At 41.6% G+C, this 71,425-nt stretch overlaps 3 protein-coding genes across 16 annotated transcripts in view; all 3 read left to right on the forward strand.

The window, feature by feature from the left end:
* POU6F1 (POU class 6 homeobox 1) overlaps positions 1 to 488 on the forward strand; it is a 28,602-nt gene extending 28,114 nt beyond the window's left edge. For all 7 annotated transcript variants that reach the window (XM_040488106.1, XM_040488104.1, XM_040488111.1 and 4 more), the window contains one exon: positions 1 to 488. This exon is cut by the window's left edge and continues 751 nt beyond it. The gene's annotated coding sequence lies outside the window, so the exon portion shown is untranslated.
* Positions 489 to 11,090: 10,602 nt separating this feature from the next.
* Positions 11,091 to 59,193, forward strand: TFCP2 (transcription factor CP2). Of its 4 annotated transcripts, none has more exons than XM_040488113.1 (15): positions 11,091 to 11,644; positions 39,194 to 39,345; positions 39,913 to 39,989; positions 42,262 to 42,367; positions 46,399 to 46,505; positions 47,696 to 47,848; positions 48,827 to 48,937; positions 49,290 to 49,378; positions 51,498 to 51,564; positions 52,199 to 52,292; positions 53,160 to 53,250; positions 54,772 to 54,890; positions 55,319 to 55,461; positions 57,198 to 57,249; positions 57,668 to 59,193. In XM_040488113.1, exons 1-15 carry the CDS (start codon positions 11,523 to 11,525, stop codon positions 57,700 to 57,702), a joined length of 1,518 nt encoding a protein of 505 aa, XP_040344047.1. In that variant the 5' UTR covers positions 11,091 to 11,522; the 3' UTR covers positions 57,703 to 59,193. The 4 variants fall into 4 exon arrangements, with proteins under 4 accessions (XP_040344047.1, XP_040344046.1, XP_040344049.1 ...); XM_040488112.1 differs by having other exon boundaries at positions 11,092 to 11,644; positions 57,665 to 59,193; XM_040488115.1 differs by having other exon boundaries at positions 11,092 to 11,644; positions 51,498 to 51,546.
* Positions 59,194 to 66,112: 6,919 nt separating this feature from the next.
* The window catches only part of CSRNP2 (cysteine and serine rich nuclear protein 2), a 17,472-nt gene continuing 12,159 nt past the window's right edge, over positions 66,113 to 71,425 (forward strand). Inside the window, exons 1-2 of one of the 5 annotated variants that reach the window (XM_040488118.1) lie at positions 66,113 to 66,404; positions 70,346 to 71,425. The exon at positions 70,346 to 71,425 is cut by the window's right edge and continues 52 nt beyond it. In XM_040488118.1, coding sequence (XP_040344052.1) covers positions 71,327 to 71,425 — 99 coding nt within the window. In that variant the 5' untranslated portion in view covers positions 66,113 to 66,404; positions 70,346 to 71,326. Of the gene's footprint in view, positions 66,514 to 67,494 lie in introns of those variants that run through there. The other 4 variants (XM_040488119.1, XM_040488121.1, XM_040488120.1 and 1 more) reach the window with 4 other exon arrangements.

The raw sequence follows: 71,425 nt of genomic DNA on the forward strand, positions 1-71,425 counted from the left end.
CTCCACCCCCCCTTCCCCTGTGCTCCTCTGTGGAAGTGTCGCAGGTGCAGCAGCTCGCGCAGCGGAACCCCAGCCTCAACTCCCACCCTTTGCCTGCAGGCACCCTGTCCCCGAAAGGACCCAAGGGGCACAGTTCCGAAAAGTGTGACGAGCTGCTCAGCAGGTCAGGCTCAGTGTCTGCCTTGCCCTCGAGGTCAGAAGGTTCTCGCAGCCCTGGGGCCAGAACATGTGATCCCTGCTTCCTTTGGGGGGAAATTGCACTAAAGCAGAACCTGTTCATTTGTGACCCAGGTTGGAAGGAAGCAGCTTTGAACTCTGGCCGTCCTGGAGTTGACCTGGGTCTACGGCAGGTTGGGAACGTAATAGATGAACCCATCCTTCCAGATTTTAATCTAAACTCTGCCCGTGGCTCTCTCCCTCACTAGACAGTGAGGGTTAAAGAACCGGCAGCCTGGAAAATCCCACTGCCCAAGCTCGCAGCACCCCGAAGAGAAATGAAAGGAATGCTGACTCTCTCTTTCTCTTGTCCTCCCACTCACCCCTAACCCAGTGCTGGGCCTTGTCAGAGGGGCACACGAAACCCTAAACCAGACAGCAAGGCCCTGGGGAAAAGGCCACCATCCAGGAAGAATGGATGGCAGCCCAAGAAAGTCTCTTGTGGAAGGTGACTTAACTCTAATTTTCTTGGTGACTTTGAGCCTTGGATACTGGAGGAGAAATCTTGTTTTTTCTGGAGTCTTACACCATGTGTTTGTGCAAACAGTCCTCCCCACCCCTGCCTGCCAGAGCTCCTCTGAGTCAAGAATACCCCCGGAGCAGGACGGGTCTTGCCTACAGAGAGGACGAAGATGGCACACCGAAGGCGGGCACCCCATCCAAGCTGCTCAGTGAGTTTCCCAGCCTCGCTGTGGCTGGACGGCCCCTGGAACTCAGTATGTTACTCCAGGAGGTCGGGCGAGCACTAAGAGGTGTGCTTAGGTGAACCTAGACTCACCGTGTAGACCGTGTCCAAGGGCCACAAGTCACAGAGCCAGATCAGCAGCTGCCCTCCACGGCACCTCACAGGATCTACCCTGACAAAATGGCTTGCCAGGCGAGGGCACAGCCCTACCCCACTGGTCACCGGCACAGAGTCCCCTCTTGGTCGAGCTTCCCCTGGCTTGTGGTGTTCCCTTTCCTGCCTACAGCTGGTCCCTGTCAGGCCCTACAATGCCAGAGTGGCCCCCCTCTTGGCGGCCCTGCCAGTGAGAGGACGGTTGTGTGTCAGATTTTCCCCAAACCCCCTACGTACGCACACACTCCTGCCCCAGTGCGTTCGGACCGTCCCAACTTTCCAGAGTGTGGTGGGAACGAGGAAGCAGGCGGGCACCCTGCCTGCCCCAAGCCTCCCGGGAGAGGATACGTCTCCAAGGGGGAGGCTTCACAGTCAAGTTTAGGGTTATCCGTCTGTGTCAACGAGATGAGGGGCTCCCTCGGGACGGGCATCGTAAACAAGTTTTCAGTAAGAAGACCCAGGCTGCTGGCGTCTGTGAAGGATTCAGTGACTTACACGTCAATAAATGAGAGAGGTAGGCTTGCACCCGCAAACGCTTGTGTTCAGATAGGCTTTCTTTTTTTGAGAGAGACAAGTGGGTCACAGCTGGAGCCCTGGGAGTAGCATATAATCCAGGGTGTGTCCGTGGCAGTAGATACGCAGGAGAATACCATCTGTCCTGGTCTGTGAAAAGAAGATAATGAAGTCCTGGTCTAAATCAGGCCTGGCCACGCTTTCTCAGCTCCTCCCTTGTCTAAATCTGTCTTCCCGGGGCTGGGTTAGAACGACACCATTTTCTCCCCTGCGGGAAGGATGAGTAGGTCTTTCGGAGGAAGGATACCAGGGGCAGAATTTTTGCAGGCTGAAGTCCCCAGGCATGGGGTGCAGAGTGTCCCTGAAGAGTGCCCAAGGCAGAGCTCACAGGCCTGCTGTCTCTGCTCACGCTCCACCCCCCCCCCCCCCCCACTGTAGAGCGCTTGGGGGAACAGCTATCTCCACCAGAGGCGGGTTTTCTGTTTTGCTTCTGATAGCATCAGGTTCTGAGGGGTGTCGATACGAATTTTGTTTTGAAAGCACCTTTCTGGACATAACCCAGAGCTTAGTGGCTCCTTTGGCATGGAAAGGCAGGAGAAAGGGCAGAAGTGATTTAACTGTCTGTGTGTGGCATTGTTTGCTTTGTTTTAAAATGGGAGAAGACCAAAATTTCTATGGCCTGGTGAGTCAGCTGGGGTCTGTGACCCTGCACTATCCATAGCATTTTATCTAGTGGGGGCCCGGGAAGAATTTGGCCAAATGGACTGAGGAACACACTTGAATTTGGAATGAGAGTCCCTGATGTTTTTGTGTCCTTGGAAACCCAATCACCTTCCTATGCCTAGATTCGCTTCCTGTCTCATAAGCCAGGCTCTGACACTGAGGTTCTGACTATTCCCTGACATGGGGCAAAGCCTGCTGAGGGCTGGAGTGAGGGGTGGGGAGGGGAAAGTGGGGATGTAGTTGTGTGGAATAAACAGTATTTTTCTTTTGTACTGGTCTGTTCGTTTATCCTTCGCCTCTCAGGGTGGGGCTGATAGGGAGAGGCCAGAGAAGGATCTGGGAGCTGCCTTTGCTATCAGAGCTCAGAGCCTGGAAAATCCCACTGCAAGAGGGCGAGACCCAGTGCCCGGGACTATCACTTCAGAAGGCCCTGCCATGACCCTCCCCCATGGAATGCAGGTCAAGGGGATGTGCCCTTTCTCTGCATAGGACCCCAGAATTCCCTGCAAAGCCCACTTTCCCTCCCCTCTTCTCTGAGTCCCGATAGACTGTGCACATTCCTAGCCCCGAGAGATGACTAAGGGACAGCTCTCTGTTGGAGAGCTGGGGGGATGGAGTTTGGATATGCAAGCTGGAGTGTTGATAAGTATATACAAAGCCCTTTGCAGTGTGAGGTGCGTCTGCCACCCGGGGAGAGAAGGCAGGTAGTGGGCTGGGGACCAAGACTGGGGAACATTCTAGCACAGAACTTGAAGTCTAGCACTTCAAGGAGTGCTAGAAGTCTAAATTCAAACCTGGCCTTCCAGGTGATGATGAAGGTATGCTTGTCGTGATAGAAGGCTAGATCATCCGCAATTAGCTTGTCTTAATACAAATTTAGCTACATGGTAAGTGGATCTTCATTTGTGTTGTTGCTCAGGCCTACAAATGTTAGGGCCTGCCACTTGAGCTTAGAGCAAGGAGGGCACGGCTATAACAAGGGCCCCCCTCTTTACTTGTCTACCTCCTAGGACTTGGCTTCATGCCATGCACCCCTGCAGCCCTCCCCCCTTCCTCTTCCACCTACCTGGTATGGATAAGGTCTGGGCTCCATAATCGAAACAGGTGAGAGCAAGGCATCACCTTTGATTCCACCCAATTAACATCCCCGAGCCAGGCAGTGTGCTTCATTCTAGATTGTGTTCTACCACCCTACCTCCACCCAAGGGACAATAGGTGTCCAATATTCTGATGTAAGGCTCAGGGGCCAGAGAAGCTTTAGCACTCTGAAACGATGGGGCAGAAAAGTCAAATAGAAGCCAACACTTACTTCTGCATAGATGTCATAACCCTAATATTAGCTGTCCACACTAGGCTGGGATTCCTCAGTATCCAGGTCAGGGGCACACAACAGGTCCTTGACAAATGTCCGATAGATGACTGAATGTATTTCCTGTCCTCTCCTTCAAGAAAATAATAAGAGCTAAGTCATTGACTTCATGCAACTGGGAGAAAGCAGGTACAGAAACAGAGGATTCTGCTTAGCCACGCAGGGTTTAGACTGTGCTATGGGGGAGTGAATGGAATCTGGCCAACAACTGGCCTTGACCTGGGAAAGGCAGCTACCACCAGAACAGTCAATGGAAGCTGATATCTCTGGCTTAAACCAGCCGAATGTGGTTCCGGACAGTTGGCCCAGGACAGCCTACAAGGAAGAGGGGTGGGTTTGTGGAGGGACTGGAGTTTCTATTCCTGGGATGTTCTTTTGGGTTCCTGGACCCAGTTCTTTTTTTTTTTTTTTAAATTTTTTTTTTTTTTTACGTTTATTTATTTCTGAGACAGAGAGAGACAGAGCATTAGTGGGGAAGGGGCAGAGAGAGAGGGAGACACAGAATCCGAAGCAGGCTCCAGGTTCCGAGCTGTCAGCACAGAGCCCGACGCGGGGCTTGAACTCACAAACCGTGAGATCATGACCTGAACCGAAGTCAGTTGCTCAACCGACTGAGCCACCCAGGCGCCCCTCCTGGACCCAGTTCTGATGTGTGCGTGGAGGCTTCCCCACACCAACGAGCAATCTCGGACACCAACAAGGTATCCGAGAATTCAACTCAAGAATTCATCCACCTGAAGATAGCATCAGATTCCACAGGTAAAAGGCTCCGTCCCACAAGACCACCCTCCACTTCAACCACCATCAAAAGCCCAGGCTGTTACCTGTGCTTCTGACTGACCAGCTATAAATCGGAGGCTCCAACAACCCCCTTCCAGTTCAGGATGCCAACTGTGAGTATAGGTTGTTACCTACACTTCTGACCAACTGGCTGTAAATTAGACGTTCCCATGACCCTCTCTTTGAGTTCAATGAATTTACTTGAATGGCTCATAGAACTCAGGGAAACCCATTTACTCACTAGAATAAGTGATACAAATCAACAGCCCTGTGAAGAGATACACATGGTGATGTCCTGAACAAAGGAGCTTTTGTGTTCTTGGAGCTTGGGACCCTGGCATGGTGGCACATGGAACGGTTCTGTTCCCCAACCTGGAAACTCTCTGAACTCCTTCCTTTGGGGTTTTTATGGAGGCTTCATTACATTGACATGGTTGATTAACTCATTGGCCATTGGTGATTGATTCAAAATGTAGCCCCTCTCCCTTTCCCTGAAATCAGGAGGTGGGACTGAAAGTTCCAACCCACTATTCATGGTTAGTTACCCTGGGAAGCAGCCCCCATCCATAAGTGCTTTCCCAAGGCCAACTTTGTTTTTTATTTATTTTTATTTTTTTTTAACGTTTATTTATTTTTTTGGGACAGAGAGAGACAGAGCATGAACGGGGGAGGGGCAGAGAGAGAGGGAGACACAGAATCAGAAACAGGCTCCAGGCTCCGAGCCATCAGCCCAGAGCCCGACGCGGGGCTCGAACTCACAGACCGCGAGATCGTGACCTGGCTGAAGTCGGACGCTTAACCGACTGCGCCACCCAGGCGCCCCAGCGTTTATTTATTTTTGAGAGAGAAAGAGAGTGTGAGCGGGGGAGGCGCAGAGAGAGAGGGAGCTACAGAATCTGAAGTGAGCTCCAGGCTCTGAGCTGTCAGCACAGAGCCCGACACAGGGCTCGAACTCACGAACTGCGAGATCATGACCTGAGCGGAAGTCAGACACTTAACCGACCGAGCCACCCAGGCGCCCCCAAAGCCACCTTTGTTAACAAACCCAGTTGTGGTGGAAAGGAGGTTGTTATGAACAACAAGACACCCATTTTACCTTCATGGCTCTGAAGCATTTTCAGGAACTGAAGACAGACCAAATATCGCAAAAGATGCTGTGCTCCCATAGCCCTATTGCTCAGGAAATTCCAAGGGTTTTGGGGACTGTGAGCCAGGAACTATGGATGAAGACCAAATATGTATGAGAAATATATTTTGGTTATATATATATATATATGTAAATTTCTTATAAATCATCATATTGCAGCTGTCCACCGTGCTAAGGACTGCTGTGAAGGGAGAACTGGTCTTTTATGGACTGGAGAAGATTGCGCTGGTTTCTGGATACAGATCACAACCTGAAGTTGTTGGGAGCTGCATGGCTGTGAAAGCTTTTGATTTCTTTTTCTCTCAACTCCACTCCTTCAAAGAAGCCAGACTGGAGCTCACGGGCTTGTCGGGGTGGGATGTGGGAAGATGTGAAGAGTTAAACCTAGGTGGCCAGTCCCTCAACAAAGCCTGCCCGGAAAATGGTTTCTTCCTGTTATCTAAAGCAAAATGCCCAATAATTGCCTGGGGAACCCAGCAATAGAGACTCTGACTTCAGTAAATGAATGAGAAGGGAAGATTAGGGGATGGACAGGTGCTGATCCAGAAGCTTGAGCCCTCAAGCCTCTGAGAGAATTGATTTGTCTTGAGAAGTAGGCAGGACAGGTGCTAGGGTCCCCCTTTTATCAGTCATAATAATACTGATCACTATGTGCTAGGTACTCTTCTAAGTACTTAACATGCATTTTGTCAGTTAATTCTCACCATAATTCTGTAAAGCAGTAACTATGCCCATATTATTTATTTTTTAAATATTTATTTAATTTTTGAGAGAGAGAGAGAGAGAGAGAGAGAGAGCGTGCACAAGCAGGGGAGGGGCAGAGAGAGGGAGACACCGAGTCCAGACCAGGCTCCAGACTCCGAGCTCTCAGCGCAGAGCCTGATGCCGGGCTCGAACTCACCTGAGCCAAAGTCGGATGCTTAACCAACTGAGCCACCCAAGCTGATTCCTATACCCATTTTATAGGTAAGGAGCTGAAGTGCAGAGAAGATGAGGAACCTACTTAGGGTTGCTTTGTTTTTGTGCTGCAGAACCAAGTCTTGAACCCAGGTAGGCTGTTTCTAAAGCCTGTGTGCTTAACCTTATGCTATACAGGATGGGACCTGGGAATTGCTTTTCTGTCCTGATCATTTTCGTAGGATTTCCACATGTTTTTACCATCCAGGGTAAGCTCTACCGTGTTCTGTAGAGGAGGAAGAACTTTTCCTTTACCCTTTTAGGTTCTTTTGGTGGGTCACTTAATTAAATCGACAAAACAGGGGCGCCTGGGTGGCTCAGTCGGTTGAGCATCCAACTTTGGCTCAGGTCACGATCTCACGGTCCGTGAGTTCGAGCCCCGCGTCAGGCTCTGTGCTGACAGCTCAGAGCCTGAAGCCTGTTTCGGATTCTGTGTCTCCCTCTCTCTCTGACCCGCCCCTGTTCATGCTCTGTCTCTCTCCGTCTCAAAAATAAATAAACATTAAAAAAAAAAATTAAATCGACAAAACACACCAAGAGGAGAAAAAGAAATCTAATTGCATACGTACAGAAAGCCCATAAGAACATGAGACCCCCAGGTGGTCAGGCAACTGAGGCTTATATGGCCTCCTGAGCTATGGGGATGAGGGTAGAGGTTTGAGACTTCACAGGGGAGGAAGATAATTTACAGGAAGATGGGAAGAGCAAGTAGTTGGTAAGTAAATGTTTGCCACGGGATGCAGAGACAATGGAGCCAAAAAGGAATCGGAACAAACAGGCCCTGTTGAGCTTCCCACAGCTACCATACTTAGCTCATATTCTCTGTAGTTATCTCTGATGATAGTTCTCTTCCTGGACTAGGCACTCCATCTCAAGTATTTTAGGCAGTTAAAAGTAAAGTAAAAGCTTCTCCTGAGTCTTTTGGGCCTTGACTGACTTCAGCTCAAAGCAGTCCACATGCCAAAGCGGCACATTTTGGGGAGGCTCATTCTGAACCTCTTCAGTTCCATCTAAACAGTGTCTGTTTCGGGACCTAATCTAGAGAAATGAACCCTTTGCAGATAAGCCTTAACGCCACCCAAATGGTCCAGAATACTGAATTTGGAACTCTGTGCCACAGGTATTCTCGTTAATCATATTTATTATCTCTAGTAAGAGCCGTGATTTGCGTTGTGGGATGAATTTACGCACGCAAACTTTGGTTTATTGATAGGTGGTGCTGGATTTCCAGGGGAACACCTGGTGATATTTTGTTGGAAGCAGAGTTCCCAGGGCTATCCCTGGAATCCCTGTTTCTAGCCCTGGCACTCCAATTTCACTCTGAATTACACTGGGAAAGGGAGAGGAAGGAAAAAATCCATTTCCCCCAGGCACAGAATTCCAGGGGTAAACAGTCAATAAAATCTTTTCCCCACAGAGGGATCTGGGCTCACAGACATAAATCTCAAGGCTGATCTGCATTCCAATTGGGAGGGAAGCTTAGGAATTATTTTTCATCTTACCCAGTTTATTTTCGAATTAATAAGTGGCAAGGAGGACTTTTGTGAAGTCTTTATTTGGGTTCAGAATTTAAACTTGAGCTCAAGCATTTCTGAGAAGAACATGTCTGTTTCTAAATATTTTCCAGAGGACAGGGCTCTACGAGATTCTTGGATATGGCAATGATCTCTTCCAAACATCTAATATGAATATTCCTTGCTTTATTTTAAAGTTATTCACTTTGTGCTCTTTTTCTGCATGTTTTTAAGATTTCATTTTTAAATGTGTATTTATTTATTTTCGGAAGAGAGAGACAGAGCATGAGCAGGAGAGGGGCAGAGAGAAAGGGAGACAGAGAATCGCAAACAGGCTCCTAGCAGTCGGCACACAGCCAGACACGGGGCTCGAACTCACGAACTGTGAGATCATGACCTGAGCAGAAATCAAGAGTTGGCCATTCAACTGACTGAGCCACCCACGTGCCCCTAAGATTTTATTTTTAAGTAATATCCACACCCAACGTGGGGCATGAACCCCCAGCCCCAAGATCAAGAGCCACATGCTCTACTGACTGAGCCAGCCAGGTGCTCCTATTTTTCTGCAGATTAAAAAAAATTGCTTTTAAGCCACCTGGGTGGCTTAGTCGGTTCAGTGTCTGACTCTTGATGTCAACTCAGGTCATGATCTCATGGTTTGTGGGTTTGAGTCCCATGTCAGGCTCCGTGCTGGCAGTGCAGAGCCCGCTTACAATTCTCTCTCTGCCCCTCCTCCTCCTCTCTCTAAGATGAATAAATCAACTTTTAAAAAATGCTTCATTCACGTGACCAGTTTTTGAAAATTTATGTTCGCACCTCCACAGGCTTCAAAATGCATCTCTGAAAAGAAGGCAGATTTTTTTTAGGTTAAAACCATCCACAGGGACACAGTGGCATGATGATTACATGTCCAGACTGTGAGATCAGTCAGGCTTCACCACTCACAAGCTGAGTGACCCTGGACAGGTCAATTAATGTTTCTGAGCCTCAGTTTCTTGATCTATGAAATGCATCTAATAATGGTACCTTTCTTACAGGAGTGATGTGAGAATTAAGTGAGATTATGTACATAAAACACCTAGTCAGGGGTTGGCACTTAGGAAAGGCTCAGTAAATATAAGCCTCTCGTTATTACATCAGAGATTTAAAGTTACTTGCCCAGATGATGCATGTAGAGATGGAGTTGTCATTCAAGGAGGCATGGTTCCACCTAAAAGGCATGTAAAAATACTACCATGGATCTAATGTTCGTTTACAAAGAATTTTGATTATGGCATCTCTTTTGGCTTCTGAGCCCAGTTCCAGTTGCTTTACTCACAGGCACGTTTTTAAAATAAATTTTTTTTAATGTTTATTTATTTTTGAGAGAGACAGAGAGGCAGTGCGAGCAGGGGAGGGGCAGAGAGAGAGAGGGAGACACAGAATCTGAAGCAGGCTCCAGGCTCTGAGCTGTCAGCACAGAGCCCGACCCAGGGGCCTGAACCCACGAACCGCGAGATCATGACCTGAGTCAAAGTTGGACGCTTAACTGACTGAGCCACCCAGGTGCCCTTATTTATTTTTAAAGTTTATTTATTTTGAGAGAGAGTGAGAGAGCAGGAGGGGCAGAGGGAGAGAGAGGGAATCCCAAGCAGGCTCTGCACTGTCAGTGCTAGCCACATGCAGGGCTCAAACTCACCAAACAGGAGATCATGACTGAGCTATCTAGGCACCCCTCAATAAGCATTTTTAAAAAGTCCTATTGAATGCAGAAACTATACTAGGAGATATGTAGAACACAAGCCTGAGAAAGATTTCTTTCCTATTATTTAGGAAATCGCAGTCTAGCGAAACAGGCAAATATATACAATTCAGGACGAACTGTAAAAAGTTAAATAATGAAATACAACAATGAGCCAATACTTTCACATATAGGCAGTGTTTTATAGTGAAAAATATCATCAGACTTTGGAATCAGCTCTGAAGTTGGCACGGTAACTTAGTTGTGGGCAATTTAGCCCCATTAGCCTTCTTTCCTTACTAGTGAAATGAAGGTCATAAATACTCACCCTTAGAATTATAATTCTAATTGCAAGATTGTCTTGAGGATTACTAATAACGTAATAAAGTTCCTGGCATATAGTTGATGCTTGATAAACAATGGACATTACTATTTAATCCTAATAGGACGAAGGCGGAGCAGGGATGGTTATCCTTGCTTTTCAAATGAGGAAATGAAATCTCGGTGAGATAAGTGATTATTCGAAAAGTCACTAAACTAGCAAGTGAAGACGCCAACCCAAATCGTGATCTTCCGACCACGGCCTTTTTGAAAACGACAACTTTCACCTATCTCATGCCTGTTCAAACGCATCAGGGGGAATGCGGAAGATGAGTAGAAGCCGCGTCTTGACCTTCGGAGAGGTGAGTTTAAGGAGAGCGAGCATTCCAGGATCAAAGGAACCCCTACAGGGAGCTCTGGGGAAACGGTCCGGAGTCCTCTAGGGGCCGGGGTGAGTTCGGTAAGACTAGAGTGAAGGCTCCATCCACGCCCTAGAGTGTCGACTTGGTACACCGCCCCAGGCAGGACTCAGGTAGCCTCAGAAAGAGCCATTTAAACAGCAGACACCCGACGCACGCGGGGTCCTCTCCCAGACCGCCCAGCCCATCTCCGGGGGCGGGGAGGGGCCGTCGCGCAGCTAGCCTATCATCACTGCCGAAGCCCGCGAACTCTCTTCCTCATTGGCGACCTCCGGGGTGACGTCATGTTCGGCGGACCCGCAAAGGAAGAGGGCGCCATGATTGGTTGGCGCTGGGGCGGCGGGCGGTGGAGGACCCTGGCGAGTCTAGGTTTCCAGCCGGTGCTGGACTTTCCCCTTCCATGTTCCGAGGCTCTGGGGGACTGCAGAGGGCGGGGAGTCGGCTCGGCGGAGACCTGGATTGGGTTCTAAGAGCCGTGGGGTTGAGAAGGGGTGACCGGAAGTGATCTTGGGACTGACCGGAAGCGAGGCCTGGAGGGGAAAGGGAGAGCGGGTCCCGGGAGGGAGGGGGGCTTCCAGCAGAAGGGGACGGGGGAGAAAGGTGCGAAAGCGCCGTGGGAGTGCCGGGTAGGCAGTGGGTCGCTGCTGCTGGTCTGTTTGGGAGGCAGCAAGTGACCACCACGAGCTCGAGGGGAGAGCCCAAGCAGTGGGAGTGCGGGAGCCTAGGGCTGCCTCAGCGGAATCTGGAATAGCTAAGCACAGGGGCCCTCGCACGGCTCCAAAGAACTGGGTGGGAGGGATTTTGGAAGTCGAGGCAGGAGCCAGGAGCTGAGGGTACGGCAGATTAGTTGTGCGGGAAGTGCGGTTCGGGCTTGGGGGTGGTCGTTGAGGACGGCGTGGGAGATCTTGGTTTGGAGTTTTCCACAGTCTTGCCCCCATTGGGTAGAATCACACTACTTGCCTTTGTACAAGAAACGGTGTCTCCTGGGGCAAGGAAGGAGCCAGCATGGCCTGGGCTCTGAAGCTGCCTCTGGCCGATGAAGTGATTGAATCTGGGCTGGTGCAGGACTTTGATGCTAGTCTGTCCGGGATCGGCCAGGAACTGGGTGCTGGTGCCTATAGCATGAGGTGAGTGAGATTTTTACCTGACCCTGCACCTTCTGAATAACAAAAGCAGGGAAGGGAATGAATAAGGTTGGAGGGGTGTGGGAGGGAGGTATTTAGAGTTAAATAAGCTGTCTGCGGTTAGGGAAAATTGACTTTTTTCTTTGTTACTTTGAGTAGTGACTACTGTGGAAGAAATGGAAGAAGAAGGCAGTGTCAGGTCTGTGCAGGATCAGTGGAAGAAGCAGGAATGGCCCTTGGCTAGCAACCAGATGAATGTTGAGAGGCCGTTGTGCCAGTGTGAGAGATTGGAGACCTATAGTGTGTATGTGTATATGTGGTCAGGTTGGGCTGGAGGTGTGTGAAGGGGCCACATCTGGGGAGTTGGGAGCTGGGGTTTATTGATGAATATTGGTTGACTGCTTCTTGGAAGGAAACCTTGGTGAAGAAGCCCACACATCTGTACCTTAGCTTGCTTTAAGGATTAATTCTAGGATGTCTGCCTTTTGAAACATAAGCTATGAAAAGAAAAAGTGTCAGAGAACTTTTAGATACTTCTAGATCTTAGTGTATCAAGTCAAATATTGATCAGAAATAAAAATCTCCTATGAAAGAAGCATAACCTCCCATGTAATTTATTTGCATGCATTAGTTATTTCATTTCCCTAGTATAGTTTGTTTCATTTATGAGATGTACGAGAATCAGGTCTGGAAATGTTGAAACACCTGCACGTGAGGGTTAGATGGAATATAATTGGGTTTCCAAATGCATTATAAGGCTCAATCTAAATAAGTGAGTTAGAAGAGACTTCAGAACTTAACAGTTTGAGTTTATAGGAGAAAGATGTTTTTTATGGTGAAAGCGGACAAATTTTGCGTTCTGATCACGAGATACTTTGAGAGTTACGTAATGTAAACTTCTTGTCTTTATCTCTCTGCTAACCCAAAATGGATTTTTCTCAAGTAAAATAATGAGTTAGAACTTAGTACTTCATCTTCAGGAATCTGTGCTTACAGCTAGAATAATAAAGGCTATCTTGTATACATACTTAAGTGATTTTCAGGGAAATTTAAGTGCTATCATGCAATGCTCTTAGTGTTAAGAAATTTAACTCTAGTTTTGTCTGTCCTTGTTTAGCCCGAAAAATAGAGATTAACTTGGTCTGAAAATAAATGCCCTAACCCTGAGCTTATGCTCAGTATCTGACATAATATTTGATAATTCATACTGTTGTTCATGTAAAGACCACCACAGCAAAAAGTTTGGTTTTGTCTAGTTTGTCAGAAGATGGAGATAATTAACTATAACCATACTTGTTATAAAAATAGTTAACATCGTCAACATTCTGTGCGTGTGTCATGTGCTTTCCGTACCATATAACCTTACATTTAAAACTGCTTTCCGGTGTCATACCCCGAATGGTCTACGTTGGTATTAGTCGAATGGTTTGCAAATTCACACCTTTAGAATTTTTTTTCTAACATCAATTCTGCAAGAGTTTTCCAAACATCACTTTCTGTTTTCCCCAGAGCACGATGTGCCAAAATGGCAAGTATTTTTTCTTTCTTTTTTTTCACCTTCCTCTTTTTCATGCATTTTGCTCTTGTCACACTCTTCTCCTGACTTTGATACACGTTTAATCATTTGCATTAATTTGTGTTAATTAGATATTAGTTCTCAAACGTTTGTGTTCATGAGAGTCCTCTAGAGTGCTTATTTAAAAATAGTTCCCAGGGCCTCATCTTCAGTGATTTTTCTGGGGCACAGGCCAGAAATCTGATTTAAAAAAAAAAAATTTTTTTTTTAACATTTATTTATTTTTGAGACAGAGAGAGACAGAGCATGAACGGGGGAGGGTCAGAGAGAGGGAGACACAGAATCTGAAACAGGCTCCAGGCTGCTCTGAGCTGTCAGCACAGAGCCCGACGCGGGGCTCGAACTCACAGACCGTGAGATCATGACCCGAACCGAAGTTGGCCGCTTAACCGAATGAGCCACCCAGGCGCCCCCAGAAATCTGATTTTTTAAACAAGTTCTTAGGTGATTTTGATGCAGGTAATCCAGCGACCACATGTTGAGAAGCACTGACTGGAGGAGTTTTTATACGCAAAGACCATGATTCTTTGCTCTTTGTGTTTCTCTCTATAATTAAACCTTCTAATCGATTTTCCTACAGCTTTATTAGGGAAAATGTTCTCTTTGTCAAGCTATTTGTTTTGTAAAATATATTCTCTGATGTATTCATTCTAACCTAATTTTCTTATTTTCTGCTGCATCTTATAATGGTTTCACTTCAGATCTATTGATTTATATTTTATAAAGATTCACCTTAACTGGATTTCTGTTTTGGACTTGATCTGCCCTTATATTCAGTAATGTTCTTTTTCTAAATGGTTCTTTAATATCTTTCTTACTTTTTCCCTTACACTTTAATACTTGGTACAAACTTTTATTGTTAAAATAGAGGAAATCCCCTGAAAAAAATGCTAAGCGAAAGGAGCTAGTCACAAAAGATAACACAATGTACGATTCCACTTCTATGAAATGTCCAGAATAGGCAACTCTGTAGAGACAGAAAGTAGAATAGTGGTTGGCTAGAGCTTGGGGAAAGAGGTAATGCTCTTGGTGCTGGTGGTGCTGGGTTTTTTGGGGGGTGGTTGATAAGTGTTCTAAAATTGTGGTCCGGGGCATCTGCCTGGTTGTCGGTAGAGCATGTAACTCTTGATGTTGGGGTTTGAACCCCATGTTGGGTGTGGCAATTAATTAAAATACATACATACATACGTATATACATACCTGCAAATTAATTTTGACAGTTGGGCAATTCTGTGACCACACTAAAGACAACTGAACTGTACACGTTAGATGGGTGAATTGTATAGTACAGGAATTGTATCAAAATAGTGCTGTTATAATAAAAAAAAAGGAAAGAGGATCAAGTTCTGTATATTGAAAAGAATTTTATGTCTTTCATTTTTTTTTAAAGTTGAGGTGGAATTCGCATCATGTAAAATTAACCATTTTAAAGTGAACAATTCAGTGTTATTTGGTACATTTGCAATGTTGTGCGACCACCCACCACTCCCATCAGTCCAAAAGAAAACCCTGTACCTCTTAATGCAGTTGCTCCCCATTTCCCCCTCCCCCTCTGTAGTCTGTTTGCATGGATTTACCTATTTTGGATATTTCATATAAATGGAATCGTGTAACGTGTCCTTTAGTGTCTGGCTTCTTTCACTTAGCATGTTTTCAGGGTCCATTCGCAGGTAGCAAGTATCAGTAGTTCAGTATCTCATTCCTTTTTATGGCTGAATAACCCTTTCTATGTATATAATGCAGCTTGTTTATCCATTCCTCAATTGGTAGACTGTAGGGGTTGTTTATAAAGGAGATGACCATGACATTTTGTTTTTAAATTTTTTTAATGTTTACTTATTTTTGAGAGGGAGAGAAAGAGAGAGCAGTGGAGGGGCAGAGAGAGGGAGATAAAGAACCTGAAGCGGGCTCCAGGCTCTGAGCTGTCAGCACAGAGCCCGACACAGGCTCGAACTCATGAGCCAAGCTGTGAGATCATGACCTGAGCCAAAGTCATATACTTAACTGACTGAGCCACCCAGGTGCCCTGACCTGAAATGTTGATAAACATTCGTATACAAGTTTCTGTGTAGATTTCTATTTTTCTGTTTTTTTCTGTGTAGATTTCTTTTAATTGAGGTATAATGATATATAACATTGTATTAGTTTAAGGTGTACAACATAATGATTATGTATTTGTATATATTGCAAAATGATCACAATGTCTAGTTAACATCTTTCACCGTACAAAAGTTTTTTTCTTATGAGAACTTTTTAAAATTAATTAATTTATTTTTAATATAATTTATTGTCAAATTGGCTTCCATACAGCACCCAGTGCTCATCCCAGCAAGTGCCCTCCTCAATGCCCGTCACGCACTTTCCCCTCTCCCCCACCCCCCATCAACCCTCAGTTTGTTCTCTGTATTTGAGTCTTATGAGAACTTTTAAGAGCTACTCTCTTAGCAAGTTTCAAATCTGCATTACAGTATTATTAACTATAGTCACGATGCTGTACTAGACATATGTTTCCATTTCTCTTGGGTATATATATCTAGGCGTGGAATTGCTGGCTCATATGGTAATTCTATGCTTAACTTTTTTGTTTTTAAATCTAAAGACTTTTTAGAGCAGTTTAGGCTCACAGAAATACTGAGAGGAAGGTACAGAATTTTCCCATATACCCTCTTGCCTCCACACATGCATACCATCCCCTTTTATCAACATCATTTACCAGAGTGGTACCCACTCTGTACCTACATTGATGAACCTAAATTGACGTATCATAATCACCCAAAGTCTATAGTTTACCTGAGAGTTCCCTCTTGGTGGTATACATTCTGTGGTTTTGGACCAATATAGAATGACATATACCCATCATAGAGTATCATACAGAGGATTTTCTCTGCTTTAAAAGTCCTCTGTGTTCTGGGTGGCTCAGTCGGTTGAGCATCTCAGGTCATGATCTCACGGTTTGTGGGTTCCAGCCCCACGTCCGACTCTGTGCTGATGACTCAGAGCCTGGAGCCTGCTTCGAGTTCTGTGTTTCCCTCTCTCTGCCCCTCCCCTGCTTGTGCTCTGTCTCTCTCTGTCTCTCAAAACTAAATAAATGTTTAAAAAAAAAAAAAAAAGATCAACTTGAAAAAAAAAAAGCCCTCTGTGTTCTGCCTATTCATTCCTCCACCCCAACCCTGACAACCACTGATTTTTTTTTTAATGTTTCCAGTTTTGCCTTTCTAGAATGTCATAAAATTGGAATCCTACAATATGTTGCCTTTTCAGATTAGCTTCTTTCACTTAGAAATATGCATTTAATATTCCTCTATGTCTTTTCATAGCTTGATAGCTCATTTCTTTTTAGTACTCAATAATATTCTATTGTCTGGATGTACCACAGTTTATTCATTCACCTACTGGAGGACATCTTGATTCCTTCCAAGTTTTGGCAATTATGAATAAAGCTGTTATAAACATCGGTGTGTAGGTTTTCGTATAGAGATAATTTTCAACTCCTTTGGGTAAATACAAGGAATGCAACTCGGGATTATGTGGTAAGAATATATTTAGTGTTGTTAAGAAAAGGCCAAACTGTCCTCCAAAGTGGCTGTACCATTTTGCATTCTTACTACAAATTGGTGAGAGTTCCCTTTGCTCCACATCCTTATCAGTATTTGGTGTTGTCAGTGTTCCGGATTTTGGCCATTCTGGTAGATGTATAGTATATACTAAACTTTTTCAAGAACTCTCAAGCTATTTTACATAACATCTGAACTGCTTTATGTTCCATCAGCAATGAATGAGGGTTCCTGTTTCTCTACACTCTTGTCAGGACTTTTTACTTCCTATTTTCTTTTTGTTGTTTTTTTAATTAAGCCCATCCTAATGAGTGTGAAGTATGAAGTAGTATGTCATTGTGATCGTGTTTTGCTATTCCTTGACCGTGAAGTTGAACATCTTTTCACGTACTTGCTGGCCATTTGTAGATCTTCTTTGGGGAAGTGTCTTTTCAAGTCTTCTTTTTTTTAAAGATTTCATTTTTAAATCTCTACACCCAACTTGGGGCTCAAACTTACAACCCCGAGATCAAGAGTTACATGCTGTACCAACTGAGCCAGCCAGGCACCCCATCAACCGACATATGGTCCCCAGCTTATGATGGTTCAACTTATGATTTTTTTGACTTTACAGTGGTGTAAAAGTGATACACATGGTAGAAACCATACTTCCAATTTTGAATTTTGAACTTTAACTGGGCTGGTGGTATGAAGTCCAATACTTTTCATGATGCTGGGCAGTGGCAGTGAGCCACAGCTCCCAGTTGGCCAGGTGATCATGAGGGTTGCAAATGATATGCTTATAACTGTACAGTATCCATACAACCATTCCATTTTTTACTTTCAGTACAGTACTCCATAAACTACATGATATTCAACACTTCGTTATAATATACGCTTTGTGTAAGATGATTTTACCCAACAGTAGGTTTAATGTAAGTATTCTGAGTACATTTGGCTAGGTTAAGCTATGATGTTTGGTAGGTTAGATGTATTAAATACATTTTTGACTGACAGTATTTTCAGCTTACGATGGGTTTATTGGGATGTAACCCCATTGTAAGTCAAGGAAAAGCTGTACAAGTCTTTCATACCATTGGCTAAATTTATTCCTGTGTATTTTACTCTTTTGGATACTATTCTACATGGAATTGTTTTCTTAATTTCCTCTTTGGATTGTTTATTGCTGGCAATAACTACTGATTATTTAGAAACTACTGATTTTTTATGTTGATCTCATATCCTGTAACTTTGCTGAATTCTTTTTTTAGCTTTGGTAACATTTTCCTGGACTTCTGGGATTTTCTATATGAAGAGTCATGTCATATGCAAATAGATATAGCTTCACTTTTTCTTTTCCTGTTTGTATGCTTTTTATTTGTTTTTCTTGCTTAATTGGTCTTGCAAGGACTTCCAGTACAATGTTGAATAGTAGTAGTGAAAGTGGGCATCTTTAGCTTATTCCTGATTTTAGAGGGAAAGCTTTCAGTTTTTCACCACTGAGCTGTGAATATTTCATAAATGCCTTTTTAATTTTGAGGAAGTTTCTATTCCTAGGTTGTTGTGTGTGTATGTACGTGTGTGTGTGTGTCTGTACGAATGTCCGTATGTATTATTATGGTAAAATACACATAAGATTTACCATTTTAGCTATTTTTAAGTGTATAGTTCAGTGGCATTAAGCACATTCACATTGTTGTGAATTTGTTGTGCAAATATTACCACCATCCATCTCCAGAATATTTTTGGTTTCCCAAACAGAAACTCTCTACCCATTAATCACTAACTCGCCTAGTTCCTGACAACCCCCATTTTACTTTCTGTCTCTATGAATTTGACTACTCTAGGAATCTCATGTAAGTGGAATCATACAAATTTGTCCTTATGTGACTGTCTTATTTCACTTAGCATAATGTCTTCAAGGTTTTGCTGAGTGTTTTTATTGTGACAGGTGCTGAATTTTGTCCAGTGCATTTTCTGTGTCTGTTGAGATGATCATGTGGTGTATTACATTGATTTCTTTATGTTGAACCACCCTTATATTTCTGGGAAAAATCCTACTTGGTTATAGTGTATGATCATTGGATTCAGTTTGCTAGTACAGTATTTTGTTGAGGATTTTTGTGTCTTTATTCATAAGGGATATTGGTCTGCTTTTCCTGTGATTTTTTTTTACACATTTTTTAAATGTTTATTATTTTTGAGGGGGGGGGTAGGAGCAGAGAGAGAGGGAGACACAGAATCTGAAGTAGGCTCCAGGCTCTGAGCTGGCAGCACAGAGCCTGACGTGGGGCTCAAACTCACGGACCGTGAGATTATGACCTGAGCTGAAGTCTGGTGCTTAACTGACTGAGCCACCCAGGTGCCTCATGTGGTATTTTTGTCTGGCCTTGGTATGAGGATAATGCTGGCCTTGTAGAATGTTAGAAAGTGTTCCCTCCTCTTTTTTTCAGAAGAGTTTGAACAAGATTGGTGTTAATTCTTTAAATGTTTGCTAGAACTCACCAACGAAGGCATCTGGTTCTAGACTCTGTTGAAAGGATTTTGATTACTGATTCAATCTCTTGTTATAGGTCTTTTGAGATTTGTTATTTCTTAAGTCACTTTTGACACTTCGTAGAAATTTTTTTTTGGTATCTAAATTATCTTAATCTTTGGTGTAAAATTGTTCATAGTGTTCTCTTACAATCCTTTTCTTTCTATAAAGTTGGTTGTACTAGCCGATTTTCATTTCTGATTTATTTATTTGTGTCTCCTCCTCTTTTTTCCTTGACAGTCTAGCTAAAAGTTTGTCAATTTTGTTGATCTTTTTTAAAGAACTGATTTTTGGTTTTGTGGCTTCACTACTATTTTTTTATTCTCTACTTCATTTCTCCCTGATCATCTTTATTATTTCCTACCTTCTGCTGGTTTTGGATTTAGTTTGCTTTTTTATTTTTTTATTTTTTGAGTTCCTTAAGATGTAAAGTTAGATTATTTGATTGAAGTCTTTCTTCCTTTTTATATAGGCATTTAGAGCCATGAATTTCCCCCTGAGTACTGCTTTCACTGTGTCCTGTAAGTTCGGATATATAGTGTTTTAATTTATATTTCATTTGTATTTCATCAGTATTTTCTAATTTCCCTAGTGATTTTTTGTCCTTCACTCATTGGTTGTTTGTGAGTGTGTTGCTTAATTTGCACATATTTGCACATTTTACAGTTTTCCTTTTATTGATTCCTAGATTCATTCCATTGTGGCCAGAGAAAATAGTTGGTAAGATTTTGATTTTTTAAAAAGTTACTGAGAATTGGTTTATGGCCAAACATGTGGTCTATCCTGGAGAATGTTTTATGTGTACTTGAGAAGAATATATATTCTGTTGTTGGGTGAAGGGCTCCGTATATGTCTGTTATGTCCAGTTGACTTATAATGTTGTTCAAGTTCTCTGTTTCCTTATTGATCTTTGGTCAGATGTCCTACTCATTATTTAGAGTGGGGGTATTGCATTCTCTAACCATTGTGGTAGGAGTATCTAGTTCTACCTTCAGTTCTGTCAGTGTTTGCTTCTTGTGTTTGAGGGCTCTGTTATTTGGTGGTGTGTACATGTTTATAATTCTATTTTTTTAATAAGTTTTCTTTTATTTTTTTTTTATTTTTTTTTAAATTTTTTTTCAACGTTTTTTATTTATTTTTGGGACAGAGAGAGACAGAGCATGAATGGGGGAGGGGCAGAGAGAGAGGGAGACACAGAATCAGAAACGGGCTCCAGGCTCCGAGCCATCAGCCCAGAGTCTGACGCGGGGCTCGAACTCACGGACTGTGAGATCGTGACCTGGCTGAAGTCGGACGCTTAACCGACTGCGCCACCCAGGCGCCCCTATAAGTTTTCTTTTAAATCAATATAAAAGTCCTTTGTCTCTTATAGGAACTTAAAAAAAACGTTTTTTAATGTTTATTTATTTTTGAGTGAGGGGGAGGGGCAGAGAGAGGGAGACACAGAATCCAAAGCAGGCTCCAGGCTCTGAGCTGTCAGCACAAAGCCCAACAAGCGGCTTGAACTCCCGGACCTCAAGATCATGACCTGAGCTGAAGTTGGGTGCGTAACCAATTGAGCCACCCAGGCACCCCACAACTTTTTTTTTTAAGGACAGTTTATGTATTTATTATTTATTTTGGGAGAGAGACCACATGTGTGAGCTGGGGAGAGGCAGACAGGAGAGAGACAGAGAGAGAGAGAGACAGAGAGATGGAGGGAGGGAGGGAGGGAGGGAGAGGGAGAGAGAGAGAGGGAGAGAGAATCTTAAGCAGATTCCATGCCTAGTGTGGAACCCAATATAGGGCTTGATCTCATGACCCTGAGATCATGACCTGAGCCAAAATCATGAGCGGGTTGCTTAACCAAATGAGCTACCCAGGTACCCCTCTTGTAACAACTTTTGACTTAAGTTCTATTTTGTTTGATATATATGTTTTTAAATTTTTTTTACTGTTTGTTTATTTTTGAGAGAGAGAGTGTGAGCAGGGGAGGGGCAGGGAGAGAGGAAGACACAGCATCTGAAGCCGACTCCAGGCTTCAAGCTGTCAGCACAGAGCTCTATGTTGGGCTCAAACTCAGGAACCGTGAGATCATGACCTGAGCCAAAGTCAGATGCTTAACCGACTGAGCCACCCAGGCGCCCCTATTTGATATATTTTTAAAAAATGTTTATCCCATTTATTTTGAGAGAGAGAGGGAGAGAGAGTGCTGGAGAGGGGCAGAGAGAGAGGAGAGAGAGAATCCCAAGCAGGATCCACACTGTCAGCACAGGGCCCAACGCAGGGCTCGATTTCATAAACTGTGAGACCATGACCCAAGTGGAAATCAAGAGTTGGTAGCTGAACTGACTGAGCCACCCAGGAGCCTCTTGTTTGATATTTGACTAGTCACTTCAGTTCTCTTTTGGTTACTATTTGCATAGAATATCCTCTTTCACTGTTTTCCTTTTAACCTATTTGTGTGTTGTATCTGAAGTGAGTCTTCTATAAGCAACATGTGGTTGGTCACATGTTGACCACAAGAACAAATATCTTTTTCCCCAATCTGTGTCTTTAGTCGGTGAGTTAATCCATTTGTACTTAAAGTGATTACTGACAATGAAGAACTAATTTCTGCCATTGTGCTATTTGTTTTTTATATGTCATATTCTTTTGTTCCTCAATTACTCCAATATGTCTTCTTTTGTGTTTGATTTTTTCTAATGTATCATTTTAATTCCTTCTTTATTTCCTTTTTTTTTTGTATATTTTTAAAGTTACTTTCTTAGTGGTTACCATGGGGATTACAGTTAATATCCTAAGTGTATAGGAATCTAATTTGAATTGATAACAATTTAGCTTCAAGAGCATACATTAAACTAGACTTCTTATGATGATCATTTTGCAATATCTATAAAAATCAAATCATTATGTTGTACACCTGAAATTAATATAATGTTATATGTCAATTATATCACAGATTTATTTACTTTTTTATTATTTTTTTTTAATTTTTTTTTCAACGTTTATTTATTTTTGGGACAGAGAGAGACAGAGCATAAACGGGGGAGGGGCAGAGAGAGAGGGAGACACAGAATCGGAAACAGGCTCCAGGCTCTGAGCCATCAGCCCAGAGCCTGACGCGGGTCTCGAACTCACGGACTGCGAGATTGTGACCTGGCTGAAGTCGGACGCTTAACCAACTGCGCCACCCAGGCGCCCCTTTTATTATTTTTTTGATGTTTATTTTTGAGAGAGAGACAGAGACAGAGCCCAAGGGAGGAGGGGCAGAGAGAGGGAGACACAGAATCTGAAGCAGGCTCCAGGCTCTGAGCTGTCAGCATAGAGCCTGATGCAGGGCTCAAACTCAAGAGCTGTGAGATCATGACCTGAACCGAAGTTGGATGCTTAACAACTGAGCCACCCAGGAGCCCCAGTTATATCACAACTTAAAAAAAAGAGCATACATTAACTCTGTTCCTATCAGTTCTGTTTCCATTCTTTATGTTGTTATTGTCACAAATTATGTCTTTATACACTGTGTGCTTGTTACAATAGATTTATAATTATTGTTTTATGCATTTGTCTTTAAAAAAAAATTTTTTTTTAATGTTTATTTATTTTTGAGACAGAGAGAGACAGAGCATGAACAGGGGAGGGTCAGAGAGAGAAGGAGACACAGAATCCGAAACAGGCTCCAGGCTCCAAGCTGTCAGCACAGAGCCTGATGCGGGGCTCGAACCCATGGACTGCAAGATCATGACCTGGGCCAAAGTCGGACGCTCAACCGACTGAGCCACCCAGGCGCCCCAATGCATTTGTCTTTTTTAAAAATATTTTTAAGTAAGCTCTACACTCAATGTGGGTCTCAAATTCACAACCCCCAAGATGAAAAGTTGCACGTTCCACCAGCCAGGTGCCCCTATGTATTCGTCTTTTAAGTCACATAGGAAACAAAAAGAAGAGGTTACATACCAAAAATATGGTATGCTAGCTTTTGTATTTTACCTGTGTGACCTGTGTAATCTTTATTTCTTCATATGACTGTGAGTTACCATCTCGTGTTCTTTCATTTCAGGCTGAAAGATTCCCTTTAGCATTTCTTGTAGGGCAGGTTTATTAGCAATGAACTTCCTTACCTTTTGTTGAGAAATATTTTAATTTCTCCTTCATCTTAGAATTCTTGGTTGATAGTTTTTACTTTCAACACTTTACATATATCATCCCACTGCCTCTGGCCTCCATGGTTTCTGATGAGATATTGGCTATTAATTTCATTGAGTTTCCCTCATAATGTGATGAGTCCCTTTTTGCTGCTTTGAAGATTCTCTCTTTCAACAGTTTGAATATTGTGTACCTTGCTGTGGCTGTCTTTGAATTTATTCTTTTGAAGTTTGTTGAGCTCCTGGAATGTGTAGATTCACGTGTGTCATCAATTTGGAAAGTTTTTAACCATTATTTCTTCAAAAACTTTTCTCCCTTTTTCTCTCCTTCTCCTGGGACTCCCATAATATGCACATTGGTACACTTGATGGTGTAACATTGTATTCTTAGGTTCTATTTAGTTTTCTTCATTTTTGTTTTTGCTCTTCAGCCTGAGTAATCTCAATTTGCCATCTTCAAGTTTGCTGATTCTTTCTTCTGTTGATCTTCTGTTGAGTCCCTCTGGTACATTTTTAATTCCAGCTCTTGTGCTTTTGGGTCCAGAATTTCTATTTGTTTACTTTTTATAACTTTGATCTTTTGTTGCTATTCTTTAGTTGCTCATACATTGTTTTCCTGGTTTCCTTTAGTTATTTGTCCATGGTTTCCTTCAGCTCTTTGAGCATATTTAAGATCGTTAATTTAAGGTCTTTGTATATTAAGTCTAGTGTCTAGGCTTGCTCAAGGATAGTTTCTGTCAATTTCTCTTTTCTTGTGAATTGGCCATACTTTACTTAATCTTTGTATGCTTTGTAATTTTTTGTTTAGAACTGGAAATTTTGAGTATTGTAATATGGCAGCTCTGGAAATCAGATTCTACTCCCTCCCTAGAGATTACTGTTGTTACTTGATTAAAGCTGAAGTTGTCCATTTGTTTAGTGACTTTCCCAAAGTGTTTTTGTAAAGAATGCGTTCCTTATTTTTTGTGAACACTGAAGTCTCTTCTATGAGCTCCGTGGTCCACCAGTGACTTGACAGAAATTTTCTTAAATGCTTGGATCTAATAAGAAAAAATGGGGAAAAAAAAAAGAATGTTCTGTTTCTTTAAATCCCTTTGTCTGACTCTGCTAAGGAAGCCACCTCAGCCATGGTGGTTGAAACAATGTCCAGCCTGTGTGCCAGCTCTTCAGCAATCAAAAGCAGTAATCAGAATATATAATGCTGAGTTTTGGAGGACAAGGTCCCTATTGCCCACCCTGACACCAGCAGACTGCAACAGGATCCCAGGCTACTGTCCCCACAGCTGTGTGCCATGGGACTGGGAGCTAGGGGAAGGTAGATGGTGTGCCAGATGCTGAAATTCACTAAAATTTACCAGCCTCTTTCTTCTTCAAGCATTCCCTTGTTTGCTGCAAGTATTTGACCAGATTCCAGAGTTCCAGAATAGTTGCTTCAAGCATTTTGTGCCGGCTCAATAGTTATTTTGGTGGAGGGACCAATTCCTGGAGCTTCCTACTGTGCAGTCTTTCATGACCTCTGTCCTTAATCTATAGTAGCCTTTTAACTGGTCCAGCCCTGCTTCCAACTCTGCACTCATCACCCCCATAGCCTGTTCTCTACACAGAAACTTAGAAGTCTATGTGTATTCTGTTCATAAAAAATAATAATAATTTCAGACTTGAAGAAGATTTGCAAAAACAGTGCAAAGAAGTTGTAAATACCCTTCACCGAGATTACTCACATGTTAACATTTTGCTATATTTGTTTTATCTTCCTCTCTTCTGCTCCTCCCCAACACCTAGAATTATTATTATTTTTTTAATCTGAACTGTTTAAGTTGCAGTTGCAGTGTCCCTTAACGCCTAAAAACTTCAGTGTGTGTTTTTAAAAAACATGAAATTCTCCGGTGGAGGGGCAGGAAAAAAACATGAAATGCTCTTACGTAACTATAATATAGTGATCAAAATTAGGAGCTTAACACACAATACACTGTATGATCTAATCTGTGGACCTTATTCAAATTTTGCCAATTGTCCCAATAATGTCCTTTATAGCAAAAAAATATCCAAGATCATGTATTGACTCCGTTGTCATGTCTTTTATCTCCTTTAATCTAGAGCAGATCATTAGTCTTTGTATATTTTTTTTAACGTCTATTTATTTGTGAGACAGAAAGAGAGCATGAACGGGGGAGGGGCAGAGAGAGAGGGAGACACAGAATTGGAAGCAGGCTCCAGGCTCCGAGCCATCAGCCCAGAGCCCGACGCGGGGCTCGAACTCACGGACCGTGAGATCGTGACCTGAGCCAAAGTCGGATGCTCAACCGACTGAGCCACCCAGGCGCCCCGAGTCTTTGTATTTTTATGACATTAACAATTTGATGAGTAGAGGTCAGTTATTTTGTAGAATATCCCTCAGTTTGGGTTTGTCTGATGTTTCCTCATGGTAGATTCAGGTTATGCGCTTTGGGTGGTACTACCTAAGAAGGGATGCTGAGTTCTCTGTGTATCATATTAGGGTACACATGCTATTGATTGGTCCCATTGCTGGCAATGTTAATTTTGACCACTTGGTTAAGGTGGGGTATGCCAATTTTCTCCATTATAAATTTATTGCTTTGCCTTTTGTAATTAGCATTCTGTAGGGGCGACATTTTGACACCATGTACATATCCTGTTTTCAAATTTTCACCAACCAGTTTTAGCATTTATTGATGATTCTTGCCCTAATCAATTTTCTTTATGATGATTGCTAAATGATAATTTTCATATATATATATTTATATAGCTTTACGTATTTATTTTTGAGAGAGACAGAGACTGCATGAACAGGGGAGGGGCAGAGAGAGAGAGGGAGAGAATTCCAAGCAGGCTCTGCCCTGTCAGCACAGAGCCAGATGCAGGGTTTGAACTCATGAAACCCTGAGATCATGACCTGAGCTGAAACCAAGAGTGGGATGCTTAACCGACTAAGCCACACAGGCGTCCCAAATGATGACTTTCTAATTATGTCTTTCCTTCTACATTTACTAGTTGGCTGTCTACTGTAAGAGGGAACTTTCCCTTCTTATTGATTTATTTTTTAACAATGTAGTCTCAGATTTTTACTTTATTCAATATATTGTAATCTTTTACTACCATTATATATCTTGATTAAATTATTCCAGATTTGACCAGAAGAACCCCTTCAAACTGGCTCTGCACAGAAGCCTTTTATTTATTTATTGTTAAATGTTTGTTTATTTTTGAGAGAGAGAGAGAGAGAGAGAGAGAGAGCATGAGAGCACATGTGCACAAGCAGGGGAGGGACAAAGAGAGAGAGGGAGACACAGAATCTGAAGCAGGCTCCAGGCTCCAAGCTGTCAGCTCAGAGCCCAACATGGGGTTCAAACTCACTATGAGATCATGACCTGAGCTGAAGTCAGACGCTTAACTGACTGAGCCACCCAGGCACCCCTGCACAGAAGCCTTTTAAAATTAAGGTCTTGTTAATGTCTGTTGTCCTGAGGTAATTGCTAATAGCACCCTTGTTCACTCACAAAGTGTCCCTATTTAAATGATAAATTATATGATAGTTTATTTAAAATGTAGAGCAGATCATTTCACTTTTCTCCTGGAAACCCTCCATTCATTTTGCATCTTGTCTTGAATTAAAGCCCCAGTTCTGGCATCGATGTACACAGGGTTCCCTTCTGATCATTCTGTCTAGACTCTTTTTATAGCATGCTCTGCCCCAGCCACATCTGATGGTCTTACGGCCCCTCAAATCCTATGCACCTTTCTGCCTCAGGGCCTTTGCATTTGCTGTTACTCTTTCTGGAAGTCTTTTTTTTTAAATTTTTATTTATTTTGAGAGAGAGCCCACACATGTGTGCATGCACACCAGGGGGGTGGGTAGGGAGCAGAGAAAGAGAGGGAGAGAAAATCCTAAGCAGGCTCCATGCTATATCAGCTCATGGTTTGTAAGATCAGGACCTGAGCCAAAATCAAGAGTAGAGCTCCTTGGAGCGCCTGGGTGGCTCAGTGGGTTGAGGAGCTGACTTCGGCTCAGGTCACTATCTTGCGGTTTGTGGGTTCGAGCTCCGTGTTGGGCTCTGTGCTGACAGCTGGGAGCCTGGAGCCTGCTTCAGAGTCTGTGTCTCCCTCTCTCTCTGTCCCTCCCTGGCTTGTGCTCTGCCTCTCTCTCTCTCTCTCTCTCTCTCTCTCTCTCTCTCTCTCAAAAATAAATAAATAAACATTAAAAAAAATTTTTAATAAAAAAAGAAACACTAAAAAACAAAAGATGCTTAACCAACTAAGCCACCCAGGCGCCCCTCTTCCTGAAAGTCTTCTGCATTCCCTACTTGCTTTAGGTTTCTGCTCCAATGTCACTTTGTCAGAGAGAGGTTCTGTAACCACCTTCACATATGATAGCAAACACCTCCTTGTCCTCACCAGTACTCTGCCTACTCTGCTCTGCTTTATCTTTTTCCAAACATCTGATATCTTATTCATTTGTTTGACTTTCCCCAGTTAGAATAAATGCTCCAGGAGAAGAGTGTCTAACAGATAGTTTGTGCTGATTTGTTGGGTATGTGAACTGAATTCACTCTATTTTGTTTCAAAGGCCACTAGCGTAGCAGTTTCTGAGGCAACTATTTCTCTTCATCAAAACTGAATTTTTGACACCTGGGTGGCTCAGTCGGTTGAGCATCCGACTTCAGTTCAGGTCATGATCTCACAGTCGGTGAGTTTGAGCCCCGCAACGGGCTCTGTGCTGACAGCTTGGAGCCTGAAGCCTGCTTCGGATTCTGTGTCTCCCTCTCTCTCTGCCCCTCCCCTGCTCATACTCAGTCTCTCTCTCTCCCTCTCTCTTGGAAAAACAAACAGTAAAAAATTATTATGAAAACCTGAATTTTCTTCTTTTTTGCTGTGCGTCTTTTTCACTACTGTTTGCCTTCACTTTTCCCCCTTCAACTGTTACCCATCCATCTCCTAAATCTTCCATTTTTTTGGGTCTTAGAATTGGTCAGTTGTTACTGACTGTGCCTTTACTTTCCCTCTTACTCTCAGTGTCTTATGATGGACTGTGTATTTGGGTGAGATTCCTCCCTTTACCATAAAATTTACCACTGCTTTTTAAAAAGATGGCACCACTGTAAAAATACAAAGAAATGAGTAAGAATGTTTAACTCCAAATTTATGTTACTGTTGCCTCTGGAAGTTAAAGGGGGATACAATGGAGGAAGGGTATAGAGGGCTTCAACTGTTAGTGCTCTTTCTTTCTTTTTTTTAAATGTTTTTTTATATATTTTTTATTTTTTATTTTTTTTAATTTTTTTTTTTAACGTTTATTTATTTTTGGGACAGAGAGAGACAGAGCATGAACGGGGGAGGGGCAGAGAGAGAGGGAGACACAGAATCGGAAACAGGCTCCAGGCTCTGAACCATCAGCCCAGAGCCTGACGCGGGTCTCGAACTCACGGACCGCGAGATCGTAACCTGGCTGAAGTCGGACGCTTAACCGACTGCACCACCCAGGCGCCCCATGTTTTTTTATATTTGAAAGAGAGACAGTGAGTGAGCAGAGGAGGCAGAGAGAGAGAGACAGAGACAGAATTGGAAGCAGGCTCCAGGCTCTGAGCTGTCAGCACAGAGCCCCACGCAGGGCTTGAACTCAGGAGCCATGAGATCATGACCTGAGCTGAAGTCAGACGCTTAACTGACTGAGCCACCCAGGCACCCCTCCCTGTTAGTGCTTTATTTCTTAAGCTGAGTGGAGCGTACACAGGTATCTGTTAAGTTTTTTTTTTTTTTTTAACCTTCTTGTAAAGTCTGAAATACTGCATAATATAAGTCCAAGAGTGTCTAGCGCATAATCGATTGCTGGCTCGCTTTCCTCGTCTTTTTAACTTGTCCTGTCATTCCTTGTCTTTTTTGCCAAAGGTCTGTAACTTTGCTTCCTTCTGGTTCTTGCTCTCTTGGAATACTTATGGAAGTTGACCTCCAGCGTTGCCATTCCTTCCTTCTGCTTTGTTACCTTCTCTTTCTTTTTTCCACCTCCTCCTGCCCTGCCCTCATTCTTTGTCTGCCTGGTTGGCAGTAGTTTCCATTTGTAGCTGATAGCTGGCTCTCCTGATGCAACATCAAACCAGAATCTGGGAGAAAAATAGATTGGGGGCTTTGGATACACAAATTGATGTTGTGATTTTCTTTCACGGCTACTTCATGCTTTGTGTGCACATCAAGTCCTGGTTGATTCAGTCCCTCAGCAGATTTTTATTCCTTCAACACATACTTGAGTGCCTTCTGAATGCTAGGTTTTGTGTTCCAGCTTGATTGTGTAGCTTTGAGTCTTAACCATACACTTCTATATGTAGTGCTGTGTCTGGTGCCATGGTGATTAAAAGACAAAATCAAGCAACTTTTTGTCCTCTAGTTGCTTATAATTTGCTAGAGAAGATAAGACATGTATTTAAATAGGTATGATACAAGCTAGAAACTGATACATCAGAGCACTTAGAGATAAAGTCCTACAGGTGTTTAGAGCATAGAAATACTAAATACTACCTCCTGAAGGCGTATCTGAAAGAAGAGTAAGATTTGAGCCTGCAAAGATGGAGAAAGAAAATGTTTCAGGCAGAGGGGTTGTAGGATTAATGTAATTGCTGGATTTTTTTTTTTTCAACGTTTATTTATTTTTGGGACAGAGAGAGACAGAGCATGAACGGGGGAGGGGCAGAGAGAGAGGGAGACACAGAATCGGAAACAGGCTCCAGGCTCTGAGCCATCAGCCCAGAGCCCGACGCGGGGCTCGAACTCACGGACCGCGAGATCGTGACCTGGCTGAAGTCGGACGCTTAACCGACTGCGCCACCCAGGCGCCCCCCTTTTTGTTTTTTAAATGTTTGTTTTAAAACACAAGAGCAGGAAGGGACAGAGAGAGAGGGGGATGCAGAATCTGAATCAGGCTCCAGGCTCCCAGATGTCAGCACAGAGCCAGACAGGGGGCTCAAAGCCACGAACTGCAAGATCATGACCTGAGCTCATGATCTGAGAGGAAGTCCAGCACTTAAACTACTGAGCCACCAAGGCAGCTCGAAGTTTGTGTATCTTTATTCAAAATAATGCTAACTTGTTTTTCCCAGTATACTTAGGAGTTTAAAAGTTTTGGTTGTTCTACATCCTAACCAGTATTTTATTTAGTCAGTGTCTTAATTTTTGTCAGTTAGTGGATGTGGATTTCATTGTGGTTTTATTTGCGTTTTCCTGATTTTTTATGAGTCTGAGCACCTGTTCAACATGTTTACTAGCCATTCATGTTTTCTCTTGAGAAGTAAGTATTCAAGTTTTTTTGGGGGGGGGAGGGGAGTTGGTCTTTTTCATATTAATTTATAGGAATTTTATTTTTTTAAGTTTATTTATTTTTGAGAGAGTGTGAATAGGGAGGGACACAGAGAGAGGGAAAATCGTAAGCAGGAACCTCACAGTCAGTGCACAGAGCCTGATGCAGGGCTCAAACCCGGGAAACCATGAGATCATGACCTAAGCTGAAATCAGGATTCAGACACTTAATCAGCTGAGCCACCCAGGTGCCCCTTAAATTTATGTTTTTAAAAATTTTTTATTTAAAAGAAGAGAGAGGGAGAGACAGAATCTAAAGCAGCTCCAGGCTCTGGGCTGACAGCCCAACACGGGGCTCGAACCCAGGAACCGTGAGATCTTGACTTGAGCTGAAGTAGGAGGCTTAACTGAGCCACCCCGGGGCACCAAATTTACATTTTTAAAGGTTACTCTGGCTGCAGATTGGCTGATATTGATAAAAAGATGGTTATTGTCCCTGAGAAGCGTTGAAGTTTCATAGGTATCTTCTGCTCTGCATATTCTTAGAAATGCAGATTACTTCCCTCTGTCTACCTACTGTAAAAGAAAGGGAGCAAATAACAGTTCTGCTCTGATTACATCATCAGCCTAATTTGCAATATCTCCAGGGAATGTGTTGGCCATTTTAGAAGACTAGGCTTTCATCAAAGGTATGGTTTGAAAGAGGAGCGATTTTCATAAGGCTTACCACTGGGTGCACAAAGGGAAGAGAGATCGCCAAGGCCTTTTTACCATTTCATAGGACTAATGTTCTGGTACGTTTAGGATTTTCCCAAAAGTCATTAGCAATTAAAGCCTTAAAAAAAAAAAATCTATGCTTGTATTTCACTGCAGCGAGGAATGGGGGACCAAGGAGATTTGGGGGCTTTGAAGATAGGCTTGGTAGTGGGGATGAAATGAGCAAAACAGAACACCAACAGATAGGTGGTGAGTGATGCTTGTCTGTGAAGAGGGAAGGAAGCTGAACTACATCAAAGAAGAAGAAGAAGAAGAGGAAGAGGAAGAAAAAAGAAAAGAAAAGAAAAAAAAAAAAGAAAAGAAATGGTAGACATTTTGGACTTGAAAAGAAGATTTGAGGCTCAGCACCATATAAGGGTCTATGTATGGTTTCCCTTAGTCGCAGGAAGACAGAACAATCTTGTTTTCCCCTTTAGGTCATACTCTGATGGTAGATAATCAGATTTTGAATACTGAAAAGGGGGGGGGGGGTTCCACTTCCTTTATCAAAATTGTCAGATTCCTGGAATATATAACACACGAATATTGTTGCAGTTTGCCATTTATCACCTAAAGGGGAAGAGTCAGTAATTTCAAATTTAATAGAAGAGCCTGATACTAATGATGCCACAGGTGATATTTTCAATTAGCAGTGTTTTAATGAGATTTATAGGCTGGTCAGAGCTAATCCTGTAATGTAGGGAAAAAAAAAAAAAACAACAGAAAGCAGGCCTATATCTGGCAAATCTCCTGAGGTAGGGCTTTGCTGATTCATATTTCTTTGATTAAACTTTTAATATCTTGCAAGTTTTCTGGAAGTAAATTTGTATCTGAAATGGGTCAGATACTTTTCAGCTTTGAAAAGAAATAAGGCTTGCAGACAGGTTTGAAGTGAGAAGTTTTTATTGACTTTCTAAGCTAAGGAAAAATAAAAAGTGCATTGCTTATAGCAGTAAATAAATAGTAGTTGACAAATAATTCAACAGAGTAGAATGAGGAAGATCCAGAGACTGGGGTAGAGGGAGAGGAATTAGCTTCATTTTTGGGTAAACTTTGAGTATGTAATGAATGACAACTATTCAAACTGCTGGTCTCTCATAACTGTGTGGAAGAAATAGAATGGTTTATATCTAGAAGTACTTCTTAAAGTGCTTAAAGAGCATTAAGCCCAGTATTGAGATCTTGAAAAAAGTTCCATAAATACTTTCTGACAAGAAAGACTTGTCAGATGACCAATATCTCTGTCAGGGGCATCATCAGCATAAAATCCAGATATGGTGTTTTTATCTACTGCTCACTTGTCATTTTGATGTCCTACTCACTGGACAGTCTGCATTCCAGGTTTGCAGCTGGAAAGGAGTAGTGGAGTTAAGATACTCAGGTCAGAGTTATGTAAAACACCTGCTAGAGATATACTAAGCCTTTTTGAGTTGTATCATTTTTGCTCTGTATTCTATAATGATTCATTTATGCTTACTTGAGTATCTGTAATACTGTAAGGACAATGAACTGGAAATAAAACAAATACGTATTTGTAGAATAATGTAGTATGATTTGTTGCTGTTCACAGATAGGAATTTAGACAATGATGCTATACTTTTAAGGGGGACCTTATCTGTACTTGATTATTGTTCTATCCCTGCCACCTAAAATAGGGCCCAGAAGATAGTAGGTGCTCAAAGACTATTTGCTGAATAAATGGGGGGAAAAAAAAAGGAAAGAGATTTACTGATTCAATGTCAAGCTGAGTGTTTTCCCTCTAGTAGTGGTGATAGATATGCATAGATTGAAGAAACTCCCTTTCCATTAGAGGTAGTGTTTCAGGATGGCTCATTGAGGACCTCTGGAAAATCAGATTTTGGTATAGGGAGGTGGTCATCTTCGATGACATGGAGATCATACCCATTATGTTGGCTTATTAAGACATGGAACTAAGTAATTAAGCTCATGATCTGCCCCCCTTCTGATTTAATTGGCACAGGATATGGCCCAGGAAGGAGTTTTAACCACCACCCCACCATCAATTGTTAATATGCACCCAAGGTTAACAGCACTGATCTTTATATGCCTTCCATACGGATTTGACTCTAATTTAGTAATGCAGTCTACAAGTTACGGCAGAAGATTACTTGAAAACTATTTTACTTCCAGATATTTTCTGACTTAAAAAAGCAGGATTTGGATCGCAGTTTTTAAGACAGTCTTCAGTGTGAATATGCTGGCTGTTATATTTTGCAGCATTCTTTGTTCCTTTGCAATGGAGAGTTATGTGCTGTATGAATTTAAAAATGAGAGAGCCAAAAGGGAGCTAATAATGAGTTGAGGAAGTACTGTCTGTGTTTACTCTCTGTGTAAGTCTCTGTATTTCTTTGTCTATTAAAGTAGATAATATAACCTATTCTTGAGTAGCTGAATGACAGTCTGATCTGGAAGACTTGTCTTTTATTGTGTTGTTTTTTGAATACTAATAAAGGGATTGTAAATAAACTTGGTTTAATTTAGTGCAAAGTTTTAAGGGAAAGAGGAGCAGTGTTCTTCAAACTGCAGGTTGTGGTCAACGTTTTCAAAAATGAAGTGCTATAGAAAATACCAAAATTAATAAGTATTGTTTTATGAAACTTATTTCAGTTCTGGGGACACATCCACTGAGTCTTAATATAAAAACGACTTACTTAGGGGAGCCTGGGTGACTCAGTCAGTTAAGCATCTGATTCTCGATTTGGCTTAGGTCATGGTCTCATGGTGCATTGGATCGAGCCCTGCATCAGGCTCCACACTGGCAGTATGGAGTCTGCTTGGAATTCTCTCTCCCTCTCTCTCTACCTCTCCCCTGCTTGTGCTCTCTCTCTCTCTCTCTCTCAAAATAAATAAACTTTAAATTTTTTTTTCAAGAAAGTACTTAACGTAAATGGTATTCAGAAAAATTTGAAAGCCATAGGACAAGAGCATGTGAAAAGATGGAGGAAAAGAGGTGGTTGTCCTATCATTCTCTTAATGGGGCCAGAGTCTTTTCTCTCTTTATCTCTCCCACTTTGTTTTGTTTTGTTTTGTTTTGTTTCTTACCCACCTGCTTATTCTTTGGATCTGACCATATTGTTTAAATTCTTTACTGCTGTTTCTTTACCAGAAAGAATGAAAATAAGTGTGTTTTGTTGGCAGTGTAGTTTTTATAGCATTAATTTGTTTTATTTATTTATTTCTTATTTAGATCTTTAAAATTTGAGTATAGCTGACATATACAGTATTCCATTAGTTTCAGGTGTACAACACAATAATTCACCTTCTCTATACGTATGCTGTGCTCACCACAAGTGTAGTTGCCATCTGTCACCATGCAATGCACACAGTAATCATCAGCTGTGTTCCCTGTGCTGTGCCTTTTATTCCTGTGACTTAACTCATTCTATAACTGGAAGCTTGTGTCTCCTATTCCCTTTTATTCATTTTGCCTTTCCCCTCACTCCCTTCCCTCTGGCAACCATCAGTTTGTTCTCTATAGGTCTGCTTTTTGTTTGTTTATTCATTTGTTTTTTAGATTCCAGACAGAAGTGAAATCATATGGTATTTGTCTTTCTCAATCTGACTTATTTCATTTAGCATAATACCTTCCAGATCCATCCGTGTTGTCACAAATGGGAAGATCGCATCCTTTTTTGTGACTTCCCTTGATGCTATGGACAACCTGTCTACTTGCCTCTCTTACTCAAGGAGAGCTCATCAAACCTTTCCCTCTGTCTTCAGTAGGCTGTCTCTAGAAGAAGGCATTTAGCAGCTAGTAGGCCTGAGGGGGAAGGTTAAGTAAACCGTAGCTGTGAATTTAGTACAGACATTCAGAGGCTGCCTTATCTGGAAAGAGTAGTTTATGCCTCAGAAGACCGTGAAGCAGCTCTTCATGGAATCCCGGTTACATATAGGCAAGATCACTTCTAATTGTGCTTCTGTTCCTGTGTTGCTTCCACTCAGATGCTTTCTGCTATGTTTTCACTCTCGGGTGTGAATTTCCACTTAGCAATGCACGTATTTAACATACACTCAAGTTATCTTTTTAGCAGGTGAGATTTCTGTATCCTTACATTTGATCACAGATAGGGTGAGATGTCAAACTCTAAAATGATCGCAATAAGGGGCGCCTGGGTGGCTCAGTTGGTTAAGCGGCCGACTTCAGCTCAGGCCATGATCTCGCAGTCTGTGAGTTTGAGCCCCACATGCTAACAACTCAGAGCCTGGAGGCTGCTTCCAATTCTGTGTCTCCCTCTTTCTCTGACCCTCCCCTGCTTGCTCTCTTTCTCTCTGTCTCTCCCTCAAAAATAATAAACATTAAAAAAATAAAATGATCACAGTGTACTAGTGCTGAATATTCCGGAAAATGCAAACAAAAATGTAAATCACAGCAACAAATATTTACTAAGAACAGAAAACAGAAGTTGCTCCTTCAAACTGCTTATGTTTCATTGGAATGAATTAAATATATGCAGCAGGAGCACCTGGCTGGCTCAGTTGGTAGAACAAAGGACTCTTGATTTCTGGGTCATGAATTCAAGTCCCACATTAGGTGTAGAGATTACTTAACAAAAAAAATCTTTTTTGAAAAATAAAATAAATAAAATCTTAAAAAAAATAAATACATGAAGCAATCAGATAAAATAATAAAATGCTAAATTATACATTGGTACCAACTACTTAAGACTCCACCAGAGTGGGTTTCCCTAATCCATGCTCCATTTACCCCTGAGACAGAGGAGCAGACTTTTGTATTTCCAAATCTGTTACGATTTCTTACTTAATTCATCACTGTTTTGCTATAAACAGGGGCCTAGAACTGTGTTTGCCAATGACCTTTAGCCTCCACCTCTGGGAATGTGAAATCAAATGGTATTTTTGATCCACAGCAGAGTAAAAGAAATGCAGTATTGCAAGAACATGAATAGTTCAAATATGTTTGAGGTTTTGGGATCTTAAAAGCTCTGATGAGAAAATATAGCTTTGTGTATTTGGTTTGGCTGTTTTGAGTTATTTAATTTTAGAGGTAGCTTGTAGAATTCGTTTTAAAATTTGAGCATCAAATGACAGTCCTTTGCTTAGTCATGAGGGATTAGATGTAAAGCCACATTATATTGAGATGACTAGGGACTATTGCTATATATTAACTTTGCTAGGCAGTAACATTGAGAAGAAAAAAAATACCCTACATTCCTAAAGGTTGAGCTGTTGCTATGTTGCAAAATCCGATTTGCCTTGATTCCTGATAATCTTCACTAATCTTTCAAAGAATCATCAGAGGTGATGTTTTTGAGAATGATATGTATTGGGAATGGTATGGTAATAAAGTCTCCCAAAGACTACCATCATGTTTCTGAAGTTTTGTAGTGTTTTGCTTTATGTTCTGTACTGTTTGTGGTGGGAGCATTGGTAACTTCCTGACTGTAGAAGTGGAGGAACTGGCATGGAATACTTTTCTAGAAAACCCATGCTTCTACAGTTTTAAGTAGTCTCAAGGGATCGGTAGTATGTTTATCTGACAAATTAATACAGACAGAAAGAGGGAGTCCTTGCCTTCTCCACTCAACCCCATGCATTTGAGCACAGCACACACACCTCCAGACCTAAGGGGATGAAAGCACGTTTTGTTTTTCTAGCCTTTGAGATACTTCTTAGCAACAAGAAACTTGTGTTCCATAAAAGCTGGTTTGCGTCCCGAGTGCCTGGATTCAACTAATAACACGTAACCTTGCTGTTTAGACATCAGCAGAAAAGAGAAATTTCTTTTACTCTTCCCTTCCCCCTGCTTGTTTTGTTTGTTAGCATTAATACCATTAAATTTTTATTACTCCTGTGTGGATTATTAGGACAATAATCAGAGCATTTTCTGCTTGTTTTGCTTTCCAATGAGAATTTTTAATGTTGTCTCTAAGATTTACCTGAGTTCAGCCATTTTTCTGTCAATGGTGGTTTTTGCCTGAATGTAACGATTCTGTAATGTTTGGGGAGGATGTTTGTACACTGCTGAGGGTACATTTAAAGAATTTTCGGGGTGCCTGGGTGGCGCAGTCGGTTAAGCGTCCGACTTCAGCCAGGTCATGATCTCGCGGTCCGTGAGTTCGAGCCCCGCGTCGGGCTCTGGGCTGATGGCTTGGAGCCTGGACCCTGTTTCTGATTCTGTGTCTCCCTCTCTCTCTGCCCCTCCCCCGTTCATGCTCTGTCTCTCTCTGTCCCAAAAAAATAAATAAACGTTAAAAAAAATTTTTTTAATAAAAAAAAAAAATAAAGAATTTTCGTGTTGCCCACACACTTAACATCGTGTAGAACATTTTTATCTCCCCGGAAGGTTCTCTTGTATGTCTTCCAAGCAATCTCTGCCCTGCCAGGAAACCACTGTTCTCCTTGGTTTTGCCTGTTTTAGAACACCATATAAATGGAATCATACATTATATATTCTTTTTGTGTAGCTTCTTTTGTTCATTATCGTGTCTGCGAGATTCATCCATGTTGTTCCATTCCTTTGTTTTGCTGAGTAGTATTCTACTGTATGGAATATACCACAGTTTGTGCATCCGTTTCTCTTAATTATAAACATTTGGATTCTTTCCCATTTTTGCTTTTGTGCTATGAGCATTTATGTACAAGCTTTACATGGACTTATATTTTCATTTCTCTTGGATAAATACCTATGAATAGAATTGCTGGATCAAAGGGCAGATAGATGTTTACTTTTATAAGAAATGGTCAAACCTTTTTCCAAAGTGGTTGTGCTATTTTACACTCCTGCTGGCAAAGAATAAGAGTTCTGGTTGTTCCACATCCTTGCCAACATTTGGGTTGTCATTCTTTTTAATTTTAGCTGTTCTGGTGATTACATGTACAAATTCTTTAAAGTAAAATAAAATACATTTAATTTTGTGGCATGTCTTGAGATAATTGGAAACACTTTTTAATTTGGTACATCTATTAAGATTCTTTTAAAGTTTGGAGCAAATGTTGATCATAACAGTCGGTCTCCAGGATAGGGCCCAGGATGTTCTTTCCCACTAATCCATGGCTAGAGTTTATGAGGGAAGATTACTGTTAATCCTTTACATCAATTTTAGTCCCTTATGAATTCCAAAATACTTTCTTACATATTTACTCTAGAGAGCAGATGTGGTTCCCATTTTATAGATGAAGGAGTGAAGACTAGAGAGCTTGTCTAAGATTTGCGTAAGGCTTTTAGGAACTGAAACACAGCACTTCTAGTTAGCTGTATTCCACAGAGTGTAAGCTGACCTTGAAATATACACTGGTCATTGATTTGTCCTTTTCAAGTGGCTTCTAGGAATTCTGAGTCTTGTTTTAGTCCTTAGAGTAGATCAGCTGGTTATAAAGATAACTGTAGTTGGTGCCTTTCTAAGAACAAACACATTACTGAGCATCCTAAATTGACATTTTGGAACTCTGCATATAATTTTCAGAGCCCTTTTAGGAACCCCTGTCTAGATGGTCTTAGCAGTGAATATCTATCTGTCATTGCCCACATTGTTGTGGTGAGGGGACTATCACAGCAGGTAATCTGAACTGAGTGGTTGGGAAGAAACTTCATCAAAATGAGTAATGTTTTTTGTTTTTTGTTTTTTTTTTTAAAGTGAATAATGTGTATAGTTTTCCAAAGCAAATTGCAGTTAAATTGTTTCAGCATAAATCCACTTTTGCACTTCTGTCCGATGTTAATGTAAGTTATTTGTTTTATTTCAGTGATGTCCTTGCGTTGCCCATTTTTAAGCAAGAAGAGTCAAGTTTGCCCCCTGATAATGAGAATAAAATCCTACCTTTTCAATACGTGCTTTGTGCTGCTACCTCTCCAGCAGTGAAACTCCATGATGAAACCCTGACATATCTCAATCAAGGTTAGATGCTTCCTTATTTGTTAGTATTATTGAAGATATGCTGGATTGATGATATTTTAGTAGGTATACTTATATGTAAAAAGTACATCTTTCTAGCGTGACCTGTCAGAGTTGAAGCCTTACTTCAGAGATTTTCACCTTAATGTCATGTTTAATGTATATTACTGGCTTCTTTTGTGTACTTGCCCATTTTTAGTTCCTGTCTCCCTCTTTCTTTCTAATCCATGGTCCCTGGACATCCCCATTCATTGGTTACCAACCGAGAAGTATTACCTTACCCAGCTCTGTTTTCCAGTTGCATGGCCTTGGACAAGTTACTTAAACTCTTTACGTTTCAATTCCTGTATCTGTAAAAATGGGATTGATAGTAGTTTTGAGGATTGTATCAGTTAATTGTATAATGTATGAAAACACTTAGCACTGTGCCTAGCACATAGTAAAGGATTATAGTTTTGTTAATAATACTAATAATATTATACTCTTGCATATTCAGCTGGATTTTATTCTTTGTGCATCTTGCAAAGTTAATTTATGATTAATATAATATGTAGTTACTTTTTCTTCTAGGACAGTCTTATGAAATTCGTATGCTAGACAATAGGAAACTTGGAGAACTTCCAGAAATTAATGGCAAGTTGGTGAAGGTAAAGGAAAATGAGTAAATCATTTCTCTGCGCAGTATTCTTTTACTGACCCTTTTTGGGTAATATTCTTTTGCTTCCATTAAGGGCTTGGTGGTATCTCTTACCCACTACAATTTGCTGGCAGAGTGGGAAGCTGTAATTCCTTTGGCGTGAGAGTGAGCCCCCTTATTCACTTAGATTTTTCACAGCTGCGGAAACAGAAGGCTTACTACTCCATGTCAAAGTAGTCTCCTGGCTCAGTGAAGTTGTTTTGGGTGGAATAGAGTAACCTCCTTGAAATTTTTAGAAAAGCTCCAGTGTCTCTTTGGATACTTGGTCTAGTAACAAGAAAAACAGAAACTGCTGTTAATGAATAGCAGTTATTTTAGTCTAGACTTCGAGCAATGAATTCACAGCACATTTGGGACTGAAGAGTTTGGTCAGCCGCTGTGAAAGTTGGTGGGGGGGATATAAATAAGCACCTCCACAAAGCCAGAGTAACAAAAGGGAAGTTGATTGATACAGCCCCTGCTTACCCTCAGTGTCGTGTGGTGGGTTAGCAAGGAGGGAGCTTGGTGAGTTTTTCATATACATCTGAAGAGCTGAGCTGGATATTACATGGTAAGAGTAGAAACTTGTAGAAATGCTTCTAATAGGAATCCTTTATACCCAGTCCATCAGGACTGATGTTTAAGCCAAGTATTAAATATGGTACTAGTAACTATAAAGATTATATCTGAGCACTTATAAAATTTACCCCAAAGTAGAATTTGGCATGGTGTGATGGGTTTTAGGGTGAAACAGATTTTTTTTTTTAATTTATTTTTGAGAGATAGAGTGAGAGCACAGGGGAGGGGCAGAGAGAGAGAGAGAGAGAGAGAGAGAGAGAGAGAGAGACAGAGAATCCCCAGCAAGCTTTGTGCTGCCAGCGCAGAGCCCGACCATGGGGCTCGAACCTATAAGCCGTGAGATCATGACCTGAGCCAAAAGCAAGAGTCATGCTTTAACTGACCCAGCCACCCAGGCACCCATAGGGTGAAACAGGTGTTAGGAAAAATAATTTTAGGTTATATCTAGAAAACTAACTGGAGGTAACTTCTGCTGGTTTTCTTTTGTCAGCACTGATTTTTATTTTTATTTATTTTTTCAAATTTTTATTTAAATTCTAGTTAGTTACCATATAGTGTAATATTGGTTTCAGGAGTAGAATTTAGTGATTTATCACTTACATATTATACCCAGCGCTCATCACAAGTGCCTGCCGTAATACCTATCACTCATTTAGCCCATCCCCCACCCACCTCCCTCCACCAACCCTCAGAGTTTGTTCTCTTTGTTTGTTTCATGTTTAAATCCTTTTTTTTTTAATTTTTAATTTTTTTTTAAATTTACGTCCAAATTAGTTAGCATATGGTGCAAAAATGATTTCAGGAGTAGATTCCTTAGTGTCCCTTACTCTTTAGCCCATCCCCCCTCCCACAACCCCTCCAGTAACCCTCAGTTTGTTCTCCATATTTATGAGTCTCTTCTGTTTTTGTCCCCCTCCCTGTTTTTATATTATTTTTGTTTCCCTTCCCTTACGTTCATCTGTTTTGTCTCTTAAAGTCCTCATATGAGTGAAGTCATATGATTTTTGTCTTTCTCTGACTAATTTCACTTAGCATAATCCCCTCCAGTTCCATCCATGTAGCTGCAAATGGCAAGATTTCATTCTTTTTGATTGCCGAGTAATACTCCATTACACACACACACACACACACACACACACACACACACACACACAGCACATCTTTATCCATTCATCTATCGATGGACATTTGGGCTCTTTCCATACTTTGGCTATTGTCGATAGTGCTGCTATAAACATTGGGGTGCACGTGCATCTTTGAAACAGCACACCTGTATCCCTTGGATAAATGCCTAGTGGTGCAATTGCTGGGTCGTAGGGTAGTTCTGTTTTTAGTTTTTTGAGGAACCCCCATACTGTTTTCCAGAGCGGCTGCACCAGCTTGCATTCTCAAGTTTGTTCTCTCTATCTTTAAGAGTCTCTTATGGTTTGCTTCCCTCCTTTTTTTTCCCTTTCCCATATGTTCGTCTGTTTTGTTTCTTAAATTCTACATACAAGTAAAATCATATGGTATTTTGTCTTTCTCTGACTGACTTGTTTCGCTTAGCATGATATACTCTAGCTCCATCCACGTTGTTGCACATGGCAAGATTTCATTGTTTTTGACAGGTCAGCACTGACTTTTAAAGGATCCTATTATCATTTGATTGTGTTGCTCCCTTTTAGAGTATATTCCGTGTAGTGTTCCATGACAGACGACTACAATACACTGAACATCAGCAGCTGGAAGGCTGGAGGTGGAACCGACCTGGAGATAGAATTCTTGACATTGGTGAGTTAAGGGAATCTTTTGCCCAGGAAATGCTTATAAGTATGGTCTGAGAATCGGTTTTCTTTACTTCATGTTTACCTTGATTCAGAATGCTTCAGGGGCTCAATTAGCAAAACCCTGAAGGGGTTATTGACCATAAGCATAAAAAATTACTGGGATAATACCAAAATTGAAGTTGGAACACTTCAGTTCGGTAACAATTACATCCAGTACTTTAGGGTTTGTTTTTGTGTTTTTAATGTAGTTATGGTAAAATATATAGAACATAAAAGTTAGTATTTCAAAACATTTTAAAGTAAATAATTCAGTGCCCATTCACATTGTGCAGCCCTCACTGCATCCATCTCCAGAACTTTTTTCATCTTGCAAAACTGAAACTCTGTAACCATTCAACAGTAACTCTCCATCCCCTTTTCTCCCCAGCCCCTGGCAACTACCATTCTACTTTTTGTTTGAATGAATTTGACTACTCTAAGTGCCTCATATAAGTGAAGTCATCTAGTATTTGTCTCTTTGTGATTGGCTTGGTTCACTTAACATAATCCTCAAGGTTCATCCACATAGTGGTATGCATCAGAATTTTCCTCCTTTTTAAGGCTGAATACTATTCCATTGTGTATAAATACCACATTTTGTTTATCCATTCATCCTTTAGTAGACACTTGGGCTGATTCTACCTTTTGGTGATTGTGAATAATGCAACTTATGACCATGGCTATACAGATATTTCAGTCTGCTTTCAGTTCTTTTGGGTATAAGCCCAGAGACGGAATTGCTAGATCATATGTGATAATTCTATTTTTAATTGTTTTGAGGAACCACCGTACTGTTTCCATAGCAGCTGCACGTTTTACATTCCCGTCAGAAGTGAACAAGGGTTCTAATTATTCTACCTCCTCACCAACATGTGCTATTTTGCTTTTTTAATTTTGTTTTATTTTTTTTTAATTTGAAAATGTTTTATTTATTTATTTTTAATAAATTTTTTTAATGTTTATTTATTTTTGAGAGAGAGAGAACAAGCAGGGGAGAGGCAGAGAGAGGGAGACACAGAAGCTGAATCAGGCTCCAGGCTCTGAGCTGTCAGCCCAGAGCCCAATACAGAGCTCAAACCCACAAACCGTGAGATCATGACCTGAGCTGAAGTCGGATGCTCAGTCAACTGAGCCACTGAGGCGGCCAGATGTTTTATTTATTTTTGAGAGGGAGAGAGACAGAATGCAAGTGGGGGAGGGACAGAGAGGGAGACAAAATCCGAAGGAGGCTCCAGGCTCTGAGCTGTCATCATAGAGCCTGACGCAGGGCTTGAACTCCCAAACTGCAAGATCATGACCTGAGCTGAAGTCAGAGGCTCAACTGACTGAGCCACCCAGGTACCCCTATTTTCCTTTTTTTAAATAGTAGCCATCCTAATGGATGTGAATTGGTATCTCATTATGGTTTTGATTTACATTTCTGTAATGATTAGTGATGTTGGCATCTTTTCATATGCTTATTGGCTATATATGTATCTTCTATGAAGAAATGTATATTCAGGTCCTTTCCTTGTTTTTGAATCTGGTTGTTTTGTGGCTGTTGGTTGTTGAGTTGTAGGAGTTCTTTATATATTCTGGATATTAACCCCCTATCAGATACATGCTTTGCAATATTTTCTTCCATTCTGTGTGGATTGTCTTTTCACTGCGTTGATAATGTCCTTTGATGTATAAAAGTTTAAATTTTGATGTAGTCCAGTTTATGTATTTAATTTTATTGCCTTGCCTGTGCTTTTGGTGTCACATCTAAGAAATTGTTGCAAAACCCAATGAAGCTTTTCCTGATATGTTTTATAGTTTTAGGTCTTACATTTAGGTGTTTGATACATTTTTCAGTACATTTTTGTATATGGTATAAAGTAAGAGTTCATCTTCATTCCTTGTATGTGGATATTCCGTTTTCCCAAAACCATTTATTGAAACAACTATTCTTTCCCCACTGATTGGTCTTGGCACCTTTGTCCAACGTCTTTTAACACATATGTGAGGATTCACTTCTGGGCTCTCTCTTGTATTCCATTTGTCCGTGTCTCCACCTTTATGGCAGTACCACACTGGCATAACTTTGATAACTGCAACTTTGTAGTAAGTTTTGAAATCTAGAAATGTGAGACCTCCAACTTTATTTCTCAAGATTGTTTTGGCTATTCAGGGTCTGATATTTTGAGTGTGTGTAAAAGGGTTCCCCAAATGCTGCAAGTTCTTTTTTTTTTTTTTTTAATTTTTTTTTTCAACGTTTATTTATTTTTGGGACAGAGAGAGACAGAGCATGAACGGGGGAGGGGCAGAGAGAGAGGGAGACACAGAATCGGAAACAGGCTCCAGGCTCCGAGCCATCAGCCCAGAGCCTGATGCGGGGCTCGAACTCACGGACCGCAAGATCGTGACCTGGCTGAAGTCGGACGCTTAACCGACTCCGCCACCCAGGCGCCCCTGCAAGTTCTTTTTTTTACTAATACTTGAGAGCCAGATAGTGTTTGTTTTACCTACAGTAAGAGACCTGGGATTAGAATCTATGTCTCTTGATTTGTAGTTTATATTTTTGCCCCTACTACTACAGAGTAGAATGTTTCTCTTGCTTTTTTTTTTTTTTTTTGAATTTTTAATGTTTATTTATTTTTTTTTTAATTTTTTTTCAACGTTTTTTATTTATTTTTGGGACAGAGAGAGACAGAGCATGAACGGGGGAGGGGCAGAGAGAGAGGGAGACACAGAATCGGAAACAGGCTCCAGGCTCTGAGCCATCAGCCCAGAGCCCGACGCGGGGCTCGAACTCCCGGACCGCGAGATCGTGACCTGGCTGAAGTCGGACGCCCAACCGACTGCGCCACCCAGGCGCCCCAATGTTTATTTATTTTTGAGGGAACAGGGAGGGAAGGGGGGGAGAGGGAGACACAGAATCGGAAGCAAGCTCCAGGTTCTGAACTGTCAGCACAGAGCCCGACCCATGCGGGGCTTGAAATCAGGAGCCGCAAGATCATGACCTGAGCTGAAGTTGGACATTTAACCAGCTGAGCCACCCATCGCCCCTAGAATTGATTTTTCTTAAATCATTGGGCTTAAGGGAAGTTGTTTTACAAACATACATGCAGTCTCTTTTCATGAATGTACTTTTAATCCTGCCATCTGTGTCTTTGATCTCCTACTGGTCTTATCTCCTACTGGGAAACATAATTGTTAAGCAAATCTAAGTACCTACTAGCTTTACCTAAGAAAATACCGATTCTCATACAGACATCCTGATATCCATTTGATAAATTGACCTTAGGATGAATCCAACACAACTAACATTGTGGGACCCACTTAATGCTTTGTTGTTTGAATCGACAGTAAAACAGTAGTATGGTTAGTATTAGTTGTGATAATATCAGCCTGGCTTTATCTCCCCAGTTTGAATATTAATAGAAGTCAGGAAATGATATTTGAGTGAGTATATGCTATGTGGAATGGAAAGCAATTCTGCCGAGGCTCATTCATTTTTGTTTCCCTCTTGAGTATCAGATTTGTTGCTCTGTTACAGGATTATTTGATGACTTCAAGGCCAGCATCGATCTCTGTGTTAAATTTTTCCCATTTCTTTCTGTAATAAATGCTTCTGCCTTTATTCAGACACTCTGCTTTCTCTTTCTGTAGCAGTCTTCTTAGTGTTCTTCTATCAGTAACACTAATCTTAAAACTGTAAGTGAAGCAGATTATATTACAATTTTAGAACTAGTGTGTAGACTAAATCTATCTTTAAGTAGAATTTTGGCAAATTAAAAGGAAACTGCGTTTAAATTGTCTTATTTAAAAAACCTTTCAAAGTGGAAGAAAGATAGAAGGAAAGTACTTAGGTCCATTTTAGCTCTAATCAAACCCTTTTCATTGGCAAAAAGAGGTTTAGGATGTGATACATAAAAATCTTGGTAACGAGGACTGATAATAAAACAATGGTACTTTCTTATTTAAACCCAGTAGCCCTCAGAATTGTTCAATGATTACCATTTTGTTTCTCAGATATCCCAATGTCTGTGGGTATAATCGATCCTAGGGCCAATCCAACCCAACTGAATACAGTGGAGTTCCTGTGGGACCCGGCAAAGAGGACATCTGTGTTTATTCAGGTAGGGCCTTGCAGATGGCCTTCCGGTGATGAAGAGCATTCTTACTCCCAGTTTGTTTCTTAAAGGATAAAACATGTTGCATTTGAAATTTTTACAGGGTTCCAGCCTGGCTGTCAAGTCCAGACTCCTCAACACTTGCCTGAGAGCTATGAGGAGTGTCTGAATTGCCCTTCTAATTTCCCCGATTTATTTATTTGTATGACAAAAAAACCAAACAAACAAAAACATGCTTGCTAACGGCTGCATAATGTTCCATTCTTTGGATGTAGTATAACTTCCTTATTATTTAGCATTTAGGTTGTCCTAAATTTGCCCTATTTTCCATGAAGTTGTTTTGAACATCGTTATGCTTAAAATTTGATATACATATCTGATTATTTCTGTTGAGTAGATTCCTTTAAAATTCTTATTTGTAATAAAGAAAGCTAGGGTTTATGGAGTACGTCCCATTGGTCACTATGTTAAGTAAACAGTTTGTACACATGATCTTATTTAAAACTTTTAGCAGTAATCCTGTGGACTAGGAATAGTCTTTGAGGCTTAGAGAAATTAACAATTTATCTAAGCTAATAAGTGGCCAGTCACCAAGGCGTTCACTTTATGCAGTAGCCAAGCAAGCCTTGAAAGCCTTTTTTCCCCACTATTGCCCGTGAGCTTTCATAGTTGGTATTTTCCCAGCATGGATGGTGCCTCTGCTTTCTAACCTCTACCTTAAAGTCTAGAAAACTTTTACTAATAGAAATCATTTCTCTTTTATATTAACTCTGTATTCTCTGAAGCAGTTAATGAATTTAGTTCCTCCAAGTAACTTTTGTTAGCGTTGGATCTGTACATTTACTTTGTTTCATTTGTAAATAAGTTTTTTTATTTCCTCCATTAGAATATACGTTCTTCAAGATCAAAAAGAGAGTAAAAGTTTTTTCTTGTTTTTTTTTTTTTTTTTTAAGATTTTATATATATATGCTTTTAAGTAAACTCTATGCCCAACATGGGACTCAAACTTATGACCCTGAGAGATCAAGAGTTGCATATTCTCCGACCGGGCCAGCCAGGTGTCCCTAGAGTAGAAGTTTTTTACAGGTGTTCATAGTGTTTTCTAAAGGTTTTGCTCTTAGTAGGAGCTGCAAAAATATTGCTGAGTGGTTTGGCTGGCTAGCGGTACTGAAACCTGGATGTTGTATTCTTTGTAGGTGCACTGCATTAGCACAGAGTTCACTATGAGGAAGCATGGTGGAGAAAAGGGAGTGCCATTCCGAGTCCAAATTGATACCTTCAAGGAAAATGAAAACGGGGAATATACTGAGCACTTACACTCAGCCAGCTGCCAGATCAAAGTCTTCAAGGTATTCCTGACAACTGTGAAAACTCAGTCTAAGCTGGAGTCCTTGAGGTCATTACTGAGATGTCTGGTAATGGATTTATATGGGGATGGGCGTGGGAGAAGGGGAATTTGCAAAGGGAGCTAGAGGCAAAAGCATGGATTTTCACTGAAAACTCTTAAAGTCTGTTGAGATTATAAGCTCTTGTAAAAGCTCACAAAATTATGAAAAGTTGATAGTTTTGGTTACATTGGTATTTGACTTTCTTTTGTTCTTTTGGTCTTTATTTTTATCACACGGATAAATATGTTCTCACTGCAGAAGATGAAGTATTCGGACTGAAGTCCCTCTTTACCACTTTTACCCCGACTCCCCAATCTTTCTCAGGGGTCACCACTGTCCTAATTTAGCGTGTATCCTTTTAGTCCCTTTTGTGCTTTATATACACGTGTATTTTCTTTTCTTTGAAGCATAAACAGGATTGCACTAGATGAGTTGTTTTGAGGCTTGCTTTTTTCAGTTAGCTATGTGCTTTAGAGACATTTCCACGTCTATAACTATAGACCGCATATTCTTTTTTTTTTTTTTTTTTTTTTTAATTTTTTTTTAACGTTTATTTATTTTTTTGGGACAGAGAGAGACAGAGCATGAATGGGGGAGGGGCAGAGAGAGAGGGAGACACAGAATCGGAAACAGGCTCCAGGCTCTGAGCCATCGGCCCAGAGCCCGACGCGGGGCTCGAACTCACGGACCGCGAGATCGTGACCTGGCTGAAGTCGGACGCCTAACCGACTGCGCCACCCAGGCGCCCCCGCATATTCTTTTTTAACTGCATCAGACAGTTAGGTTTCCTATTTTCAGACATAGACGCAAGGTTGCATCTTGTGTTTACATTATTGTGCGTACATCCTTGTTTCACACGTGACCATTTAAGCTCTTAGAAATAATATTGTTGGCTCAAAATTCCGTCGATGAGTCAAGACAAAACATTTCTCATTTCAGCCCAAAGGTGCAGACAGAAAGCAAAAAACAGATAGGGAGAAAATGGAGAAACGAACACCTCATGAAAAGGAGAAGTATCAGCCTTCCTATGAGACAACGATACTCACGGAGGTAAAAGAATTTCTTTTGGTGACAATTTCAGTCAATACTTTTTATTCTTAAAAGAAAATCCCCCCATTTCTCAGTGTGTATGTGTATCAAATCATTATGTTTTGCACCTTAAAACTAATACTGTGTTGTATGGCAATTGTATCTCAGTTTTTTAAAAACAAAACGAAATAACCCCCCACAACTTTTTGCCTGGTCAAGATTTAGTTGTCCTGGGTATATTTGCTCTTCATTATGGGGGCCTCTGTGTAGTTAAGACTTACTAATCAAGATATGCTATTCAAGTAATAATGTTTTAGTGGGACACTAGGGTCAAATGTACTTTTTCAGTATTTCAGTTGTTCTTTGTTTTTAGTGTTCTCCATGGCCTGAGATCACATATGTCAATAATTCCCCATCACCTGGCTTCAACAGTTCCCACAGCAGTTTTTCTCTTGGGGAAGGGTAAGTCTGGGAAATGAAAAAGTAGGTTGTGTTTGTCCTAAATGTGTCTTCTTTCATTATCTTCTCATATACAAGTTCTTTATAAGTCAGTAAGTCCTATTTGGTCAGTCTCTGATGGATTCATGGATTAACTGAGGTTTGGATTATCTTCAGAAGTGACTGAAAGTCCGTTCTCCTTCTCTTTTTTCTTTCTATTAAAAATAGCATTAAAAAAAAAAAAACTAAACAGCATTATGGTCAGTTTTTCATGTTTCAGAGACTGATTTTCTGGGCTTTTCACTTCTCCCGTCACTGCTTATCTTGTGGTTATTTCATTTCCTGCTCATACTTTCCACCAGAGTGGTCATTAGGAATTGAAACATAGTTGTACAACACTAAAATCTGTTTTGTTACTTACTAAGAATGATCCTAATACCTTATTATTATGGATCTTTGGTAATTGGAAAAGAAGGTTGAAGAAAGCTAAAATGAAGTTTTAGAATGATCTGTGGGATGCATTTAATCTCTTTTTATTAGTCTTTTATCATCAGAGATCATTGAAAGTTGGTACAGATGCCTATGCCAGTTAAAATAAGTTGTTTTACTAGTCTTAGTATTTAACACATATTCCACATAGGCCACATTGAAATTTGAAATAGGCTACTAAATGTGTGATGTGTTTTGGTCGTAATGTTTGTTTTTGAATTTACGTAGGCTTTGGTTCAGTCTGCATTTATAAGAAATTAAAGTAGCTTCAATATTCAAAATATAACAATTAAGAATAAAAATAAGCAGAAGTTGTAGAGAGAATAGATAATTAAGGCCTGGTGATAATTTAATTACTAAGTTTGAATACTGAATTTGAATTTTGCAGTTAAAGCAAAAAAAGAAAAAGAAGAAAGTCTGTTTTGAAAGAAAAATCTCTTACCATCCATATGGAGTACGCAGTCTACTTATAGGCAATTTTTTAATGTTTTTTAAGGTTTATTTTATTTTATTTTTTTTTAGTAATCTCCACACCCGATGTGGGGCTTGAATTTATAACCCCAAGATCAAGAATTGCACACTCTACTGGCTCAGCCAGCCACGCGCCTGTAGGCAATTGTAAATATGTGGGATTAAAGAGTTGTGTTTTAAAATTTTCTCTCTTCTCTTTGTCATTACTTTGTTATTAGGCTCAAATTTTTCTCTGATAAAAGGAGTATTAGGGAATAGGGACAGTCCTTAGAGTATAGGAGGTATAGAGAAAAACTGAAGAGTATGGAGATAGCCTGTGGATTGCAAATTAGGCAGCACTCATTTTTGAAGCTGCTTTAAAAATAATGGTTTGGGTTGTCATTATAAAAATATATGGGGGCACCTGGGTGGCTCAGTCAGTTAAGGGTCCGACTCTTGATTTCAGCTCAGTTCATGAACAGTTTGTGAGTTCAAGCCCCGTGTCGGACTCTGCACTGACAGCACAGAGCCTGCTTGGGATTATCTCTCCCTCTCTCTCTGCTCCTTTCCTGTTCGAGCTTGCTTGCACACACGTTCGCTCTCTCGCTCTTTCTCTCTCTCTCTCTCAAACAAACAAACAAAGAAAAGTATGGGATCACATTGCATTACATAAAGTTTCTCTGGTATTTTTTTCCTGTATGTATGTTTGTGTGTATATCTATATATTTATTAAAATAGTAATCTATTGATTGCTGTTATGTTCTGATATTTTTAGTTTCTTATAAACTGCTTATGTTAAATATTCTTTATGCCATAATTTATCTAATGAATCCCAATTGGCTGAAATTTTTATCTTTTTTCAATTTGTCCAATAATAAAAAATGTTGCAATGACAGTTTCTTACTCTCCCCCTGTGATCTTAATGTTAAATTAACAGACGATAGAAGTATTGACTATAGACTAAAACTGCTTTATGAGAGAGCACAGATTCCTTTTAAATCTCTAGCTTGAGGGGCCCCTGGCTGGCTCAGTCAGTAGAGCACTCGACTCTTAATCTCGGGGGTTGTGGGTTCGGGTACAGGTTGGATGTGGAGATTACTTAAAAAAAAAAAAAAGTCTAGTTTGAGACTTACTATGAGGGGGAGGAATGAGATGATGAACCCTAGTATGTGTCTCATCCTTTTCATTTTACATGTGTTTTCAGAAATGGTTCACCAAACCACCAGCCAGAGCCACCCCCTCCAGTCACAGATGTAAGTCTAAAGTTAAATGTAAGTGACTTGCAGTGTCTACTAATACTTTGATGACTGTGCGGTTCCACAGAAATGCCCAGCTTTTTTTTTTTTTTTTTTCCAACGTTTATTTATTTTTGAGACAGAGCATGAACGGGGGAGGGGCAGAGAGAGAGGGAGACACAGAATCGGAAACAGGCTCCAGGCTCCGAGCCATCAGCCCAGAGCCCGACGCGGGGCTCGAACTCACGGACCGCGAGATCGTGACCTGGCTGAAGTCGGACGCTTAACCAACTGCGCCACCCAGGCGCCCCAGAAATGCCCAGCTTTTAAGGAGTACTTTTTATTCATTCATTAAATAGGCATTTATTGAATTTTGACTCTGAATTTTGACAATGCTAGGGAACTCAGATGTGAACAAGTTAATGCAGGAACGCTTGCATTTAAAGAGCTTACAGTCTAGTAAGGAAGACAGGTATGGGATTCCGTGGGCATCTTGCTTGGCTAGAGACAGAAGGCTGATGAGGTATAAACAACTTCCAGGCAAACTAGGTGACCCGTCTGAGTGTGAGTGTGTTTGGCTTTGTGTTACCTAATGATGTAAGAGCTAAATCTATTGAGTTACCAAAAAAACAAAAACAAAAAAAACCTGCTTGCTTTCTTTTCCTTTCAGAACCTCTTGCCAACAACCACACCTCAGGAAGCTCAGCAGTGGTTGCATCGAAATCGTTTTTCTACGTTCACAAGGCTTTTTACAAACTTCTCAGGTTAAATTGATTTGTCCTTTTGTTTTCCCCCAGAACAAGATATTCCTTTACATTCTAGGGCTTCCTGGCATCCACGTAAGGGTGTGTTGTGTGCGTGCATGTGCGGGGGGGGGGGGGGGGGCCCTTTGTGCTTTTTTCTGATGAAGTGAATTTCATAGAACCCTTCAGACTTTCTCAGCAGGTGCATCTGTGCTGCGAAATACTTAAGAAAGACTTCTTCGTTTAAACTCACTTCAGTTTAAAAATATTTATTCCATACAGTGCTTTTAAAACTGTATACTCCATAAATTTTTATCAAGGGCATTTGTAGATAGTCTGAAATTTCCCCTTTGATATCACCATATTGTATTTTATTTGCATATTCCACTTATTTAGCACCTTCTGTATACCAGGTATGGTAGGGATACACACATGGATAAGGCATACTTTCTGATCATTCATCATCTAGTATCAAAAAAAACCCCAAGTCAAAATAAAACCCTGAAAAAAAAAATAGTTGTAATGTAGTAGATAAGTGGTACAAAAGCAGGGGAGGGGAGTAGTTTCTGGAGTTAGGGAACATGTGTAATGTGTGAGGTAAATCTTGGGAGATGTTGAGGACTCTGTTGGTCGGACAGTGGAAGGATATTTCGGGTAGGAGGAGCAACTTGCTCATTAGACTTCATCAGTGTGATGAAAGCATAGGGTAAAGTGGACCAGTTCATTGGGTGGCAGTTGAGGTGGGAGAGGAAGCAGAGGCCAGGTCATGGAGAGGCTTACATGTACCATGCAGAAGATTAGGGGCTAGAACATAACAGAGCCCATTTTAATGGTCATTAACAAAGACGGTCTTTGCCTTTTTCACCCATTTTCTTATATTTATTCCAGGGGCAGATTTATTGAAACTAACTAGAGATGATGTGATCCAAATCTGTGGCCCTGCAGATGGAATCAGACTTTTTAATGCATTAAAAGGCCGGTATGTAATTAGTGTTAAAATATCCGTGAGGTTGGATTTCAAATGGATTTGGATTCAGGGACTCTTCACAGTACTCTTTGCACAGCTAACTGCGTCTTGTCAAAACATTCTTTGCGAATGCCAGCTCTGTACCAAATAAGCAAAGATGAAAATATCCTTTCCTACAGTTGATTCAAGGAATGCCCCATGATACCCCATTTTTCCTTTCCAGGTAGTTTTTTCATTCAATAAATATTCATTATCCCTATCGTGAGCCACGTACTATTGTAGGCTCTAGGGATATGTTGGTGAGCAAAACACACAAGGTACCCATTATCATGAGTTCACTTTCTAACAGGGAGAGAGAGAAAAATATAAACAGTATTTTGGATAGTGATAAGTGCTTTGAGGGAAAAGCAAACAAATAAACAAAAACAAGGTTCTCACCTGTAGAGCACCCAGAATCTGATCAGGAAAGACCTCTCTGGAGTGGGGGCACTTAAACTGAATTAGGGGAAGGACGGAAGCTGTGGAATCAGAGGAGGGAAGAACACTCTAGGCAGGAGGAACAACAGGTGCAAAGGCTCGAAGTCTTTTAACTGAAGAAGACGTCATTCTTGGATAGGAAATACTTAAGTGTCTGCTTACGAATTTTAATACAGAGTCATTTGTAGTCCCTACACGGAATTTAGAATTTCAAACAGGTAGTGGTATGAATGGAAAAAACATACAGATTAGTGCCACAGAACCAAATCGGTGACTAAATAATGAAACAGATCGTGAAGTATTTTGTTTGGGTACATCACAAGAACTGTGGAATCAGCTTGGCTCTAATCTTGGAAAATTTTAAAGAGAGAGGAAAAGTTCAGAGGTTGAGGACTTGGAAAAAAAGGAATGGATCTTTTATTTTTTAACATATTACTTAAAGAGCATTTAAACATAGGAAGGAATGAGGTGATCGGATCAAGGAGTAATTGAATACTGTTGTCTAAGAAGTAAGAACAGAAAGGAGGCTTAGGCTACTTAGGAGAAGGTAATGAGGGAAGTGAGATTCTCCAGTTCATTAGCGTGGTGCTTCCAAGGAGAAGGTATATGTTGACCTGGACCCATGAAACAGTGGCTCACACATGTTGAATATTTCTAAACTTTACCTCAAAGGTCATAAATTCAAATGACTACAGAGGCCAGATGTAAATGAGTGACAGTGGGTGTACTGAAGAATGCATGAATCACGCAAGGAGAACAGCTGATTGTTTTCTTGTAAGTGTCAGGGTCTCAGATTGCCAGATCCGGTTTTTTAAGAAAAGCCAAATGTCCCGACACACGATGTGGGAACGAATTCATTTAAAATGCACGCGCACACGCATGCAGACACACGCACATCCTGGTGGGGAGCTAACAAAACAGCAGATGAGCTCCCTTGGCCTGCGGGCTGCCAGTTCTCGGCCCCACTGTATAGCGTTAACATAGATACACAAGCTCTCCCTTAAAATGTGCTTCCCGTGAAAACCGTAAGACTAACAGCCTTGTTTTCCTCCTTAGGATGGTGCGCCCAAGGCTAACCATTTATGTTTGTCAGGAATCCCTGCAGTTGAGGGAGCAGCAGCAGCAGCAGCAGCAGCAGAAGCGTGAGGATGGAGACTCAAATGGGACTTTCTTCGGTAGGTGGTTCTGGACAGGCGAGGACGCCCACGAAGAAAGGGAGGGAGGTGCCTTATGAGCATGTGTGATGGGAATTCCTCAAACAGCAGATGCAGCATTTGCTAGAAGTAATGGTCATCGGTAACGTGTATCGAGTTCCTCGTATATACCAGGCACTATTCTCGGCCCTTCTGCATGCCTTGATTTTTACAACCAGTGTCTCCTCTTTGCGGTAGATTTACTGTCACTGCTAACATTCGGGTGAGGAAAATGAGGCTTAGAGATGTTAAGTAACTCACTCCTGTCACACAGCCAACGGCGGAGCCAAGATTTGAACTCAGGCAGTCTGACTCCGAGCCCTTCAGGAAAGCGGGCGTTCCGAGTGAGCAGATTACCTTTAACAGCAGAGAGACCTGTATTGACTGCCATCACTCTCTCCCTTTTGCAGTGTACCACGCCATCTATCTAGAAGAACTGACCGCTGTTGAACTGACCGAAAAAATCGCTCAGCTTTTCAGCATTTCCCCTCGCCAGATCAGCCAGATCTACAAGCAGGGGCCGACAGGAATCCATGTGCTCATTAGTGATGAGGTAGAGTTTCAGTAGAGCTGAGTCACCAGATGACAGGTTGTCAGGGCATGTGACAGGAGCAAGAGCAATTCTACTGGGGCACAGCGCTCTGTTTTCTAGTCCAGGGCTTTGCAAAATCTTGTGCTTGCTTACTTTCTAAAATAATTTCTAAATACCATGTATCCCCTTGCACATTTTTAGGTTGACTTGAAACTTTCTGCTTTAAGTTTAAATAGTTGCAGAATATGTCATTCCTGGGCATATTATATAAACTTTAAAAATGAAATGGTTGCATCACTATTCTAACTATATTCCATGTGACCTAAATAGAAGTGATTTAATACCAGCACCATCATCTTAAAAAACACATGAATATACTTTTCTTGATTGCCTTGAATTCCTATTTCCACTCACTTCCCCCATAGAATCTTATCTTATCATAACCTATTTTTATGCTCAAGCATCTTTTATTAATTATCCTACCATATTTCTTTGAAACAAATCTGTTTCAACAAAAGAATGTTTCAATAAAAATTTAAAAATTATTTCTTCTGAATAAAATTATCACCATAATCATACGATTAACATAATTGTATTATGTTTGAATAAGAATTTATTATTATTATTTTTTAATGTTTATTTCTGAGAGAGAGAGCATGAGCCAGGGAGAGACAGAGAGAGGGAGACACAGAATCCAAAGCAGGCTCCAGGCTCTGAACTGTCAGCACAGAGCCCGATGCAGGGCTCAAACCCATGAACTGCGAGATCATGACCTGAGCCGAAGTCGGACGCTTAACTGACGGAGCCACCCAGGCATCCCTTGATAAGAAATTATTAACCACTAAGAAATATGTATTAGATAAAAATTTGAAACAACAAGAAAAAAATGTAGAAGTATCTCTGTCAATGAGATGGGTGGGATTGTCTGATTCCTCACCCCCACCCACATTAATTCATGTTTTGATGAATACCGTCTACTGATTTATAGCATGAAATAGAGTTCACCATCACTTCCATTCTGTTTTATTCTGTAGATATAAGTGCTATGGAATCTGATTCACACAGATTGTCAGACAGGAATGGAAGGAGTTTTTTTATAACAGCATCACTGGATTTTTTTTTTTTTAACTACTGAGTTAGGTGCCAAAAATTATGTAGTGATGTTACAAAGAATTATTTTGAATCGCCTATCATTTGACAGTTTGTGATTAGGTCAGTCTTCAGTTCTGGTGAAAGGAAAGAATTAGAAACCACGTGACTCCCATAAGAGTTTGTTGCCCCATTATTAAAGTTCACATTAACAGTCACACTTTGGCATCCTGGAGATTTTGTACCCTGGGGCAATAATGCATCTTGGTAGGATTCCAGGAGGGTGAAAGTTATGCCTTTATTTTGAAAAATGGGGGAAGGGAGTTTGAGAAGGGAAAGTGGGTAGAGAAAGCTGAAGAGGTGCTCAGGCGGTTTTGGGAAAGAGTACCTGTAGAAGATAAGGACCAGGAAGTCAGTGCTCCCAAATGGGCCTGTCAGGGTCTGTGCACCCCTTGGAACGTCTTGGGGTTAACCCAGGAAAACGCATACTATAATTTTAAGATCACTGTTTTAGACTGCTTAGCTTTTAAAATGTAAGAACTAAATGGGAGAAAGCAAAACAAAGAATTATTTTCCCTTAAATCTAACCTAATAAAAAGCCATATGGTCTAAATAAATGCAGCAAACCCAAGTTTTTAATAATTAGCAAATTTTCTTGCTTTCCTCAGATGATACAGAACTTTCAGGAGGAAGCCTGTTTTATTCTGGACACAATGAAAGGTAATAAAATAGTAAGCAGCTGCCTCTCTCTAAGGAGTTTAAGAGCTTTGTTCATGGTTTACTCCTTTGAGGAGAGAGGGAAGGTATCGACCACCATATCTGAAGTAGAAAAAGCGATGTCCTTAGAGATTGGCAAGAAGCCAGTTCATACAAAAGGAACCATCGCTAAGAGTGTAAGTGGCGACTCTGCCCTTCTCTTCCACCTTCCATGGACAAATGAGATTGAGGCATGCTGTTTTCATAATGCATATTTATTGTAAATAGTTTGTGATAATTAACGAGTATGCTGCCCTTTGTCCTGCTGTTTTTTTTTTTCTCCCTTCTCAAAAGAGCCTTAGTGTATCTTTTTTTCCTCCTGCTGTGTTTTAAAGGTGACTAAAGATTCTTCTCTCTCTCTCTCTCTTTTTTTTTACAGCAGAAACCAATGATAGCTATCATATCATACTGAAGTAGGTGTGGGGCATTCCATCCTCAGTGGCTGCTGCTTCCTTCACCTCTTGGAAGCTTCCCCCCTGAAGGGAGTCACTCGCTAATGGAGATTTGAAGGTCTGCAGGAGCCTGACCCATCTGACTGTGTGTGGGGGAGTCCAGGCCGTGGAGGCAGAACCCCAGCCATCTGTCGGCCCAAGCTCTTGTGGCACACACAGATTATTGCCCAACACCCATTTCTGCAGCTGTTTCTTAGTTAAAATTTATGGACCCTGTTGTTGTTGAATATCATTAGAAACTCCACACCATTTAGGGTGTCTGTAGGGCATAATGATGATGAGAGTTGTGTGATGTTTCATGGAAAGATGTTAAATTTTGTGATACGGAGCCATGTAATTTTTTTCTAATATAAAAGTGAACATCTATATTCCTAAGACTGGATCCTCAGTCTCTTTGCATCATACATGCTGGCTTTTGCCACAGTTGGCCCCTGGAAACCTCACCGACGAGGGGAAGTACAAAGATAGAATCGAACTTTTCTTTTGGTTGCTCTGTACTGCCAAGACTAATAGTTTTAGCTAACATTTACTGAGCATTTACTTGTGCCTGTTAGTGTGATAAAATCTTTAAGTGGATTACTTTGTTTAAATCCTCTCTGATAGACCTACCTGAAGTAGATAATAATGATCCCTAATTGAAGCTGAGGAAGTGGAGCCAGTAGAGGGGCTAAAGAGCTTGCTGAGTGACGGGCAGCTCGCCAGGAGTGTCGCCGAAATCCAAACCCAGGCAACCCGGCTCCTTTTAACCGCCAGCCATTCCTGCCACCCTTGCCATACCCTGTGTTTGCCGCTGTTTCTGACCGTGGCTCTTCTGCTGGATAGGACATAACACCGATTGAGAACTGAGAAAATCAACCACTGAAGGGGACAAACCACACCTAAATAATGCTGAACAAATCAAGACCTACAAAAAATGAGAACACAGGTGCTTTTTAAGCATCATCACTTATCAGATTCACAGACATTGAGATGGTGAAAAGGAGGGGTCATCTGTAACTCCCCAAATTCACTGTTCTTGAATGAGCTTCTCAAACTATTTATTAATGAGTTTGGCTAACCCCTGCTTTCTGTTTTCCCCTCTCTGCATCTTTTCTTGGTAGAGAAAGTTCTTTTATTCCTGTAGTGTTCTTTTATAGAAACTTTATAAGAAATTCATTCCGATCCCATCCCATATATTTTTGTTCTTCTTAAAGCGTGTGAGCGTGTGTGTGTGTGTGTGTGCGCGCGCGCGTGTGCGTGTGTGCTGTGCATGTGTGTGCATACATGTGTGAGGCTGTGGGTCTTAATTTTTTCACATGTAGAGTTTTATCCCTTTACACATTATGTTGAGGTGAAAAAAGATAATGTTCAAAGATTCTGTAATGGATTTGGGTCTGTGCGTGTGTGTTTTTAAAGCATTTGATAAAGTTTAAATGTTTTTATACAGAGAATTTTGTTCATTAAAATCAACCTGCAATATGGTCTGATTTCTTTTGGTTTTAAACAAATTGAAAGCTTTGAAACTGGAAAATGAGGTCAAGTGACTTTTTAAAACTGGCCTGTGCAACAACTTGACATTGGACCAAAATATTTTTTTAGTGGAATTACCAGATGTCCCTGTTTCAGGGGGACATTTCTGGTTGTGTTATGTTCCTGGGACTGTTCTTTATTTCAGAGAAGTCCATTCCCTCCTCAGCAGGCTGCTAGTATTTTTGTTTTTTGGTTGTTTTCTGTTCTTTTTGAGAGAGAGAGAGAGAGTGTGTGTGTGTGGGAGAGGGGCAGAGAGAGGAAGAGAGAATCCCAAGCAGGATCCACACTGTGTGTGTGTGTGTGTGTGTGTGTGTGTGTGTGTGTGTGTGTGAGAGAGAGAGAGAGAGAGAGAGAGGGAGTGAGTGGGAGAGGGGCAGAGAGAGGAAGAGAGAATCCCAAGCAGGATCCACACTGTCAGCACAGAGCCCAACGTGGGACTCGAACCCATGAACCCTGAGATCATGACCTGAGCTGAAAGGAATCAAGAGTCAGATGCTCAACTGACTGAGCCACCCAGGCACCCCGGTTGGTGGTGGTGGTGTGTTTTATTCTGTCTGAATATTAGGCTGGAGACTTGGACTAGATGACCTTGAAAGGTCCCTTCTAAATCTGTGAATCTTCTTTACTGCAAATGATATATAGGATTCTTTTAATGTATTTACTACAAATTACAGTTACTGATTTACTTAGCGTTAGAGGTTTTTAGAGTAGTCTTCATATTTATTATAGAAATGAAATTTTTTTTTAAGAAATGGGTTTATATAGGTTTGCAATCAGAGATCCTTGAATTAACCAGAAAATTGCTTAGGCTTTCTTTAGCTCCAAAAAGTATTTATAGTGCCAATACTATATCATTGGTAAGACATGGTATAGTGCTAGGATGTTGTGATTATTCAACTTGCTTTTACGAATCACATCTGTTTACTATTGATCCTTTCAATTAAATGAAAAATCTAAACTAGCTTTTATTATGAAAATAATACACAAAATGATAAATTCAAACAATAAAGAGGCATATAACTTTTTCTGCTTACCTCCTAGTCCTACTCTAAGGAGGTAATCCTTACAAAAAGTACTCCCCAGTCCTCCCTCCCTTTCTCCCTCTCATTCTCTCTCCCCCACTCCCCACACAAATACACACATGGGCTCATGTTACACTAATGGTATGCAATTTGCTTTTTGTGTTTAACATATCTTGAACATCTTTCTATCATTAGAATTTATAATTCTGCATCATTCTGTTTTAAAAATAGCCATTCCCTGTGGATGTTGTTTAGGTTAAGTCCATTTGCACATGCATCTTCATAAGTTTTCTGCATGCACCTCTATGATATATTCCCAGAAGTAAAATTTACTGGATTTTATCTTTTGAATAATGTGACAGTTAATACATGAACTGCAGTAGATGGTTTAATGTTTTTATTAAAGTGAGGGTATTTGAGGAGAATGGTTAGAATTTAGGCCCTCCTGAGAAGTGGAGTAGCATCCTATTTGATTTAGCATTGTGTGAACTGTTCCCTTGATGTGTAATAGGTTCTGTCTACAAGGATCAGCTGTATAAAGACTTGACAGTTAACAGGGAGTTGTTGGGAGATAAAAGGCGGGGGGCGGGGGGAGCCATTGCCCTTCTCCAAGGATTAAGGACTAGTCACTACATAAATACAGCTACTAAATAAGATTGCCCAATATTATGGCCTAATAAGAATGTTTACATAAATTATTAATTCAGGAAGCTATTTAAATGGGGAGGGGAAATGGAGATGGTCCTAATATCTGGAAAGAGATTACACTACAACCAACACAAGACAACCAGAGTCAGAGACGTGAGAAAGTGAGGTCCACACAAGGGGGCAGACATTCTGATGCCTGGACATCAGGCACAGGTAGGCACTGGGTATGTTGTGAAAGGTAGAGCGTAATCTCACCACTGGGTCAAATGAGCATGGGGAAGTTTGGTGAGTAAAGAAGGCTTGGCAAAATAGAACTAGTCATTTCTTGTATTTTCCTGTTTTAATATACTTGTTTAATGTTTGTTTATTTTGAGAGAGAGCGCACATAAGCAGGGGACGGGCAGAGAGAGGGAGTGAGAATCCCAAGCAGGCTCTGCGCTGTCAGCTCAGAGCACAATGTGGGGCTTGGTCTCATGAACCGTGAGATCTTGCAGACACTTAACTGTACAGAGCAACCCCGTTGTTTTGAATTTATGCCTAATGGAGGAGTGTTCTGAAAACCGTTTGTATCCCCAAATATTTATTCTCAGCAGGTCTTTTGTGTAGCGTTGCTGCAGAGATTTGGGCTGTCTTGTAAACTACTGTGAAGTGAATGAAGGTTCGGCATTGGGTTTTGAAAGTAATACAAATTTGGGGTGCAAATATTTGAACTCAAGACTGAGCTTACCCCTCTTCACTGTAGCTTTTTTTTCTTTTGTCCATTACCTAACAATTTCAGATAGCATGATTAGAGAGCTGAAGTTGACCTGTTTTATTATCTTACCGAATTGTTCGACTTCCTTGATCATGGGTGGTTCCTCTACAGGAATTTGATCTGTTGTGTGGCCTCTATTGGTCTGTTATGAGAACTCCAATCTCAACAGAAATGGCACAAATGCCCCACCTAGCTGCATCATTTGTATACTAATTCACACAGTACCTTCCATCATTCTTCTATTTCTCCTAAAAATGACCTCTTTTCTCAGTTGCACTCTTCCTAAAGCTAGAATATTTATTTTTAGTTTGCGATTCAGTTTGTTTTGTTATACAAGCTCCAAGGCTTAAATGGGGAAGAATTTACTATCACTGCAAAATGGAATGAACTGGAGAAAAAATGCCCTATGTGACATAAGATTAATGCCATAAGCGTCTGTTTCTTTCTGTACCATTAATATTTTATTTCTTTTATTGCTTCATTTAATGACCTTGTATTTTACTTTGACCTTAAACATCCATCTATTTCCACTTCTTCCTCTTTTTCTTCATCTTTCCTTTTCATTTCTAGATCTCCTCTGTGTTGTTCCTTATGTGCAGGGGTCTACTGAACAAATTGCACCTAAGTCTAGCATTTACATTCTCAAAATCAGAGGTTTAAAGTTCTATCGGAATTAAATTTTTCAGTTGGATTAATGTGAATTAGAAGGAAACTTGCTATTTAATTTCTTTTAACGTTTATTTATTTTTGAGAGATACAGAGTGCAAGCGGGAGAGGGGCAGAGAGAGAGGGAGACCCAGAATCCGAAGCAGGCTCCAGGCTCCACTCTGTCCACACAGAGTCTGACGCAGGGCTCGAACTCACGAACCATGAGATCATGACCTGGCTGAAGTTGGATGGAAACCTGCTATTTAAAAAATACTGTTGTATTTATCTTATTGCACTGTTTTGTACTGTAGGGGTCTTGAAGGGCATGAGTTATAACCAGTTATCTCTCATGGAATCTATATTTTCATATATTTGCATAAGATGAGGTAAACCTTCCTCATTTTAATCGCTACAGATTCCTGTTTTCTTCGTGAATTCTAATGTCTGATTTTTCATTTATGTTTCCCTACACATCTTTATAACTTTGCTCAGGCTTTCATTCACTTCCTTTAGGTTTGTTAAGCTTGCCCTCTCTAAACTCACTCCTGCACTCTACCCCCTGATTGTTTGCTTTTTTAAAGAGGATGTGTGTTGTGCACGTATACAGATCATTTTGTGTGTGTCCATTTTGAAATCTTCCTGAATCATACAGCTTTTTTGTTGTTTTATTGTTTTATTTTTTATTTTTTTTTTAACGTTTTTATTTATTTTTGAGACAGAGAGAGACAGCATGAACAGGGTAACAGGGTAGGGTCAGCGGGAGGGAGACCCAGAATCTGAAACAGGCTCCAGGCTCTGAGCTGTCAGCACAGAGCCTGACGCGGGGCTCGAACTCATGGACCACGAGATCATGACCTGAGCCGAAGTCGGCCGCTTAACCGACTGAGCCACCCAGGCGCCCCGTTGTTTTATTGTTTTAAATTGCCATGGCACTTTCCCCCAGATTTGTGCATACTGATCTCTTTTTGTTATTATACTGGTTACTTAGTATTTACTTACTGTACTGATCTCTTTGTACAATTAGTCACAAAGAGGTACCTGCCTTTCTAGATCTGGATTATAATTAAATGTAAATTAGTAAAGTAATGTTAACTTTAGGGCTAAATCTACAGGTTAACTCTTTTTCTCTAAGAAGCTTAGCACTTAGTATCCTCAGACCTATTAATTTTCAACCCACCTGGAGAATGTATTTTTCTTTTGGTGGTAAAGAATAGTTGATACAACGTATACTTTGGTGTCAGATAAGGCTGTTCAAATCTTAGGTCTTGCTTTTCCTGGATGTGACCTTGAACAAAATACTCTCTTAAACCTCCACTTTCTCATCTTAAAAAGGATATAATACTTAATTCATAGGATTGTTGGGAGATTAAAAAAGGATAAGGAGTATAAAAGTTTTACTTTGTATCTAGTACACATTTCCAATTTCTCAATAAACTCAGGATACTACTGATTACAAGATCACCTCTACATGTAGACATAACGGGCAAGACAGATAGGTAAACACTGCCCAGGACGGCCAGTCTGACCTTTGGTTTTTATCTGCAGCTGCTGTTGCTGATTGTATATCTTCCTGTTTTGCTTTGACCTTTTTGCCCCCCAAACGAACCACCCATTTGTGATTTGTGCCTTCTGAGCTGCTTCATACGTATGTTGCAGTGTGGTTTGGAACAAAGCAGTAACGCTTAGAATTAGACACTGAATGCTATTGGCATTTCTTTTCACTTTTCTTTGTAGTTTCTATTCTGCATTTGAGCTTCCTGGTCACCATTTGCCCTCCATAGGCCCTGCTTAGGTGGGAGCAAGAATTGCAATTCTGGGTGAACTGGCACCATTGTAGCAACTTCTCTAGCGATTCTATCGAGACAATGAAATGTGATAAATAAGTGACTCTATGATAACTTATCATAGAGTTGTGATGTTTGTAACAGGTTCAGATGATCTTCTGACTGACATAGAGCTTATTGCCAAGTTGAATTCTGCTATCTTTTTAAAGGCTGTGCTAACTTTGGCTTGGCTGACTCCTGATTTGGTATCATAAATCTACAAATCATGGGCATTGAGGCTGATGGTACCCTGATGAATTTCCATGATTCAAACTGTGGATGGTTAGGCATATGAGACACTTTTTTAGCCTATCCAACATGGCCTTATGGCTGTTATTTTGTAACTTTGCATTCACTGACTCTACAGAGTGGTCTGGGGCTTTCTCCTGCTACCTGTGTGTCCAGGAAAGACAGAATCATGAACATGTACGTAGCACTGACTGCATTGTAAACATTCATACTATATTAACTATTTAATCTCCACAAAACCCTCTAAGATACATACTGTTCGCCCCATTTTGCAGATACAGAAGCTAAGGCAAGAGCAGTTACTGTACCTTGCCAAGGGTCATACCACTACTGAGTGGAGGAGTTGGGCTTGTATCTAGGCAGCCTGGTTCTAGATCACATGTTATATCATACCTAAATTTCAGCAGATAGGGAGCCGATCAGTGCATGGTACACTAAAGACTGCTTTTTTGTGATCTGCCCTTTCATCTTGCACTGTTGTTTCCTAGCCTCATGGAGCCTCTGATGTCACCAAGGTGAGAGGACTGGAATTTTTGGCATTTTGTCCAAACCAGCCAACTTCTCAGTTCTAAGACTGAGATGGCTTGGTGACCATCTGGCTCCATAGTTCTTGGTTGCAGTGAAGACTGCACTAGGCTATGGAACCAGTCTCACCTGAGTTTAAATCCTGCCGTAAATATCCAATAAATATGCAGTAAATATCTAGTGAGTTCCTAAATGTCAACTACCAGGCTTTGTACTGAGTGCTCAGGATACAGTAAACAAAGCAATTCCTTGCTCTCATGGAATTTAGTCAAGTGAGAGAAGGACTGAAACATACACATCAGGAGGTGAATGCTAAGAAGAAATACAAGTCAAGGGGATAGAGGCTAAGCATTTTTTTCTTAATGGTTAGGCAAAGTCTGATATGGGGACATTTGCGCAAATATTAAGTGGAGGAATATGTATGTGGCTTGCTAGCGAACATGTTTTAAGGAAAGGGCCCTGAGCTGAGAGCATGATTGTTCAAGGAACTGCAAGGATAGGAGGGGAAACGTAGAAGGAAACAAGATGACAGGATGGAGGAGAGGTTGGTAGGAAGAGAGGATGTTATCTATACCTTGTACGGCCTTAGAAGTCAAAGAGACATACATAACGTCTATTCTGAGTGAGATCGGAAACCAGAGTGTCCGTGGCAAATGACATATAACTTGACTTCTGGGTTTTCGTTTTCCCCATCTTAAAAATGAATTGCAAAGTTGTGAAGATCAGAGACCATGTAGGAATACTTTTGACATAAAACACTTAAACCAACCAGTCAATACGTATTGCAGTACTCAGTACATTGCATTTTCTTCTCTATACCTTGGGTAGGCTGCAGCATGTCATGCTGCTTAAGACTAAGCTCCCATGAGTGCGCATAAGGGGGATTATGTCCTTCAGGCATAGGAGAGTGGTCCTGGAGAAAGAAAAAGCGGAGCTTTAGATGGAGATTCGTTTAGTCATTGAATATCTGTAGCTGAGGTTGTCCCTCTTCCTGTTTAAAAGGCTGCAGCGGCGCCCAACTCGCTCTCCCAGGGTCCACTGCAGCAGAGACACCGCCTCCAAAGCCTGTTTGCCGGCGACTTTCGGCTCTGTGCCTGTCGCCGCCTTCAACTCCCGGCATGCCGCGGGCGTGGGGCCGACACGTAGACTCCATTTCCCAGCATGCCCCGGGGCTCGGTCAGGACGTGCCGGCGCCTATAAGAGCCAGAGCGCTGCGGCCGGAGCCTATTGTTAGCCGGAGCCGGGGCGGTTCTGGGCGTCTGCTACCGGGGGCGCCTGAGTTTGCTGGAGCCGCCCGCCCTCCGCCGCCTGCCGGCCGACCTGCCCACCCGCCCTCCCTCCCAGCCCTGCCGCCCTGGGAACTCCCCGACCGTCGCCGCGGGCCCGGGACTCGCTATCTCCTCTCTCCTTCCCACCCGGGCTAGGGCGGCGGCGGCGGCAGCGGGGGCGGCAGAGACCATCACGGGAGGAGGCAGCTGCGGCGGGGCCGGTAATGGGCCTGGGGGTGCGGGGCGGAGGGTGCCGCCTCGTCCTTTCTCGGGATCGGCCCTCGGGCGGCTGTGGAGGAGTGGTCAACCCAGAGCTGCGCGGATGGAGGGGTCAGAAATGAGGGAGGCTCGGACGGGAGCGGTCGGGGGGCGGGGAGCCAGGGCGCCGCTGGGAAGGGAAAGAGTCGGGAGAGGCGTGGGAGCTAGGGGCACGGAGGACGCGGGCCCGAACTGCGGGGGCAGCTCGGGGGAGACCGATGGGCGGCTTGGAAGCTGGCAGGATTGCGGATGAGGGTTGAGTTCGGAATGGAGTGGAGATGATGCAGGATGGAGGGAAGTGAAGGAAGGGGAGGGCGAATAGAGGAAAATGTGGGAGGAGTGGTTGGGAATTTGTGAGTAGCAGGCAGGAAGGGATGAGGAAGGCTGGGCAGGGGCTGCAGACGATTGGAATGAGCGGGAAGGTTAGCAGGAATCAGAGAAATGGGTTGGGAGCTGAAGGGTTCAGCAGGGGTGTCCATTAAAGGGAACTGATGCCTTGACATGCCCTTTCGGCTCAGGTTCCTGATGGCTCCCATTTTTCTGGCGTTGTGGGGGGAAACGAAAGCATCACTTGCCCTGGTTGCTAGCTCGATCGTTTTTTCACAGGCCCAAACACGCAGCTGACTGCCATCCATCCCTTTTAGTGCCATGGTCTTGATTTATTTATTTATTTATTTTTTTTTTTGGAAGGGGTTAGAGTGGCAGCGTGACACGCAAACCGTTCTTCAATATGAAATGTTGGAAGTTATCCCCGAGAGACACAGTGTCCTCTTGTCCTGCAGTTTTCAGTTTAAGGGAAACCCATAGTTGATTCACATTTTCCTTTTCTTCGCTGACTTTACATCTTGCTAATTTCCAAAGCCGGGAGGATGTTGGTGTGTGCCAGAGTTATCAATGACTGGATATCCTTGAGGGTTAGTGGTTCCTGCAGCATCACCTTCCTCATCTCCCACAAAGATCTTGTGTCCTCCGTACGATGGTAGTTTAGACATGGGAAGCCAAATTCTAACCTTGTGTCAGTGAATGGGGGGGGGAGGGAGGGTTGGAGGGACGCTTCCTTAAAATACCTAGTTTAAACAGTATGTTTGCACTTAAGCACTTTATATGTTCATAATCCTGGTAATCACAAGGACACATGGATCCAAGGAATTGATAGTATTTGAGAATCAGCTGCAATATCTTGTAAAAGGAGAAACAGGGTCGGTCGTCTTATTCAGGTTTATCCTAACAATTAGCAGCAAGCCTTCCTTCCTCTAACCCAGCTATGGAAGATAACCCTGACGATCTTACCAGAGATTTTTGTCTCTTGACCTTTAGTAGAAGGTTGGGTTCCAGTGGAGTGGGGAGGCTTTCTCCCATGAGATATGCCTTGTCTCGTCATTTTATACTCATTTAAGAGAGAGGCCTTTGTTACCTAAACTTGGCGAATACACTCTGAACCCACAAAATTATTTCTGGACAGTCCCTCTTTTGCTAGTCTCACATAAGCTGTTTTGGTTTTGGGGGGAGTGATAGGAATCCTACAGACGTGAAAAGGCTTAGATCTAGTACTAAAATGCACATATGCTGTAGATCTTTATTTGGTGCTCGCCTAATATCTTCTATATACTCTGGATATGAGTTATTTCATATACCTTTGAGAAATACTCAGACACACTTGAGAAAAGACCATAAGGCAGAAGTATGTAGCCAGAAAGTATCAGCTGACCTTTCATTTCACTGTCATTAAAAAGCTTTTATAGAGGTTTGCATTGTTTTCTCCAAAAGCATTTGTTGTTTGAGTTGGTCATTTTCACAGTTAACTGTCAGTTATGACCTGCATTTCCAGTCTCACCTTCATTATTTCTGTCTGGGTTTAAGTGCTTGGAGTGTAACTTACAAGTGTTTCTCTTATACACAGGCATTGATCCTTTGCCAATGAATGGTTGAGAGAGGTGGGCATGACTGATTTCTAATTGTGGTTTGAAAAGAGGTTGATTTGATGAACTGGAAAGTGTGGAACCTATTCTAGTTGCTTCTGTTGCAACGAAAGGTCTCTTCAGGCCACTGTGGGAAGTGGATGGGAGGTTTGTTCTTGATGCCCAGTGAGTATCTTTGCCTGACAAGTTGAGTTCACACCAGAGTTGGGTAAGGAAGGCTGGGTTGAAATTTAAATTTCTATTGGTTGTCAGGACAGAGTTGATGGATTTTGTGTATATATATATGTATATGTATATGTATATGTATATGTATATGTATATGTATATATGTGTGTGTGTGTGTATACAAATACATACATGTATTTGTATATATAAATATATGTATAAAATGGAGTGAAAAAGTGACGCAAACAGATCCTGGGTAGCGTTAGGAGAGCTAAATCAGTACGCACATTATTTACACATAGAGCCATAGGTTCAGATTAGTCTCCGGCGTTTTAAGGAAAATATCTTTCTCCTAGGTTTCACATCCTTTCTTTCTTTTCTTTCCCCCCCTCTTTCTTACCTGCCTCTTACGACTGCCCAGAAGCCACTCTTCTAGAAGTGGAAGTGGGGAAGACCTAGAAAAAGGGGCGAAGGAGAACGGAACAAGTAGCCAGCAGTCCTCGCTGCACCAGAGGAAGTGTTACCCCCGAGGGCAGCTGGGTTAAGACAGCGAGAATTTTAATAATAAAGATGATTTCGGACCAAACCCAAACTCATGCAGGGCATAAAGAGAAATACTCAAAGGGAGCCCACAATACTGGAAGCAAAGGGACACTGGAGGAAAGACCAGGAGCGCACAGTTTGCTTCCGGTCAGAGATCCCCTCGTGTTTCCAGGCTGAGGAAAAGGCCACCTTCCCAGTAGCAACACTAAAGATACCAGTTAAAACTGAAGCTGGACTGAGGCCCTTTCTCAAAAGAGCAGACTTTCAGCTCAGTCTGAGTTTTTACGTGGTTGATAAGATTTTTAAGTGGGGAAGAAAAAACTCGGTTCAGTGGTCAACGGTATTCTTTCTCTCTCTCTTTTTTTTAAACATCACCCACATAAATTCTCAGTCGGAAAGATTACCTCCCAATGTCGAATGCAAGGAAGAAATTTGTTAGTTAATAGGTATCTTTAAACCTAGCTGAAATCGTAGCCCATTAAAGAGTCCCTGGCGCTCTCCGTTCTTAATATGTGCGAGGAACGTGACCTCTGATGGTAAGATCAGTAGCCCGAAGAACAGAATCGATACTTTGGGCTCCTTTTTGAATTTCATTACAATTCTTATCAAGCACTTGGTTATTTTTTTTTTCCTCCTGGCCAAGTGTATTTCAGGAATGTGCTTGTCTAGACCTATGATGGCTGAGGTTTCCTAGGTACATCTTGTGACTTGAATACAGAATTTTGATGAGATCTGCATAGAGAGATCAGGAAATCTCTTCGCTAAAGTACTCATTAGGTCTGGTTGACTAAGTAGAGCTGATCCAGGAGCAGGCAAATTGCTTCCGAGAGACTCAGTCCAGAAAAACAGCTCTGTAGCAGACAGCTTTTGACACCACAGTATATTCTGGGTAGCTGCTCTGCAGTAATGCAGCCCTGTCTTTCTGGGCAGTGTTGTTATTCCTGCTGCATAATTAGCAACTAGTGAGATCATAGTCTGGGGAGATTCTGGCATTACTGAGGCAAAGCAGGGAGGCTTCGTATCGTCACATGTGGCTCTGGCTCTGACAGCATTTCTGTTTCGAGCAGATTCATATTCTTGGGAACTTAGGTCCAAAGATGGAGAAGGAGAGAGATCTGTACCTGGGAAGTGCACTATCCCTCGTGTGGCACGTTGAAAACACTGCCTGCCGTATTGACTTTACCAGAGTCAATTGTCACTTCTCTTGCTATTTGTTTTCCCCTCGCTGGTTTCTTTACAGGGGGCTGAGATTGTAAAGCTAAGTTTTCCTCGCACAGGGGATGATGACAGACCGGCCGAGCCCTATTTTATGGAGCTATATGAGATCGGAAAAGCTTCTGGGTTTCGAAGGCAGTGCAGATTCTAATCTTCAGTCCATTCTTTACAACCACATTTGATCTTTGTAGGAGGCCGGTGAGAATCTTCACCCTTGTGAAGATCTAGGTAAAGTGTTTCCCTGGCTTCTGATATACCGTGAAATTTGGGGCCGAGAGCAGTGTTTCCCAATGTGCGATCCAAGGCTCATGTGCCCCCCGAGATTCTTCCATAATCGGGTGTGTGGAACACTGCACTAGCTGTGGGCTCTCACGCTTCACCGTGCTCGTTGGCATAGTCAAGGCCTTCAAGCCATCCTCTCATAGCGCTTTTCTAAACTGTTTGGACACGGCAGTCCTATTTCCACGTAAGGCTATTAATATCCATGGAACTAGTTTATTTAATGTACGCACTTTGGGAAACGCCAGGCCAAATTTTCCCTAGGAGAAATAATTGGCTCTCGTTTAGGTTTAGGCACAGCCTAATTCTGCCTTTGATCCCCAGTCCCTCCTCCTGGCCCCTTGGGAGAGCTCTCCCGTGTGAGCACAAGAGCAGCTACCGTTATCCCCGGGCTAGTGAAACCCAGAGCCCAGCTGGCGTGGAACCAAAGGCCTTCACTCTGCTGGGAAGGGTGCTGCTGTTACTCATCTCATTATTCTAAGAGTGACTGGGACTGAAGGGAAACATAAGTAGGAGAATGTTGGCCAGAACAGGTAGAGAAATGACCTAGTCGCAAGAGACCAGACATCAGTGCTAGCTCAGGGACTTTCTTTCTTCATTTGGAGAGCCGCGTGTATAGACTTGGGAGGGAGGTCTGTCTCAGGACAGGAGTGCTGATTCCTCTTTTCCCCTGGGCAGAATCCTAATGCGCCCGGCTAACTGGTGGTGAGCAGGGGCTTTGGGGCCAACGCCGTGGGCTCCCCAAGGAAACCCCTTTGAAACCAATGGATGCATTCACGGGCTCGGGTCTCAAGAGGAAGTTTGATGATGTGGATGTGGGCTCATCAGTTTCCAACTCCGATGATGAGATCTCCAGCAGTGAC

Source organism: Herpailurus yagouaroundi, unplaced genomic scaffold (assembly GCF_014898765.1).
Source record: "Herpailurus yagouaroundi ecotype Mexico unplaced genomic scaffold, PumYag 166, whole genome shotgun sequence".
Classification (NCBI taxonomy): Eukaryota; Metazoa; Chordata; class Mammalia; order Carnivora; family Felidae; genus Herpailurus; species Herpailurus yagouaroundi.

Excerpts from the sequence above, each read along its gene's own strand:
- TFCP2 (XM_040488112.1), top strand. The coding sequence starts at position 11,523 with ATGGCCTGGGCTCTGAAGCTGCCTCTGGCCGATGAAGTGATTGAATCT. Across the intron at positions 48,938-49,289 it reads AGACAACGATACTCACGGAG|TGTTCTCCATGGCCTGAGAT; the intron begins GTAAAAGAATTT and ends CTTTGTTTTTAG. Across the intron at positions 51,565-52,198 it reads ATGTAAGTCTAAAGTTAAAT|AACCTCTTGCCAACAACCAC; the intron begins GTAAGTGACTTG and ends TTTTCCTTTCAG.